Source organism: Pseudophryne corroboree, chromosome 6, assembly GCF_028390025.1.
Source record: "Pseudophryne corroboree isolate aPseCor3 chromosome 6, aPseCor3.hap2, whole genome shotgun sequence".
Lineage (NCBI taxonomy): Eukaryota > Metazoa > Chordata > Amphibia > Anura > Myobatrachidae > Pseudophryne > Pseudophryne corroboree.
In genome coordinates, this window is record NC_086449.1 from 275,739,382 (window position 1) to 275,811,470 (window position 72,089).

Genomic DNA, 72,089 nt, shown 5'->3' on the forward strand with positions numbered 1-72,089 from the left:
TTTTTGGGGAAGATCTGAACAAGATTGTTGCTGACTTAGCGTCTGCTAAAACTGCATGTCTGCCGAGTACTAATCCTTCGGCTCCGAAGGCTAAAAGTACCATCTTTCGTTCCTTTTGACCTCCATGTAAAGCAAAGGGTCAGGCGTACCCGAAACAGGCTTGCACTTCCAAAATCTCTAAGCCCAAACCTAAACGTTCCTGGGCTGCCCGCCAGCCTGCTTCCAAACCAGACAAGCCTGCTGCATGACGGGGTGGGCCTCCCCCTGGGGGATCCCAGGGTGGGAGGCCGACTTCTGTGGTTTGCCCAGGTATGGTTACAGACCACTTATGATGCCTCGGTAAGGGAAGTCGTCACTCACGGATACGCCATCTCTTTCAAGAAACGTCCCCCTCGCCAGTTTTGCTCAACATATATCCCTTCAGATCCGGTGAAAGCAAAAACTCTCCATTTGGTGGTACAATCCCTCCTGGACACAGGAGTGATAGTGCCGGTGCCTCTGGCTCAGAGAGGCAGGGGGTACTATTCAACATTGTTCCTAGTTCCGAAACCGAATGGTTCCTCCCAGCCCATTCTCAACCTCAAGTTCTTGAACAAATTTGTGAAGGTATCCAAGTTCCATATGGAAACTCTTTGCTCTATTATTCTGGCCTTGGAGCCCATTGACTATATGGTATCCCTGGACATACAGAATGCTTACCTACATAAACCTATTTCCATGTCACATCAGCAATTCCTGCAGTTTGCTATTGGCAACCTACATTATCAATTCTGGGCCTTACCTTTTGGACTGACCACGGCTCCCCGAATCTTCACCAAGGTCATGGCGGTTATGACGGCTCTGCTTTGCCGTCAGGGTATCAGGATCCTGCCATATCTGGACGACTTGTTGATCCTGGTGAACTCCCCAGAGGAATCTGGAACTGACTGTCCAATTCCTGCAAGCCCACGGGTGGCTCATCAACTGGAAGAAATCCTCCCTGGTCCCTGCTCAGAGCATGGTGTACCTGGAGGCATTGTTGGACACACACAACCAATGGTTGTTCTTGTCCCGAGAGAAGGTCCTGAAGCTTCAGGACAGGATAAGATGCTTCCTTTCTCGAATGATCTCCTTGACTCCGGAAGTTCATCTGTCACTGAGCTGGTGGCTACAGGACTAACAATTGAGCTGGGGTCTTCCCTTCTGGATCTCCAACTGGGTCCTTCTAACGACATACGCTAGTCTGCGTGGCTGGGGCGCGGTTTTGGAGCAACACTCTATTCAGGGTCGGTGGACCAGGGAGGAATCTCTCCTTCCAATAAATATTCTGGAGTTGCGGGCAGTGTTCAATGCATTGACACTGTCCTTGCCTCTGGTACAGAACAGGCCTGTTCAAGTACAGTCGGACAATGCCACCGCGGTGGCATACATAAATCATCAAGGCGGCACTCGAAGCCGCATTGCAATGTTGGAAGTGTCAAAGATTCTTCAATGGGCGGAACGCCATCTGCCAGCCATATCGGCAGTGTTCATTCCGGGGGTCCTCAACTGGGAAGCGGACGTCCTCAGTCATCAGGACGTACACGCCAGAGAGTGGAGCCTTCATCCAGAAGTATTTCAACTCCTCGTGGACAAGGGGGGTCTACCAGATGTAGACCTGATGGCGTCTCGACACAATCACAAGGTTCCGGTCTTCGGAGCAAGAACAAGGGATCCTCAAGCAGCGTTCGTGGACACACTGGCAATTACATGGAACTTTCGACTGCCGTATGTGTTCCCTCCGGTGTCACTCCTGCCCAGGGTTATAAGGAAGTTCAAGCAAGAAGGAGGAATCCTACTTCTGATCGCTCCAGCGTGGCCAAGACGGCATTGGTTCTCAGACCTGCAGGGCCTCTCGATTGAGCGTCCTCTTCTGCCTCCAGAACGCCCAGACCTCCTCGTTCAGGGCCCCTGTGTACACCAGGATTTGGCGTGACTGGCTTTGACGGCATGGCTCTTGAAGCTTCAGTTCTGAGGGCCAAAGGTTTTTCTGAGGCGGTCATTCAAACGTTGTTGAAAGCCCGTAAACCGGCTTCGTCTCGGATTTATTATAGAGTCTGAAATTCTTACTTCACCTGGTGTGCGGCTAAGAATTTTGATGCATACAAGTTCAGTACCGCCACACTTTTGGCTTTTCTGCAACAGGGCCTGGACTCAGGCCTTCGTCTGGCCTCCCTCAAGATTCTTGTTTCAGTCTTGTCGGTGTGGTTTCAGAGAAAAATTGCGACTCTACTTGACGTTCACACCTTCACTCAGGGTGTTTTATGGATTCAACCTCCCTATGTTCCTCCTGTGGCTCCTTGGGATTTGTCGGTTGTTATGGATGCCCTGCAAGAGTCTCCGTTTGAACCTCTTGAGTCTGTGGACCTTAAATTGCTTACAATTAAGGTCTTGTTTTTGCTGGCTATTGCCTCTGCTAGACGGGTTTCAGACTTGGGTGCCTTATCTTGTCGGTCTCCCTTTCTGATTTTTCACCGTGACTGTGTGGTTCTTAGAACTTTCCACCTTAACCAAGAGATTGTGGTTCCGGCCTCTATCTCTCCTGATTTGTCCTCCAAAGAGCGGTCTTTGGATGTGGTACGGGCTCTCTGTATCTCTGTGAAGAGAACCACCTCCCTTAGGAAATCTGATTCCCTCTTTGTTCTTTTTGGTTTTCATAAATGTGGCTGGCCTGCGAATAAGCAGACCTTGGCCAGATTGATTAGAATGGTGATTGCACAAACTTATGTACAGACTGGTCTTCCAGCTCCTGCTACTATGAAGGCCCATTCTACTTGGTCTGTTGGACCTTCTTGGCCGGTCCGCCGTGGTGTGTCCCTAGAACAATTGTGCAAGGCAGCTACGTGGTCCTCAGTGAACACGTTCATTAGGTTCTATGCCTTTGATACTTCCGCCTCCCAGGATGCTTCCTTTGGACGTCGGGTTTTTGTGCCCGCTACAGTGCATCCCCTCCCATGAGGAACTGCTTTAGGACATCCCCAATGTTATTCCCTCTGGAATACCAGTGTACACCGCAGCAGAAAAGGAGATTTATGGTAAGAATTTACTGCTGTTAAATCTCGTTCTGCGAGGTACACTGGATTCCACAGGGCACCCACCCTGACGCACTTAGCTTCTTTGGGTTTGTATGGCATTAGCCGCTGGTACCTTCTCCTGTCATGAGAATGTGGTTTGCTGTGGCTACTAACTGTTATTGTCTTTTACCTGCTACTGCATTGGACTGGTTAATTAAACTGAGCTCCAGTGCCTGGAGGTGGGGATATAGGCATCCTGGGAACAGTCAAAGCTTTAGCCTGTTGGTGCCTTGGATCAAGATCCAGCTCTACACTCCGATGTTGTTCCCTGTGGAATCCAGTGTACCTCGCAGAAAGAGATTTACCAAAGGTAAGTTCTTACCATAAATCTCCTTGTATTATTATGCATATAATACAAGCACAAACATATTAGTAGAAAGTAGCTGATGCATTGTTGAGCATATGCATGTTTGCGGAGTTTATCTTGCATGTTTTCTCACTGCGCATACCAGGGCCGTAACTAGGGCAGTACGGACGGTGCATTGCTCACAGTTGGTCCGCCTTACCCCGAGATCACCAAAATGTTTTTGCACCGCCGAGTATCATCCACCCGCTGCAATGTATAACAGTGGCAGCGTACCCGGCTCCTTCTCTCCCGGGTGCACTGCTAGTTATATACAGTACAGCGGGCAGCGCTCTTTGTCCTGTGTGGTCTCCACGTCCTCCTCCGGCTGGGTACTGTGGCAGCGGAGGCGGCAGCCAATGAAGAGGAGCGCTGACTAGCTCCCAAAAAGACGAGGCCATGGTGACCCAGAGCCCACCGTAGGGAGCAGAATGTGGAGACAGAGATGCTGCTCTCCCGAGTCCTGCGAGCCACACATCTATCTCGGATGCTGCTGCTCCCCACCCATAGCGCTGCTGAGGATAGAGGAGAAGCTCTCCCCAGGCCAGTACCGTGACATCGGGGACATTGTGTCAGACTACAGGGCGGTGCTGGAGGGATGCTCTCAATCGCCCACTGCTCTTAGTGCTGCCCCGAAGCAAACATGATTATAACTCACTCTTTCCCTTTCTCTCTCTCTCTCTCTCTCTCTCTCTCCCCCCTCTCCCCCTCTCCCCCTCTCCCTCTCCCCCTCTCCCTCTCTCTCTCTCTCTCTCACCCCTCTTCCCATTGTAAAAACCTGATATAATGTTTGGGGACTCTGCCTAGTGTAATGTGTAAAAAGATTGCCTCTGCCTGCCATAATGTGTAAAAAGATTGCCTCTGCCTGCCGTAATGTGTAAAAAGGGGGACTCTGCCTGCTGTAATGTGTAAAAGGAGACTCTGCCTGCCATAATGTGTAAAAAGGTGCCTCTGTCTGCTTTAAAGTGTAAAAAGGGTGACTTTGCCTGCCGTAATGTATAAAAGTGAGACTCTGCCTGCCTAATGTGTAAAAAGGGTGATTCTGCCTGCTGTAATTTGTAAAAAAGGGACTGCCTGCCTAATGTCTAAAAAGGGGTACTCTGCTGCTCTACCTGCTTTGATGTGTAAAAGGTGCTCTACCTGGTGTAATGTAAGTGGTGCTACTGTGCGGCGTAATTTGAACAATGTAGACTACTGTACAGTGTAATAGGAATTGGTATTATTTTGTGGCCACACCCCTTCCCCATGAAGCCACGCCCCTATATTTTGTTGTGCGCCTACAGCGCGCACTAGCCCAGTTTTGCATATAGAGCGGGGGCGCACCGATACTGTTTTTCGAACACAGTGCTAAAATGTCTAGTTACAGCACTGGTGCATACTCTCTAACACAGCACACACAAGCACAGATGGTACACATTGTGATTGTATCTACACTTTTTTACCAAAGAGATGGAACTCGGTTGTAATGAGACATTTTCTCCTAGGAAAAGTTTAGTGAGGGCGTCTACCAATGCATGGGAGTCTACCCATGAGTTGGGCATTAGTGAAAATATGCTTGTTCAGAAGCATATTGTTTTGCACCAGCATAGGGTAGTTTACAACTGGTTGCAAGTGACATATGTATCAAAGCTTGCAAAGAGATAAAGAACCAACCAATCAGCTCCTAACTGTCAGTTTACAGGCTGCGTTGAAAAAAGACAGTTAGGAGCTCATTGGTTGGTGCATTATCTCTCTCCAAGCTTAGATAAATCTCCCCCTGTTAAGCCGATTAATGGAGACATTCCTATTGTGTGTGAGCTGCAATATTAAGCAATTAATACATCTGCAAGAGACTGATTGACAAATATATAAATGCAGACAGCGTGATATGTGCTGGTTAATTTATAATTGAGCCAAGAGACTGTTAGTCTGTGAAGAGAGAGGAAGCCATTTTGAAAGAATTAATACAATTAATATATGTGCAGACTTAAAGAGCACTTTTTGGGACTAGGCCAGTGGTTCCCAAACTTTTTGGAATCACAGCACCCTAGAGCATCAGAATCTTTTTCACGGCGCCTCCAGGACAAAAGCTTCTTATTGAGAAATTTAGAAAGAATTATTAAATTAAATAAATTGTGTTTATATATCATCCATAAGTTCAACTGTGTGGTGAGGGACAAGATTTGCTTCTGTTTAACAACATAATTTATGATTGGCAGCCACCAGCACAGGTTTTGCCTATTACATTGAACATAAATAATTTTAATTGGTCCTGGACCACCAATCCAAGGCACCCCTGCAAGTGTCCTGAGGCACCCCAGGGTGCCACGGCACACAGTTTGGGAACCACTGGACTAGGCTATAAATACTATTGAGTGCTAAAGATAATTGTGCTGTTAAAGATGAACTGTATTTACTGTGTCTTATCAATCATTGGAGAGCTGAAAGAACTCTCTCCAAGTTTTGATAGATATGCCCCCAAAATGTTTATAATTGATAATGAATAGGCAGTGGAATAGAATTTACAGAAATGTCACCACAATTTTCATACAAATGAAACTTTACATCAGAACAGATTCTTTTTGCAGAGCTGCAAAGTTCCAGTGATACAATACTTTACTCCCATTTAAAAATAAAATAAAAATAGCTTGAAGTCAATTGGGAGTCTGATTGAGTGGTATTTCATGCCTGGTGATTGTACAATTATCTTAATGGTGGCAGGCTGCTGGGGTTATTTTGTAATTGTAGCAGGGGCAATACTTTCTGCTGCATTGTCTCTCTAGTGACAGGATCCAAGGAGCATGTGCTCTACCCTGAATGGAGAACCTCAGCACTTGCTAGTGTACTCTACAACACTGTATGTGTGCTCTGATCTATTTTGAGTTTACCCATGCTCTGTAATATCCTGTTTGTCCCCTCTACTGTATATCAACAGTTCCAACTCCTTTTATCCCACCTTTACACAATTCTAGTATGTTGTTTCCACCCTCTCTGCACAAGATTTTTTCTTTCTTAATACTTACTATATGCTACTCCCATTTCATTAGTTTCTATATGTCAACTACATTAATACGCAAATGATTTTGTCTATAATCCTTCATGACTGTAAATGACATAATGTTTGCACTATCGCCCTGTGCAGTTGACATACAAGACTCAATGAATGGTATTTAGCATATAGTAAGTATTATAAATAAACAAGTATATATCTATCTATATCTATATCTATATATATAATCCTAAAAGTTATAGACATAAAGTGGCATATAAGGAGGCTTATATTCAGTTTCACTAATAAATTAGTGGATGAGAGACTTGGGCCGGAGCAGAGGAGATCAGTGGAGGGCTGCCTCATCATGCCCGTCACAACACATTCAAGGAGTGGCAGGGCAGCAACAGTGGATAGCTGGCTGCTGGCAACGCAGGAAAGGCACTGCTGATCCTGTTTTCCTGATACATATGTGGATTTATGCTCTGAGCTGCCCAGCAAAGTTCATCTGCTTTTACCTTTTGGAAAGTCTGTTACATAATATTTCTCTATGGTGAAGCTAACTTGGACTTTGTGAATGATTTGTATAGTATCTTACTTCAGTGATATGATTTGTTCATTTTGAAAAGAACTGTGTGGCATTTCATTATAGTGCTATTTAATCTGGAGTATTCTGAAGAGCTACTCAATATCTTACTGCTGTGCAGTTTACTTAAGCTATTCGAAAGAATTGTGCAGTAATTCTTTACAAGACATTTATTTATGAATGCAGAAAACCTGTTACTACTTATCACAGAAACATAGAAACATAGAATTTGGTGGCAGATAAGAACCACTTGGCCCATCTAGTATCAAAACATATCTCTATTGCAAAATATATTTTTGCCATTGGAGAGAACTGTGCAATATTTATACACAAGGCATTCATCTATACATACAAAAATATATTACTTCTCATCAATACTCTATTGTGGAAAATAATTTTTCAACAAAACATTTATTAGTACTATTTGGAATACTGCTGGCAAAGCAGGGAAGGCACCTCCCCAGTACCCTCCAGCATTGCTTACTGAATCACTGAGGCCAACTTCTTTCTATCTGTCCCCTCTTTATATGTAACTTCTGCCAGTCTCTATTGCAGAGTTTCTGTCATCAGGACTGCTCAGTTTGTATGTATGGTTCCTTAGAACCTCTACTTCACCTACTTCTTTTATTTTTCCCATCTCTAACCAGTCACTTTCCTGTCTAATTCACCCCGTTTCTGTTTCCCTCTCTATTTCCAATTCATGTACTGTATATTTTTTCCCCCACTTGTAATTTTGATTATCTGTCTCCTCTTTTTGTATCTATCTCTATGTTTTACCCTCTTTGCGAGTCTCTCTAGTTTTGTTTGTGTAACTTTGTGGGTGTTTGTACTTTCTCTCTCCTTTGTGTCAGTCTCCCTTTACCACTCTTATCATGATATATATATATATATATATATATATATATATATATATATATATATCTTTAGCTCCTTCTACCTTCTTCCCTCCACCACCACCCACTTTTCCCATCTGCTAAACACAATATACTTTTCCACTTGCCCTGTACCGTCTCCTGGCACTCCTTCCTTTTGTGTTTCCATCCCATGTATTTCTCTTCCATTTCTACTGAAGGTGATGGACTTCTGGTTGCTGTCAATGTTACACAAAGCTTGGCCCTTTAGTTTCACTTTTTTTTTTTGCTAGGATACTGAACCACCAACTCAAAGGAGGAGTCTTTAAGCAGCAATAAAATTCTGATACCAATAAAATGGTTTGAGGGGAGGGGACCTTAACTAGTATCTTACATATGGTCCAATGAGTTCTTAATCTGGTTCTGATCACAACGCAGATGTTCCCATCAGGAGATGTATAACCTGAACGAGCACAACACCTGGCATAAAATATGCACTGATGAGATAATAATATGTAGCTACTCCTGATTGACTGAGTGTATTGGAATCCTTCCGCTGACACTCTTATTAGTCAGACTGCCGATGTTTATTTGCATTATTTATTTGACCTTTGAATTAGGTCCGTGGCACAACTATTGATTTCCATATGATTTATTAATTTTAATTGGACTTAATTGGTACTTTTATTTTGCATCTTTTTTTATATATTACATGTAAATGTTACTTTAGTAATTGTTAAAAACACAGTCCAGACATAGATAGTGTTTTGTATATACTTAATTACTTATTAAAGTATTATATTGTGTACAAATTGTGTACTATAACTTTAGCATTTACTGCTAACACTGTCAAGTCACACCTATTGGTGGCATATCTACTTTTCTTTATTCTAGAGTGAACCTGTTGCATATAATGCTATTTTCTCTGTTGTAAAAAGCCGCATATGCTAGCCTTGCCATGCAAATCCCACAAAACACGTCTTTATTGGGCTGCATTTTATGCTTGCATTTTATGTGTAAAATGCGTTCAACTCCACAAACAGTAAGCCCTTTAATGAGCAAATATGAGCTATAATAAAATATACAATGGGCAAGTGGATTGTTGAATATTCCATTGATCCTGGGGATAAAATTCTGTAGTTTGTTGTACAAAAAAAATTAATTTTCAAAGACAACAATTTCTAGGGAAAAGTCTTTCTGGGACTGTGTCTATAAATTGCTAGCTAAATTGCTGGCTATGCCAATAACTGAAGCAGACTTGGGATGACCCTTCTCAGTAAGTCATTTTCACTATTACAACATCAAAAAGAATTATAAAATAATCTTATAGGAGAGGAATAATGGAGGTCATTCCGAGTCGTTCGCTCGGAAAATGTCTTCGCATCGCAGCGTTTTTCCGCTTAGTGCACATGCGCAATGTCCTATAAAGTTTGGATTTTTACTCACGGCTTTTTCTTCGCTCAGGCGATCGTAGTGTGATTGACAGGAAATGGGTGTTACTGGGCGGAAACAGGCCGTTTTATGGGCGTGTGGGAAAAAACGCTACTGTTTCCGGAAAAAACGCAGGAGTGGCCGGAGAAACGGAGGAGTGTCTGGGCGAACGCTGGGTGTGTTTGTGACGTCAAACCAGGAACGACAAGCACTGAACTGATCGCAGATGCCGAGTAAGTCTGAAGCTACTCAGAAACTGCTACGAGGTGTGTAATCGCAATATTGCGAATACGTCGTTCGCAATTTTAAGATGCTAAGATTCACTCCCAGTAGGCGGCGGCTTAGCGTGAGCAACTCTGCTAAAATCGCCTTGCGAGCGAACAACTCGGAATGACCTCCAATGTTCATAGTTACTATGGATTCTTTGCAACTGTGTTAACTTGAAAACTAATTATGTTTTAACTAGATACTTCAACTAGAACGTTTCTAAAAAAGATACATTTTATTTTAATGCACCTTGGGCATTTATACTAGTGCAAATTCTTAATGTTGTTGCTATAGTTACATCCCTGTAATTTGGGTGCTGAATGTTACAGTCCTCTGGGCACTGTGCCAATACTTGTGTAGCATATACGGAAATATAATACATGAAATACTTTATAAGCAAGCAGTAATTTAAAGCATGAAATTCCAAATTAGCTCAAGTTTGTATGCCACTTTGAAATTGCTCCAAGTGTTTATTTGCTAAATAATTAAGAGTTGTAAACAAAGTAATTAAATATAAGGGTATTTTTTGGTGTAGTGCAAAATATTTCTATATATCCTTCTCTTAAAGTGGACACGTCACCAAAACACAAAGGGTGTGGCCACTTACTTTTCTTTTTTTGCACTGAACTAGCAGCCATGAGTATGTAGCCTATCAATTCAGGAAGAAGCAGTAACTCACGCATATAAGTATCGCCTTATGCATATCAGTGAATCTGTGCCACTCTCTCCTAGATTGATACTGAAGTCATAATGATTATCCCACAAATCAGTTTTGTCAAGTGTCATATAGAGATGTGCACTTGAAATTTTTCGGGTTTTGTGTTTTGGTTTTGGGTTCGGTTCCGCGGCCGTGTTTTGGGTTCGACCGCGTTTTGGCAAAACCTCACCAAATTTTTTTTGTCGGATTTGGGTGTGTTTTGGATTCGGGTGTTTTTTTCAAAAAACACTAAAAAACAGCTTAAATCATAGAATTTGGGGGTCATTTTGATCCCAAAGTATTATTAACCTCAAAAACCATAATTTCCACTCATTTTCAGTCTATTCTGAATACCTCACACCTCACAAAATTATTTTTAGTCCTAAAATTTGCACCGAGGTCGCTGGATGACTAAGCTAAGCGACCCTAGTGGCCGACACAAACACCGGGCCCATCTAGGAGTGGCACTGCAGTGTCACGCAGGATGGCCCTTCCAAAAAACACTCCCCAAACAGCACATGACGCAAAGAAAAAAAGAGGCGCAATGAGGTAGCTGTGTGAGTAAGATAAGCGACCCTAGTGGCCGACACAAACACCGGGCCCATCTAGGAGTGGCACTGCAGTGTCACGCAGGATGGCCCTTCCAAAAAACACTCCCCAAACAGCACATGACGCAAAGAAAAAAAGAGGTGCAATGAGGTAGCTGTGTGAGTAAGCTAAGCGACCCTAGTGGCCGACACAAACACCTGGCCCATCTAGGAGTGTCACTGCAGTGTCACGCAGGATGGCCCTTCCAAAAAACACTCCCCAAACAGCACATGACGCAAAGAAAAAAAGAGGCACAATGAGGTAGCTGTGTGAGTAAGATAAGCGACCCTAGTGGCCGACACAAACACCGGGCCCATCTAGGAGTGGCACTGCAGTGTCACGCAGGATGGCCCTTCCAAAAAACACTCCCCAAACAGCACATGACACAAAGAAAAAAAGAGGCGCAATGAGGTAGCTGTGTGAGTAAGATAAGCGACCCTAGTGGCCGACACAAACACCTGGCCCATCTAGGAGTGGCACTGCAGTGTCACGCAGGATGGCCCTTCCAAAAAACACTCCCCAAACAGCACATGACGCAAAGAAAAAAAGAGGCGCAATGAGGTAGCTGTGTGAGTAAGCTAAGCGACCCTAGTGGCCGACACAAACACCGGGCCCATCTAGGAGTGGCACTGCAGTGTCACGCAGGATGGCCCTTCCAAAAAACACACCCCAAACAGCACATGACGCAAAGAAAAATTAAAGAAAAAAGAGGTGCAAGATGGAATTGTCCTTGGGCCCTCCCACCCACCCTTATGTTGTATAAACAGGACATGCACACTTTAACCAACCCATCATTTCAGTGACAGGGTCTGCCACACGACTGTGACTGAAATGACGGGTTGGTTTGGACCCCCACCAAAAAAGAAGCAATTAATCTCTCCTTGCACAAACTGGCTCTACAGAGGCAAGATGTCCACCTCATCATCATCCTCCGATATATCACCGTGTACATCCCCCTCCTCACAGATTATCAATTCGTCCCCACTGGAATCCACCATCTCAGCTCCCTGTGTACTTTGTGGAGGCAATTGCTGCTGGTCAATGTCTCCACGGAGGAATTGATTATAATTCATTTTAATGAACATCATCTTCTCCACATTTTCTGGAAGTAACCTCGTACGCCGATTGCTGACAAGGTGAGCGGCGGCACTAAACACTCTTTCGGAGTACACACTTGTGGGAGGGCAACTTAGGTAGAATAAAGCCAGTTTGTGCAAGGGCCTCCAAATTGCCTCTTTTTCCTGCCAGTATAAGTACGGACTGTGTGACGTGCCTACTTGGATGCGGTCACTCATATAATCCTCCACCATTCTTTCAATGGGGAGAGAATCATATGCAGTGACAGTAGACGACATGTCCGTAATCGTTGACAGGTCCTTCAGTCCGGACCAGATGTCAGCATCAGCAGTCGCTCCAGACTGCCCTGCATCACCGCCAGGGGGTGGGCTCGGAATTCTGAGCCTTTTCCTCGCACCCCCAGTTGCGGGAGAATGTGAAGGAGGAGATGTTGACAGGTCGCGTTCCGCTTGACTTGACAATTTTCTCACCAGCAGGTCTTTGAACCCCAGCAGACTTGTGTCTGCCGGAAAGAGAGATCCAAGGTAGGTTTTAAATCTAGGATCGAGCACGGTGGCCAAAATGTAGTGCTCTGATTTCAACAGATTGACCACCCGTGAATCCTTGTTAAGCGAATTAAGGGCTCCATCCACAAGTCCCACATGCCTAGCGGAATCGCTCAGTGTTAGCTCCTCCTTCAATGTCTCCAGCTTCTTCTGCAAAAGCCTGATGAGGGGAATGACCTGACTCAGGCTGGCAGTGTCTGAACTGACTTCACGTGTGGCAAGTTCAAAGGGCAGCAGAACCTTGCACAACGTTGAAATCATTCTCCACTGCGCTTGAGACAGGTGCATTCCACCTCCTATATCGTGCTGAATTGTATAGGCTTGAATGGCCTTTTGCTGCTCCTCCAACCTCTGAAGCATATATAGGGTTGAATTCCACCTCGTTACCACTTCTTGCTTCAGATGATGGCAGGGCAGGTTCAGGCGTTTTTGGTGTTGCTCCAGTCTTCTGTACGTGGTGCCTGTACGCCGAAAGTGTCCCGCAATTCTTCTGGCCACCGACAGCATCTCTTGCACGCCCCTGTCGTTTTTTTAAAAATTCTGCACCACCAAATTCAAGGTATGTGCAAAACATGGGACGTGCTGGAATTTGCCCAGATTTAATGCACACACAATATTGCTGGCGTTGTCCGATGCCACAAATCCACAGGAGAGTCCAATTGGGGTAAGCCATTCCGCGATGATCTTCCTCAGTTGCCGTAAGAGGTTTTCAGCTGTGTGCGTATTCTGGAAACCGGTGATACAAAGCGTAGCCTGCCTAGGAAAGAGTTGGCGTTTGCGAGATGCTGCTACTGGTGCCGCCGCTGCTGTTCTTGCGGCGGGAGTCCATACATCTACCCAGTGGGCTGTCACAGTCATATAGTCCTGACCCTGCCCTGCTCCACTTGTCCACATGTCCGTGGTTAAGTGGACATTGGGTACAGCTGCATTTTTTAGGACACTGGTGACTCTTTTTCTGAGGTCTGTGTACATTTTCGGTATCGCCTGCCTAGAGAAATGGAACCTAGATGGTATTTGGTACCGGGGACACAGTACCTCCAACAAGTCTCTAGTTGGCTCTGCAGTAATGATGGATACCGGAACCACGTTTCTCACCACCCAGGATGCCAAGGCCTCAGTTATCCGCTTTGCAGCAGGATGACTGCTGTGATATTTCATCTTCCTCGCAAAGGACTGTTGGACAGTCAATTGCTTGGTGGAAGTAGTAAAAGTGGTCTTACGATTTCCCCTCTGGGATGACCATCGACTCCCAGCAGCAACAACAGCAGCGCCAGCAGCAGTAGGCGTTACACGCAAGGATGCATCGGAGGAATCCCAGGCAGGAGAGGAATCGTCAGAATTGCCAGTGACATGGCCTGCAGGACTATTGGCATTCCTGGGGAAGGAGGAAATTGACACCGAGGGAGTTGGTGGGGTGGTTTGCGTGAGCTTGGTTACAAGAGGAAGGAATTTACTGGTCAGTGGACTGCTTCCGCTGTCGCCCAAAGTTTTTGAACTTGTCACTGACTTATTATGAATGCGCTGCAGGTGACGTATAAGGGAGGATGTTCCGAGGTGGTTAACGTCCTTACCCCTACTTATTACAGCTTGACAAAGGCAACACACGGCTTGACAAATGTTGTCCGCATTTCTGGTGAAATACTTCCACACCGAAGAGCTGATTTTTTTGGTATTTTCACCAGGCATGTCAACGGCCCTATTCCTCCCACGGACAACAGGTGTCTCCCCGGGTGCCTGACTTAAACAAACCACCTCACCATCAGAATCCTCCTTGTCAATTTCCTCCCCAGCGCCAGCAACACCCATATCCTCCTCATCCTGGTGTACTTCAACACTGACATCTTCAATCTGACTATCAGGAACTGGACTGTGGGTGCTCCTTCCAGCACTTGCAGGGGGCGTGCAAATGGTGGAAGGCGCATGCTCTTCACGTCCAGTGTTGGGAAGGTCAGGCATCGCAACCGACACAATTGGACTCTCATTGTGGATTTGGGATTTCGAAGAACGCACAGTTCTTTGCGGTGCTTTTGCCAGCTTGAGTCTTTTCATTTTTCTAGCGAGAGGCTGAGTGCTTCCATACTCATGTGAAGCTGAACCACTAGCCATGAACATAGGCCAGGGCCTCAGCCGTTCCTTGCCACTCCGTGTGGTAAATGGCATATTGGCAAGTTTACGCTTCTCCTCCGACAATTTTATTTTAGATTTTGGAGTCCTTTTTTTACTGATATTTGGTGTTTTGGATTTTACATGCTCTGTACTATGACATTGGGCATCGGCCTTGGCAGATGCTGGCATTTCATCGTCTCGGCCATGACTAGTGGCAGCAGCTTCAGCACGAGGTGGAAGTGGATCTTGATCTTTCCCTAATTTTGGAACCTCAACATTTTTGTTCTCCATATTTTAATAGGCACAACTAAAAGACACAGAGGTAGCTACAGCCGTGGACTACCGTACTGTGTCTGCTGCTAATATATACTGGATGATAATGAGATGAAATCAATATATATTATATCACACTAGTACTGCAGCCGGACAGGTAGATATATTTATTATGTAATGACTGATGACAGACCTGCTGGACACTGTCAGCTCAGCAGCACCGCAGACTGCTACAGTAAGCTACTATAGTAGTATGTATAAAGAAGAAAGAAAAAAACAAACCACGGGTAGGTGGTATACAATTATGGATGGACGAGCGACTGCCGACACAGAGGTAGCTACAGCCGTGGACTACCGTACTGTGTCTGCTGCTATATAGACTGGATGATAATGAGATGAAATCAATATATATATATATATAATATCACTAGTACTGCAGCCGGACAGGTATATATATTTATTATGTAATGACTGATGACGGACCTGCTGGACACTGTCAGCTCAGCAGCACCGCAGACTGCTACAGTAAGCTACTATAGTAGTATGTATAAAGAAGAAAGAAAAAAAAAAAAAACCACGGGTAGGTGGTATACAATTATGGATGGACGAGCGACTGCCGACACAGAGGTAGCTACAGCCGTGGACTACCATACTGTGTCTGCTGCTAATAGACTGGATGATAATGAGATGAAATCAATATATATATATATAATATCACACTAGTACTGCAGCCGGACAGGTATATATATTTATTATGTAATGACTGATGACGGACCTGCTGGACACTGTCAGCTCAGCAGCACCGCAGGCTGCTACAGTAAGCTACTATAGTAGTATGTATAAAGAAGAAAGAAAAAAAAAAAAAACCACGGGTAGGTGGTATACAATTATGGATGGACGAGCGACTGCCGACACAGAGGTAGCTACAGCCGTGGACTACCGTACTGTGTCTGCTGCTAATATAGACTGGATGATAATGAGATGAAATCAATATATATATATATATAATATCACACTAGTACTGCAGCCGGACAGGTAGATATATTTATTATGTAATGACTGATGACGGACCTGCTGGACACTGTCAGCTCAGCAGCACCGCAGACTGCTACAGTAAGCTACTATAGTAGTATGTATAAAGAAGAAAGAAAAAAAAACCCACGGGTAGGTGGTATACAATTATGGATGGACGAGCGACTGCCGACACAGAGGTAGCTACAGCCGTGGACTACCGTACTGTGTCTGCTGCTAATATAGACTGGATGATAATGAGATGAAATCAATATATATATATATAATATCACACTAGTACTGCAGCCGGACAGGTAGATATATTTATTATGTAATGACTGATGACGGACCTGCTGGACACTGTCAGCTCAGCAGCACCGCAGACTGCTACAGTAAGCTACTATAGTAGTATGTATAAAGAAGAAAGAAAAAAAAAACCACGGGTAGGTGGTATACAATTATGGATGGACGAGCGACTGCCGACACAGAGGTAGCTACAGCCGTGGACTACCGTACTGTGTCTGCTGCTAATATAGACTGGATGATAATGAGATGAAATCAATATATATATATATATATATATATATTATCACACTAGTACTGCAGCCGGACAGGTAGATATATTTATTATGTAATGACTGATGACGGACCTGCTGGACACTGTCAGCTCAGCAGCACCGCAGACTGCTACAGTAAGCTACTATAGTAGTATGTATAAAGAAGAAAGAAAAAAAAAACCACGGGTAGGTGGTATACAATTATGGATGGACGAGCGACTGCCGACACAGAGGTAGCTACAGCCGTGGACTACCGTACTGTGTCTGCTGCTAATATAGACTGGATGATAATGAGATGAAATCAATATATATATATATAATATCACACTAGTACTGCAGCCGGACAGGTAGATATATTTATTATGTAATGACTGATGACGGACCTGCTGGACACTGTCAGCTCAGCAGCACCGCAGACTGCTACAGTAAGCTACTATAGTAGTATGTATAAAGAAGAAAGAAAAAAAAAAAACCACGGGTAGGTGGTATACAATTATGGATGGACGAGCGACTGCCGACACAGAGGTAGCTACAGCCGTGGACTACCGTACTGTGTCTGCTGCTAATATAGACTGGATGATAATGAGATGAAATCAATATATATATATATATATATATATATATATATAATATCACTAGTACTGCAGCCGGACAGGTAGATATATTTATTATGTAATGACTGATGACGGACCTGCTGGACACTGTCAGCTCAGCAGCACCGCAGACTGCTACAGTAAGCTACTATAGTAGTATGTATAAAGAAGAAGAAAGAAAAAAAAAAAAACGGGTAGGTGGTATACAATATTATATATATATTATATACAATTATATATATATATATTATATATATTAAACTGGTGGTGATTATTAAACTGGTGGTCAGGTCACTGGTCACACTATCAGCAACTTGCAAGTAGTACTCCTAAGCAGACAATCACAATATATATTATACTGGTGGTCAGTGTGGTCACAATGGCAGTGTGGCACTCTGGCAGCAAAAGTGTGCACTGTACGTTATATGTACTCCTGAGTCCTGCTCTCAGACTCTAACTGCTCCCCACTGTCAGTGTCTCCCCCACAAGTCAGATAATACAGTCACACTATCTATCACTTCAGCAAGTAACTAGTCTAGTACTCCTCCTAATGCTCCCCAAAATTACTACTGTGTCTCTCTCTACTGTCTCACTCTCTTCTCTATAAACGGAGAGGACGCCAGCCACGTCCTCTCCCTATGAATCTCAATGCACGTGTGAAAATGGCGGCGACGCGCGGCTCCTTATATAGAATCCGAGTCTCGCGATAGAATCCGAGCCTCGCGAGAATCCGACAGCGGGATGATGACGTTCGGGCGCGCTCGGGTTAACCGAGCAAGGCGGGAAGATCCGAGTCGCTCGTCCCCGTGTAAAAAAAATGAAGTTCGGGCGGGTTCGGATTCCGAGGAACCGAACCCGCTCATCTCTAGTGTCATACTGTATGTTGCATAACTCATAATAGATATAGATAAATAAATATATTAGTCAGCAAAGCAGTTTTAAACACTGGAATGGGAAATCAAGGAGCTGATGTATTAAGCCTGGTGAAGTGATAAAGCAGTGATAAGTGCAAGGTGATAACGCGTCAGCCAATCAGCTCCTTTATGTAAATTCACAGTTAGGAGCTGATTGGTGCTTTAGCACCTTGCACTTATCATTGCTTTATCACTTCTCCAGGCTTAATACATCTGACCCATATGTATTATTACAAATATATTGTATAAAATTACAACAGGTTTTAATTTGCTTCCCATTCTTTACGGCCATGTAGTTAGGTCCATATATATTTTGTACACTGACACACAATTTTCAGAATTCGGGTTCTGTACATCACTGCAATCAGTGGCGGTTTTTGCCTATGGGTTGCAGGACTGCAGCCCCCCCAGGTAAAATCCGCCACCCAGCTCAGTGTCAGTGAAGCCAGACACAATCCATGACTACCATGGCTTAACTGTGCATAGCATTCTATAGCTTGGCCCAGTAACTGGCATTAGCAATTCTGTGGGTTACTGATTGCAATATTTTCTGGGAGAGGGATCCGAACAGGGCCGGTGCAAGGTCTCTCTGCACCTTAGGCATAGCTTCAGGCTAGCGCCCCCTAACCTGCAAACCCCACACACTCTCGGAAGGGAGATGCAGGTGGCCACTAGGTGGTCTGGGGTGAATAGCAACATTATACATATACAGTGAAAAGGGACAACACAATAGACACTGCATCTGCATATAGGGTCTGGTGGGGATATTTAATTGTTGATATCCCCATGGGTTACTTACCTGAAAGTTGTTTCCTTGTTTTCCCTTGTAATTGGCATGGTTCCTCTTACAGGTGGCAGCAGCATTAAAGCGACGCTGCTGGGTGCAGACATGTATTCAGGTGCTGCTTCCTGATGGAACGCTGGGACCCATGGGCCTGGAGGAGGTGCATCAGGGCCAGTGGCGCCGAGAGGCGGGTGAGCAGGTAAAAAATTACCCAGGCCCAAGCTGCTGGAGGGGCCCCGATCCGAGACCCCCCTCCAGTACACCTGTATTGTTGCCGGCATAGGAGGTGTCATCTTCCCGGTAATCTCTTTGGGAAGATGGTGCCGCACATAGAAAGCAAAGACTTTGGCACTGTGCCAGAGTCTTTGCTCTCTAGTGGCCAGGGTTCCCAAATATCACTGGGAAGATGGCGCTGGCCGGAGAGGAAAGACCCGCTTCCTGGGCAAGTAAGGCAGGAAGCAGGTGCCCCCCCCCTGCGCCCCCCCGTGCCATAATTGCTTCCCCCGTGGAGTGCGCAGAATTTTTTTATATAAAAAATATAGTAATGGGCGTCAGAACAACACCTCCTTTACCGGGGCCCGGCGTGACTCTCAATGCCCCATATCATGGCTATGAGGAGGAGCAGTGGAGGCGCCCCTCTGGAGCCATAGTTACATCCGCCTCCTATGTGCCTTCAAATGACTTAATGTTACACGTGTCAGCACAGAGGAAGCGCTGAGGCACTATGTGGTACAGCCTGATAGTGGCGGCTGCACCTGATTAGAACCACAGCAGCAGCCAGCCCAATGTAATAGGAGGAGGCTGCATACAGAGACATACTTCAGCTTTTTGCTACATGAATTCAGTGGTGCCCTCCAGGGTACGGCGCCCCTAGGCAGCCGCCTAAAGCTGCCTAATGGTAGAGCCGGCCCTGGATCCGAAGGATTCTTTCCTGGCATTGGCTGCTCAAACCTTTGCAGGCTGATGACCATGCAGGCCATGTGGGCCATATTAGCTAGGCCACAGTACTGTAGCGAGAACTTTACTTTTACACATCTCAGGGATCGGCCCTTATCCCTATAATTAATAAATATGACCCTAGTATTGAATGTTTCTATGATAATCAAGAGGAATAAAATTTGCTGCCAAGAGGTAGCAGTTGGAGATTGTAAACAGGTGGACGCTTGGAGTGCATGCGTCATGGACTTGTTACGTAACAGTGGCTGCCGTGAAGCTCCCGGATCATCAGGTTAATCATATAATCTTGCTGTTTGTCGGTGTGTATTTTCTGAGGACATGATGCTATCTATACATGCTGACTGACACTACTTTAATATAACAACTGTTTTACTAATCTTAATGCTAAATGCCACATTAAATACAGTCACCACTGATATGGATTATTTCACTTAACTAGTGCATACATACCGATGACTCTAGAATGGGAGATAAATATACCTGAGTAACTGAAGGAATGTGCACTCCAGTTCTAGTGACTGATTACTATATGATAAATGCTATATCCATTTTATGTAGTATGGTATCAGAATCTATGCTTATTATGATGTTGATATGGTCAGTGTTTTTTTGTGAAATTTATAATATATACATATATATTAATTAACACCAATATTTTTATTTATATTGATCTCAACTCTTTCATGGAGCATTATATTCTGTTGAAATATGATATATTTAGAATATAGGGGGTCATTCCGAGTTGATCGCTCGCTAGCAACTTTTTGCAGTGCTGCAATCAGGTTAAGTATTGGCAAAACTGCGCATGCCTATGCACCGAAATGCACCAGCGCATCATACGGGTACAAAGAGGATCGGTTCTGGGCGATGGATTTAACGAAGAATCCATTTGCACAGCCGATTGCAAAGTGATTGACAGAAAGAGGGCGTTTGTGGGTATTAACTGACTGTTTTCTGGGAGTTTTTGGAAAAACGCAGGCATGTCCAAGAGTTTGCAAGGCGGGTGTCTGACATCAATTCCGGGACCAAAAAGACTGAAGTGATCGCAGCAGCTGAGTAAGTCCAGAGCTACTCAGAAACTGCAAAAACGTTTTTGTGCCATCAGCTGCACACTTGCAAAGCGAAAATACACTCCCCCATAGGCGGCATCTATCTGATCGCAGCACTGCAAAAAGTTGCTAGTGAGCGATCAACTCGGAATGACCCCCACAGTTCTATCTTTAGAGATATTCCCAACAAATGAATTGCACTATTCCTCTATTTTTGTAACAGTATAGTAAAAAAAACTGCTGTTCAGAGTATCTGAACAGCAGTTTTTCTTATATTTATTTTTTTATAACTATTCATTTATTTATATTAATTTGGGGTATAGATTCTGAAAGATAGGTTAAATATGGATTAAGAAGTTCTTAAAGAATTGAGATCTATTACCTCTATTATTATCTAATTAGCATAGAAGAGAGAATGGCTAGTCACTCAAGACAGTATTTATTTTAAAAACTGAGGCTCTAAAACAATTAACTGATGTCTTGTTCTATATAAAACTTTTCACTAATCCAACACAAATGTATCTAGAACAGTATAAATTGGGTCATATCCAGAAATCTTTCTAAAATCAGTTTAATGTTACTCTTATTTTTCTATAATCCTGTCACGCCTCTTTTCGAAAATCCCTTTCCTTTCATTCCTATACTTTCTTAAAGTACAAAAATTATTATTTCTGGACTGGATAATATATATTTTTTTGTTGATTTTGTGTTAATTCTGTGTTGATTTTTATGTATAACACTGTGTGTCCTCGCTGGGGTCCTACATTGAGTATTCTACACACTTAAATTTGCTCACTGTAACATGAAAAGAAACGTATTCTTTCTTAACAATAAGGCCCAGATTTATCAAGCCTTGGAGAGTGATACATTGCACGGTGATAAAGTACCAACCAATCAGCTTCTAACTGCCATGTTACAGACTGTGTTTGAAAAATGAAAGTTAGCAGCTGATTGGTTGGTAGTTTATCACTGTGCAATTTATCATTTTCCAATGCTTAATAAATCTGGGCCTAAGTGTACATGATTGTGTACACACACACACACACACACACACACACACACACACACACACACACACACACACACACACACCATAGTAATGGAACAAGAGACATTAGTGCTCATTTGATTTCTGATGGTGACCTCACAGGGAGATTTTTGATCCCATTAATTTGATTTAAACACATAAATATATTCAATTTACATTTTTACTTACAGGTTATGGGCATGGCCATGGGTACATGATTTATCCTGAGCTGCGTCATCTTCTTTTAGGAAATTTGAATCCTGCTTTGTGTGGGATAGTGGCTTCCAGGTAAAACTGGTAGCTGCTACGAGGGTAATTTATTATTATTTGGAATGGAATTTGTACATGGCAAAAGCCGTTCTTTCTCTTATACAATCTAACACTTTTAGCCTTATATCCTTTACACCAGGGGTGGCCAGACTTTTGGAGTCGGTGATCTACTTTGAAAGCTGAAAAGCTTTTGTTGATCTACTCATGCGGGATAATTTTGCGTGCCGCAGGCGCGTGCCACAAAAAGGGGTGTGGTATAAAAGGGGCGTATCCTTGCTGCACTGAGTGTTATGACTGTCTCACACGAAATCACTCATTGGCCCCCCACAGGTAAAAACCTCAAACACATATGCCCCCACAGTGCCAGATACACATATGCCCCCACAGTACCAGATATGCCCCCACCATGCCAGATACACATATGCCCCCACAGTGCCAGATATGTCCCCACAGTGCCATGTGCCCACAGTGCCAGATATGCCCCCAGTGCCATGTGCCATATATGCCCCCACAGTGCCACATATGCCCCCACAGTGCCATGTGCCCACAGTGCCAGCTATGCCCCCACAGTGCCACATATGCCCCCACAGTGCCAGATATGCCCCCACAGTGCCAGATATGCCCCCACAGTGCCAGATATGCCCCAACAGTGCCATATGCCCACAGTGCCAGATATGACCCCACAGTGCCACATATGCCCCCACAGTGCCACATATGCCCACAGTACCACATATGACCCCACAGTGCCATATGTGCCCCCACACTGCCATGTGCCCACAGTGTCACATATGCCCCCACAGTGTCACATATGCCCCCACAGTGCCACATATGCCCACAGTGCCACATATGCCCACAGTACCACATATGACCCCACAGTGCCACATATACCCCCACAGTGCCACATATGCCCCCACAGTGCTGTGTGCCCACAGTGCCACATATGCCTCCACAGTGCCACATATGCCCCCACAGTGCCATGTGCCCACAGTGCCAGATATACTTACTTTAGCTGGCTGGATCCCCGCTGGCTGTCTCGCTGTCTCCCCGCTGGCTGGATCCTGCTCCCGTGCCTGCTCCCGCTTCCTGCCGCTGCTGCTGTCCTGCCGCCACTGGCGCTGACTGGATCAACCCAGATCCAGCAGGCGCACAGGCTCCTCACATCGCGTTCCCAGTCGCGCATTGCGCGGGTGCGCAGCTGACGTCATGACGTCACCTGCGCAATGGATCATTGGGAACACTCCGGGCAGAGGCAGCAGGTTACACTTGGATCGCGATCTACCGGTGAGAGCTCCGCGATCTACCGGTAGATCGCGATCAACGTTTTGGCCGCCTCTGCTTTACACTTTTAAGAGAATCTCCTCAAATTTCCACAAAATCAATGACACTACTATAGTTCTAGCTTACTATTTTAAATCTGTATATATTAATACATATCTGCACTATAAAAGTGTACATCATAAATCCTGGAAATGTAATATCCCTAAGGCCCATTAATTATATTTAAAATGAAATGGTTCATATGAGAACTTTTTTTTTGCAGGGAAATAATATTTTTGGAACTTTTTTAATATAGAATTAGTAAAGGGATATTTTGCTGAAAGCTGATAGCAAGGTACTTACTATAGATAAATCTTTTAGAAGCTACAAAGAGGTACTTATAGTAAATATATTCATGTATAATGTGTAATGCTAAAAAAAAAGGAAACAGATTTAATTTCCAAATTCAATAGTTAGTTATATAATATATAAATACAAAATGATTAAAAAAATATGTTCCATTTTAAAACAAGATAATGTTTTGAAAACCTAACTTCCTGCCCAGCTGAGGCTGATGTTTTAAAAGGATCTAAGTTGAATAAATATTTATAACTTAGGCATTGTATTTGTAACAATTAAGTTTTAACAGGACAATAATAACTGGTTACAATTAAAACCACAAGGATTTCTTAAGTGCAGTAATAATGAGGTAATCTCTTCGGTTTACAGTACAACAATATAGTTAAGAAATACTCATAAATTAGTCATTCATATCTTACAGTCTACACGTTTGCGTATAAGTGCAAGAAACAATACATAGATATCATCACCAGAGCTTTTAAATATATGTTTGCATAAATTACATAAATAACACAAATTAAATTCAAACAACACTGTGGGCCTAATTCATAGTTGTACGCAAATCCCACGGTTTGTGTACCCAATACGATGTTGTGGGGTCTGCGTAGGTGCAAGGCCAATTGTTTGCATGTGCAGAATAGGTATTGTGATATCGCTTGCATCCCCACCCCTGACAGCTGTAGCATAACTGATGGCATTTGGGGGACGGAGTGGGGCAGCACCAGGCACCGTTCTTAAAAATGGAGGCATGATGGGTCCAAGGTCTGCGTTTGTTGGACACAAATTTACTGGACCTGGGATCCTGAATCCTAAGGCCAGCCTGCATAATCTTCAGTTTACACAGGCTGCCTGGTGCCTGAAACCATTGCGTCCTTAGACGAAGCACTCAGATCTCACAGATGCAAACAGGGGGAGTTTATCTCCTACAGACTTCTCCTGGTGCATTTGAATTTTAATGATACGGAACTGCACAGCCGTTTACTTGCGGCTATGCAGTTCCTTCCAAACATTAATTAGGCCCAGTATCCAAGACAATATGAGAGACAAAAACTACACCTGTTAGATACTGTAGAGGGGATCGATCACTTACTAAGAGGGGTGGTGATACACATAAATTATTGTGGAAACAAGGTTGGACATTTCATATGGATACAGGGCTGACAAGAGAAATCCTGGGCCCCCGTTACAACAACTCCACCCCCCCACCCCCCGAGTGGGTGTGGCCACAGTATGTATATTTCTATATATAGGTAAATATATATCTATACAGAAATATCTATCTATCTATCTATCTAGATCTATTTACATATATATATATATATATATAGATAGATATATATATCTATAATACTATCACTAACGTATATATATATATATATATATATATAATACTATCACTAACGGTAATGTATGGATGCATGTATTATAGAATTTATAAGCCACAGTGCTGTGTCTGTCCTCACAGTCACAGTTCTCGGCTCACAGTGTCGCAGCCTAACAGACTAGCTCCCGACGAGGTGACAGCCCTGCTGCTGATTCTTACAACTGAGCTGAGCTGCACCACTTCTTAAACCCATGGGCCCCTCTCAGTCCCTGCCCATCTCCTGGAGCTTACATATTCTGAAGAGGCCATCCAGAGTCAGCTGCAGAGATTGACTCGCGAGATGATGATATCATCTAGCGAGATCCTACCAGCGTTGCAGCTACTGAAAGTGGCTTTGAGGGATATCCACAACAAGGGATAAACAGCCAGGTGACACACACATACATCCCCCCTCCCAGCAGTCCGACCCACCGCTCGCATGGCCGCCCACTGATTTAAAATAACAGATTTTTTTTTTATCCCACACAAAATGGCTATTGGTGTGCCCTGGCCAGGGCTCGGGTAATCTGTACCCCCTCCCCACCTCTCTCTACACCACTGTGTGGATACACTACACCAGTGATTTTCAACCTTTTTTTTATTCGCGGCACACTGAACAATACTTTAAAATTGCCAAGGCACACCATCAGTTCCCCACAGAAAAAAACAAAACACACACATTGGCCCTCACAGTAAATAAAAAATAAAAAAAAAATCCACTCATACATTGGCCTACACAGAAAAAACAATCACATTGCTCACCACATAAATAATGTTGCTCCCTACATAAATCCTATTGCTCCCCACATAAATCAATCACATTTCTCCCCACATAAATCCTATTGCTCCCTACATGAATTATTCACATTGTTCCCCCCATAAATCCTTATTCTCCCCACATAAATTCTATTGAAAGCCTATTGTTCCCCACAGGAGAAATAAAATAACCAATATTATCAGCTGTCCTCCTCCCTGTCCCTCAGTGGCGGTGGTTGTTGATAGTGGAGTGCTGCGAATACTGAGCAGTGGGCGGTCGTGCAGGTGTGGATGTGCGTGGGCAAGGAAAGCTGTGTATGCATGCGGGAAATGGAAAATGTGTATGCAGGCGGGTGGGCTGGCTGGGTGGTGAGACGCGGCGGCCGTGACCTATGATATCACATTGTTTTCAAGGCATAGGTCATGGTCGGAGCACGACTGATCCTCTAAGAAGAGCCCGGGCCAACAGTTCATTCTGAAGGTGCAGGAAGCTGCTCTGGCTCCGCGGCACACCTTGCGACTGGTCACGGCACACTAGTGTGCCACGGCACACTCGTTGAAAAAGCCTGATCTACACCCTATAATTCTGAATTTTACATTAGATCTGTACATCAACTTATAATAGAAATTCTGATCCTACGGTATGTTTTTTCTGCAGTCCATTTTTATATACACAGTCTCATTACACCTCTCACTTTAGGGGGGTGTGGTATGTAAAGTCGGAAGCATGATAATCGACAATCATTTGATCGGCAACGGTACTTCGGCATAGCTTTTATATCGGCACATTTTACATCGACAGTAACTGAAGGTAGACATTATGAATGTCGGCCAATGCACTATGTAGACATGAACTACATCGAATTATTAATATAGACAGGTATATAATGTCGACATATTAAAACAAGACATGGTATTTGTTCGGCAATATAAACATCGAATGTTATTATACATCTACATGTTAATGGATCGACTAACAACATGGTCGGCACATCTGTCATCGAATTAGAATAGGTCGACAATAATAACATCGACTAACAACATGTCCGGCTCATCTTTCATCGAATCAGAATAGATCGACAATAAGAACATCGACTAACAACATGTCCGGCTCATCTTTTATCGAATCAGAATAGGTCGACAATAAGAACATCGACTAACAACATGGTCGGCATCTTTTTCATCGAAACTAAGAAAATAAGAACATGAGTCCACGTCTAAATGTCTAAGCCGTGGCACTACAGCTCCCAGCCTGCCCTTCAACCCCTCACAGCGTCCCTTCAAATGCCAGGCCCGACTTTCACCCTGCAGTCACATACCTGAAGGCATGGGCACCCCCAGTCTCAGCTCTGCACCCCTTCTCCTAGCTGACCCCCTGCCCGCTAATTCCAGGCGGACAGACCCAGGCGCGCGTCGTCATGCAGTCTATGCAGACAGGTCTTTTTTAAGACGTTCCCCGTCTAAACCTCAACCCCTACCCGCTACTTCCAGCCGTGGCACTACAGCTCCCAGCCTGCCCTTCAACCCCTCACAGCGTCCCTTCAAATGCCAGGCCCGACTTTCACCCTGCAGTCACATACCTGAAGGCATGGGCACCCCCAGTCTCAGCTCTGCACCCCTTCTCCTAGCTGACCCCCTGCCCGCTAATTCCAGGCGGACAGACCCAGGCGCGCTTCGTCATGCCGTCTATGCAGACAGGTCTTTTTTAAGACGTTCCCCGTCTAAACCTCAACCCCTACCCGCTACTTCCAGCCGTGGCACTACAGCTCCCAGCCTGCCCTTCAACCCCTCACAGCGTCCCTTCAAATGCCAGGCCCGACTTTCACCCTGCAGTCACATACCTGAAGGCATGGGCACCCCCAGTCTCAGCTCTGCACCCCTTCTCCTAGCTGACCCTCTGCCCGCTAATCCCAGGCGGACAGACCCAGGCGCGCGTCGTCATGCCGTCTATGCAGACAGGTCTTTTTTAAGACATTCCCCGTCTAAACCTCAACCCCTACCCGCTACTTCAAGCCGTGGCACTACAGCTCCCAGCCTGCCCTTCAACCCCTCAGAGCGTCCCTTCAAATGCCAGGCCCGACTTTCACCCTGCAGTCACATACCTGAAGGCATGGGCACCCCCAGTCTCAGCTCTGCACACCTTCTCCTAGCTGACCCCCTGCCCGCTAATCCCAGGCGGACAGACCCAGGCGCGCGTCGTCATGCCGTCTATGCAGACAGGTCTTTTTTAAGACGTTCCCCGTCTAAACCTCAACCCCTACCCGCTACTTCCAGCCGTGGCACTACAGCTCCCAGCCTGCCCTTCAACCCCTCACAGCGTCCCTTCAAATGCCAGGCCCGACTTTCACCCTGCAGTCACATACCTGAAGGCATGGGCACCCCCAGTCTCAGCTCTGCACCCCTTCTCCTAGCTGACCCCCTGCCCGCTAATTCCAGGCGGACAGACCCAGGCGCGCTTCGTCATGCCGTCTATGCAGACAGGTCTTTTTTAAGACGTTCCCCGTCTAAACCTCAACCCCTACCCGCTACTTCCAGCCGTGGCACTACAGCTCCCAGCCTGCCCTTCAACCCCTCACAGCGTCCCTTCAAATGCCAGGCCCGACTTTCACCCTGCAGTCACATACCTGAAGGCATGGGCACCCCCAGTCTCAGCTCTGCACCCCTTCTCCTAGCTGACCCCCTGCCCGCTAATTCCAGGCGGACAGACCCAGGCGCGCTTCGTCATGCCGTCTATGCAGACAGGTCTTTTTTAAGACGTTCCCCGTCTAAACCTCAACCCCTACCCGCTACTTCCAGCCGTGGCACTACAGCTCCCAGCCTGCCCTTCAACCCCTCACAGCGTCCCTTCAAATGCCAGGCCCGACTTTCACCCTGCAGTCACATACCTGAAGGCATGGGCACCCCCAGTCTCAGCTCTGCACCCCTTCTCCTAGCTGACCCTCTGCCCGCTAATCCCAGGCGGACAGACCCAGGCGCGCGTCGTCATGCCGTCTATGCAGACAGGTCTTTTTTAAGACGTTCCCCGTCTAAACCTCAACCCCTACCCGCTACTTCAAGCCGTGGCACTACAGCTCCCAGCCTGCCCTTCAACCCCTCAGAGCGTCCCTTCAAATGCCAGGCCCGACTTTCACCCTGCAGTCACATACCTGAAGGCATGGGCACCCCCAGTCTCAGCTCTGCACCCCTTCTCCTAGCTGACCCCCTGCCCGCTAATTCCAGGCGGACAGACCCAGGCGCGCTTCGTCATGCCGTCTATGCAGACAGGTCTTTTTTAAGACGTTCCCCGTCTAAACCTCAACCCCTACCCGCTACTTCCAGCCGTGGCACTACAGCTCCCAGCCTGCCCTTCAACCCCTCACAGCGTCCCTTCAAATGCCAGGCCCGACTTTCACCCTGCAGTCACATACCTGAAGGCATGGGCACCCCCAGTCTCAGCTCTGCACCCCTTCTCCTAGCTGACCCCCTGCCCGCTAATTCCAGGCGGACAGACCCAGGCGCGCTTCGTCATGCCGTCTATGCAGACAGGTCTTTTTTAAGACGTTCCCCGTCTAAACCTCAACCCCTACCCGCTACTTCCAGCCGTGGCACTACAGCTCCCAGCCTGCCCTTCAACCCCTCACAGCGTCCCTTCAAATGCCAGGCCCGAGTTTCACCCTGCAGTCACATACCTGAAGGCATGGGCACCCCCAGTCTCAGCTCTGCACCCCTTCTCCTAGCTGACCCTCTGCCCGCTAATCCCAGGCGGACAGACCCAGGCGCGCGTCGTCATGCCGTCTATGCAGACAGGTCTTTTTTAAGACGTTCCCCGTCTAAACCTCAACCCCTACCCGCTACTTCAAGCCGTGGCACTACAGCTCCCAGCCTGCCCTTCAACCCCTCAGAGCGTCCCTTCAAATGCCAGGCCCGACTTTCACCCTGCAGTCACATACCTGAAGGCATGGGCACCCCCAGTCTCAGCTCTGCACACCTTCTCCTAGCTGACCCCCTGCCCGCTAATCCCAGGCGGACAGACCCAGGCGCGCGTCGTCATGCCGTCTATGCAGACAGGTCTTTTTTAAGACGTTCCCCGTCTAAACCTCAACCCCTACCCGCTACTTCCAGCCGTGGCACTACAGCTCCCAGCCTGCCCTTCAACCCCTCACAGCGTCCCTTCAAATGCCAGGCCCGACTTTCACCCTGCAGTCACATACCTGAAGGCATGGGCACCCCCAGTCTCAGCTCTGCACCCCTTCTCCTAGCTGACCCCCTGCCCGCTAATTCCAGGCGGACAGACCCAGGCGCGCTTCGTCATGCCGTCTATGCAGACAGGTCTTTTTTAAGACGTTCCCCGTCTAAACCTCAACCCCTACCCGCTACTTCCAGCCGTGGCACTACAGCTCCCAGCCTGCCCTTCAACCCCTCACAGCGTCCCTTCAAATGCCAGGCCCGACTTTCACCCTGCAGTCACATACCTGAAGGCATGGGCACCCCCAGTCTCAGCTCTGCACCCCTTCTCCTAGCTGACCCCCTGCCCGCTAATTCCAGGCGGACAGACCCAGGCGCGCTTCGTCATGCCGTCTATGCAGACAGGTCTTTTTTAAGACGTTCCCCGTCTAAACCTCAACCCCTACCCGCTACTTCCAGCCGTGGCACTACAGCTCCCAGCCTGCCCTTCAACCCCTCACAGCGTCCCTTCAAATGCCAGGCCCGACTTTCACCCTGCAGTCACATACCTGAAGGCATGGGCACCCCCAGTCTCAGCTCTGCACCCCTTCTCCTAGCTGACCCTCTGCCCGCTAATCCCAGGCGGACAGACCCAGGCGCGCGTCGTCATGCCGTCTATGCAGACAGGTCTTTTTTAAGACGTTCCCCGTCTAAACCTCAACCCCTACCCGCTACTTCAAGCCGTGGCACTACAGCTCCCAGCCTGCCCTTCAACCCCTCAGAGCGTCCCTTCAAATGCCAGGCCCGACTTTCACCCTGCAGTCACATACCTGAAGGCATGGGCACCCCCAGTCTCAGCTCTGCACCCCTTCTCCTAGCTGACCCCCTGCCCGCTAATTCCAGGCGGACAGACCCAGGCGCGCTTCGTCATGCCGTCTATGCAGACAGGTCTTTTTTAAGACGTTCCCCGTCTAAACCTCAACCCCTACCCGCTACTTCCAGCCGTGGCACTACAGCTCCCAGCCTGCCCTTCAACCCCTCACAGCGTCCCTTCAAATGCCAGGCCCGACTTTCACCCTGCAGTCACATACCTGAAGGCATGGGCACCCCCAGTCTCAGCTCTGCACCCCTTCTCCTAGCTGACCCCCTGCCCGCTAATTCCAGGCGGACAGACCCAGGCGCGCGTCGTCATGCCGTCTATGCAGACAGGTCTTTTTTAAGACGTTCCCCGTCTAAACCTCAACCCCTACCCGCTACTTCCAGCCGTGGCACTACAGCTCCCAGCCTGCCCTTCAACCCCTCACAGCGTCCCTTCAAATGCCAGGCCCGACTTTCACCCTGCAGTCACATACCTGAAGGCATGGGCACCCCCAGTCTCAGCTCTGCACCCCTTCTCCTAGCTGACCCCCTGCCCGCTAATTCCAGGCGGACAGACCCAGGCGCGCTTCGTCATGCCGTCTATGCAGACAGGTCTTTTTTAAGACGTTCCCCGTCTAAACCTCAACCCCTACCCGCTACTTCCAGCCGTGGCACTACAGCTCCCAGCCTGCCCTTCAACCCCTCACAGCGTCCCTTCAAATGCCAGGCCCGACTTTCACCCTGCAGTCACATACCTGAAGGCATGGGCACCCCCAGTCTCAGCTCTGCACCCCTTCTCCTAGCTGACCCTCTGCCCGCTAATCCCAGGCGGACAGACCCAGGCGCGCGTCGTCATGCCGTCTATGCAGACAGGTCTTTTTTAAGACGTTCCCCGTCTAAACCTCAACCCCTACCCGCTACTTCAAGCCGTGGCACTACAGCTCCCAGCCTGCCCTTCAACCCCTCAGAGCGTCCCTTCAAATGCCAGGCCCGACTTTCACCCTGCAGTCACATACCTGAAGGCATGGGCACCCCCAGTCTCAGCTCTGCACACCTTCTCCTAGCTGACCCCCTGCCCGCTAATCCCAGGCGGACAGACCCAGGCGCGCGTCGTCATGCCGTCTATGCAGACAGGTCTTTTTTAAGACGTTCCCCGTCTAAACCTCAACCCCTACCCGCTACTTCCAGCCGTGGCACTACAGCTCCCAGCCTGCCCTTCAACCCCTCACAGCGTCCCTTCAAATGCCAGGCCCGACTTTCACCCTGCAGTCACATACCTGAAGGCATGGGCACCCCCAGTCTCAGCTCTGCACCCCTTCTCCTAGCTGACCCCCTGCCCGCTAATTCCAGGCGGACAGACCCAGGCGCGCTTCGTCATGCCGTCTATGCAGACAGGTCTTTTTTAAGACGTTCCCCGTCTAAACCTCAACCCCTACCCGCTACTTCCAGCCGTGGCACTACAGCTCCCAGCCTGCCCTTCAACCCCTCACAGCGTCCCTTCAAATGCCAGGCCCGACTTTCACCCTGCAGTCACATACCTGAAGGCATGGGCACCCCCAGTCTCAGCTCTGCACCCCTTCTCCTAGCTGACCCCCTGCCCGCTAATTCCAGGCGGACAGACCCAGGCGCGCGTCGTCATGCCGTCTATGCAGACAGGTCTTTTTTAAGACGTTCCCCGTCTAAACCTCAACCCCTACCCGCTACTTCAAGCCGTGGCACTACAGCTCCCAGCCTGCCCTTCAACCCCTCAGAGCTTCCCTTCAAATGCCAGGCTCGACTTTCACCCCTGCCACTCCTGCCTGCCCTCATCCCTTTTTGTTTCCCCCTAAGTATGTCTCAACCTAACTTTGAACATATTCCGCACAGAAATGTACCACAATATTCATTTTCCTAGTTCCATTTTTTTTTGTACTAATTATGAACAATGTCGTAATTCTCCCTCCTCCTCCTCCTCCTCGGCCACAAACACACTATACACTATCGATATATAATCTTCCTAGAATTCATTTCTTAAATCTCCCCACCGCCACACTGGCGTCAGTCTACAAATTTTCCTTTCCAAGTAAAATAATTCAATTAACTACCACAGTTACAAAAACTTTGTTAAAGCTATTATCTTGTCCAGGCTACACTTGTCTTCTCTCTAAACCCATGACTCATCAAACCACAGACAAGTCTGCTATTATCTCTGTGTCCTTTCAGCATACTATTCTCACTAATGATTTATGTCCTCTATCATATCTTCCCCCTATTACTTAGTTATATACCCCTTAAAACAACAATCTTATACCAGCAAAATATTCCCCAGAAAAATCTCAAACCCTTATGATACTCTAACCATGGTTACATACATCTAGTGGCAGTTAATGAATCCAACAGTTACATATAGGTTCAATCTTGTCATCCCTATTCTCAAAGTTATCCTCCACCCGAAATTACCAGCCCTTAGTCCACCGCCAGTATTAGCAGTACACCCTTATTTTTCAAACTACTCCAATTCCACTCCTCTCCCCTTTTATTTCTTTATGTATAATTTTAGGCACAATGTTAACACACTATAAAAAAAATAGTACTCTTGAAAGATGCATCCTGTTAATAGTGCTTACCTCGATGCCACAGCAACCCTTGGAACTGCAGGTTAATAATTGAACCTTATTCCATGGTATTGATCATGGCAATTCAAGACCCTACAGCCAGCTTGCAGACATCTAGCTTAATGGAATGGCACCCCCAGTCCCAGCTCTGCATCCCATTTACACCGGGACACAGTAGCCGCAAATTCAAGCCTCCCAGACCTAGGTTCGTCTCTTCCTCTCATCGATACATACCGTTCTTTTTTAAGACGTTCCCCGTCTAAACCTCAACCCCTACCCGCTACTTCAAGCCGTGGCACTACAGCTCCCAGCCTGCCCTTCAACCCCTCAGAGCTTCCCTTCAAATGCCAGGCCAGACTTTCACCCCTGCCACTCCTGCCTGCCCTCATCCCTTTTTGTTTCCCCCTAAGTATGTCTCAACCTAACTTTGAACATATTCCGCACAGAAATGTACCACAATATTCATTTTCCTAGTTCCATTTTTTTTTGTACTAATTATGAACAATGTCGTAATTCTCCCTCCTCCTCCTCCTCCTCGGCCACAAACACACTATACACTATCGATATATAATCTTCCTAGAATTCATTTCTTAAATCTCCCCACCGCCACACTGGCGTCAGTCTACAAATTTTCCTTTCCAAGTAAAATAATTCAATTAACTACCACAGTTACAAAAACTTTGTTAAAGCTATTATCTTGTCCAGGCTACACTTGTCTTCTCTCTAAACCCATGACTCATCAAACCACAGACAAGTCTGCTATTATCTCTGTGTCCTTTCAGCATACTATTCTCACTAATGATTTATGTCCTCTATCATATCTTCCCCCTATTACTTAGTTATATACCCCTTAAAACAACAATCTTATACCAGCAAAATATTCCCCAGAAAAATCTCAAACCCTTATGATACTCTAACCATGGTTACATACATCTAGTGGCAGTTAATGAATCCAACAGTTACATATAGGTTCAATCTTGTCATCCCTATTCTCAAAGTTATCCTCCACCCGAAATTACCAGCCCTTAGTCCACCGCCAGTATTAGCAGTACACCCTTATTTTTCAAACTACTCCAATTCCACTCCTCTCCCCTTTTATTTCTTTATGTATAATTTTAGGCACAATGTTAACACACTATAAAAAAAATAGTACTCTTGAAAGATGCATCCTGTTAATAGTGCTTACCTCGATGCCACAGCAACCCTTGGAACTGCAGGTTAATAATTGAACCTTATTCCATGGTATTGATCATGGCAATTCAAGACCCTACAGCCAGCTTGCAGACATCTAGCTTAATGGAATGGCACCCCCAGTCCCAGCTCTGCATCCCATTTACACCGGGACACAGTAGCCGCAAATTCAAGCCTCCCAGACCTAGGTTCGTCTCTTCCTCTCATCGATACATACCGTTCTTTTTTAAGACGGTCCCCGTCTACACCTCAACCCCCATCCTCTACTTGAAGGCGTGGCACTACAGCTCCCAGCCTGCCCTTCAACCCCTCACACCGTTCATTAAAATGCCATGCCCAACGTACACTCTGCAGTCACATACCTGAAGGCATGCTCACCCCCTGTCCCAGCTCAGCACCCCAACTCCTGCCTGACCCCCTACCCGCTAATTGTAGCCTCCCAGACCTAGGTGCGTCTCTTCATATCATCAATACATACAGGTTTACTTTAAGACGGTCCCCGTCTAAACCTCAACCCCTAACCGCTACTTCAAGCCGTGGCACTACAGCTCCCAGCCTGCCCTACAATCCTTCACAGCGTTCATGAAAATGGCAGTACCATAATGGATGTGCACCCACTTAACTTTCTGTGCACCCCAAAACCCTATTAAATCTCAACACGTTTGTTTCTGTAAATAGTATCATTTGAAGAACAGTGAAAACACACTATATTTCGTTTAGATTCAACAAACAAAAGAATTAATATAATTTAAATGTTAATATTATTAGCCCTTCCTATTTTTTTAAATACTACATTTTCATTGGTACAGTAAGCCAAACGTTATAAATAGGCACCGGTATAGTATTTCAGATAGAAATCTACATTATATGTATCACAGTAGCATATTCGAGGAAATATACACATATATATAGGATGCACGTCAATATATAGAGAATAATATAGAAAAAATATATTTTTTAGGATTATGCAATGCTTTAACAATAAATAATAGATTAATATCTAGTTGTATTTTTATCATACACACACAATAGGAATAAAGCTTGCAGTATTAGCACAAAAAATATACATACACCACGCAGTTGTGTTGCACCTTATACAATGTCAACTGTAGTGGTAGAACGCACATATATAGTGCCGCTTATATATAGTCCATAGTATTTGTGTCCCTTATGCAATGCACCCATGACTAGTGCCTCTTATGTCCACAATAATGATAAAACTTCCTAAGTATCCCTTTTATAATGCCCTTATTAGTATTAAAACCATTATTTCTTGCATTAAAGCCAATCACCTTGTATAGTATTGTCCATAGCAGTAATGTTGCAGGTATTAATTCCCAGTCAGTTATCCTCAGTTGTTATGACTCTCTATTCGACCCAGTGGTAATGTCCCCAAGTTGTTTAGCATTACTGGGGTTTGCAGAACTGTAGGTTTATAAAAATTATTAATGTCCACAGTATAAATGTACCCTTTACTTTGGCCACATTTTTTTAAAAACATTAATTCCAAACTGTATTTAGCAAAACATTAGTTTGCCATCTTGTACTCTGCCCTCTTGTAGTTTGCAGCACAGTAGTATGCCCCGATTATGTTAGATCAAATTTTTGACACTATTACAAACATTATAATACATTAATTTCTAAATCCTAAATAAAAATCACTCAGATCATATTCAACAAGCAACGCTACTGCATACGTCCGCTGCAGTCCTCATTCCGTCCTCTCCTCTTCACTATGGGAGAGACGTCATGACGTCTATCCCATAGCGCACACTGACAGAGCCTTGAGGCATACCCTTTACCTTTAAATCCCTTTACCTCGACGACTCTATGTTGGACATGGGCACGCATTACAATTTAAATACTTGCAGTGTTTCTTGAACACAGATGTAACAGTGTCCGTCCTCTTCACATAATTAAACACAACATAAAGTTTTAGTAATTACAATAAAAAATTATGTATATAGAGTAATGCATACTTACGTGTTGCAGGTGTTTAAATTCAAAGGAATGTTCGTTGGAAAATATTGTTTGCTGGAAGAGTATTCACTGCAAAATAGCTGAAACAGTTGGTCAAGGTTAAAGATAAGATAGCTGCCGGTCAGCAGCGTTGTGCTTTATCACAGCTACAATGTTCTTCTCTGACAGAAGCCAATTCCAAAACTCTGTCACTCTCAATGTCAATGAAGGGAAAAAGGCGGCTAAACAAGGAAGTGAGCAATACTTATAAAGACCAAAAAAAGCGCCAAATTTAAAAATGTCATAGGTTTAAACAGTTTAGCATGTGATTGTAGAGATGAGCGGGTTCGGTTTCTTTGAATCCGAACCCGCACGAACTTCACTTTTTTTTCCACGGGTCCGAGCGACTCGGATCTTCCCGCCTTGCTCGGTTAACCCGAGCGCGCCCGAACGTCATCATGACGCTGTCGGATTCTCGCGAGGCTCGGATTCTATCGCGAGACTCGGATTCTATATAAGGAGCCGCGCGTCGCCGCCATTTTCACTCGTGCATTGAGATTGATAGGGAGAGGACGTGTCTGGCGTCCTCTCCATTAGAATAGAGATAGATAGATTAGATAGAGAGAGATTGTGCAGAGTCGCAGACAGAGTTAGTTTACCACAGTCAGTGACCAGTGCAGCAGCTAGTTAACTTTTATTTAATATAATATATCCGTTCACTTCTCTCTGCTATATCCGTTCTCTGCCTGAAAAAAAAAACGATACACAGCACAGTCAGTCACACAGTGTGACTCAGTCTGTGTGCACTCAGCTCAGCCCAGTGTGCTGCACAGTCATCAATGTATAAATTAAAAGCTTATAATTAATTGTGGGGGAGACTGGGGAGCACTGCAGGTTGTTAGCAGGAGCCAGGAGTACAATTATATTAATTAACAGTGCACACTTTTGCTGCAGGAGTGGTGACCAGTGCCTGACCACCAGTATAGTATTGTTGTATACTACTAATATCTCTTTAAATATCAACCAGTCTATATTAGCAGCAGACACAGTACAGTGCGGTAGTTCACGGCTGTGGCTACCTCTGTGTCGGCACACGGCAGGCAGTCCGTCCGACCAGAATTGTATTATTTATTATTATATACCTACCACCTAACCGTGGTTTTTTTTTCATTCTTTATACCGTCATAGTGTCATCCTAATTGTTACGAGTATACTACTATCTCTTTATCAACCAGTGTACAGTGCGGTAGTTCACGGCTGTGGCTACCTCTGTGTCGGCACACGGCAGGCAGTCCGTCCGACCAGAATTGTATTATTTATTATTATATACCTACCACCTAACCGTGGTTTTTTTTTCATTCTTTATACCGTCATAGTGTCATCCTAATTGTTACGAGTATACTACTATCTCTTTATCAACCAGTGTACAGTGCGGTAGTTCACGGCTGTGGCTACCTCTGTGTCGGCACACGGCAGGCAGTCCGTCCGACCAGAATTGTATTATTTATTATTATATACCTACCACCTAACCGTGGTTTTTTTTTCATTCTTTATACCGTCATAGTGTCATCCTAATTGTTACGAGTATACTACTATCTCTTTATCAACCAGTGTACAGTGCGGTAGTTCACGGCTGTGGCTACCTCTGTGTCGGCACACGGCAGGCAGTCCGTCCGACCAGAATTGTATTATTTATTATTATATACCTACCACCTAACCGTGGTTTTTTTTTCATTCTTTATACCGTCATAGTGTCATCCTAATTGTTACGAGTATACTACTATCTCTTTATCAACCAGTGTACAGTGCGGTAGTTCACGGCTGTGGCTACCTCTGTGTCGGCAGTCGGCAGGCAGTCCGTCCATCCATAATTGTATTATTATTATAATATATACCACCTAACCGTGGTTTTTTTTTCATTCTTTATACCGTCATAGTGTCATACTAGTTGTTACGAGTATACTACTATCTCTTTATCAACCAGTGTACAGTGCGGTAGTTCACGGCTGTGGCTACCTCTGTGTCGGCAGTCGGCAGGCAGTCCGTCCATCCATAATTGTATTATTATTATAATATATACCACCTAACCGTGGTTTTTTTTTCATTCTTTATACCGTCGTCATAGTGTCATACTAGTTGTTACGAGTATACTACTATCTCTTTATCAACCAGTGTACAGTGCGGTAGTTCACGGCTGTGGCTACCTCTGTGTCGGCAGTCGGCAGGCAGTCCGTCCATCCATAATTGTATTATTATTATAATATATACCACCTAACCGTGGTTTTTTTTTCATTCTTTATACCGTCGTCATAGTGTCATACTAGTTGTTACGAGTATACTACTATCTCTTTATCAACCAGTGTACAGTGCGGTAGTTCACGGCTGTGGCTACCTCTGTGTCGGCAGTCGGCAGGCAGTCCGTCCATCCATAATTGTATTATTATTATAATATATACCACCTAACCGTGTTTTTTTTTTCATTCTTTATACCGTCGTCATAGTGTCATACTAGTTGTTACGAGTATACTACTATCTCTTTATCAACCAGTGTACAGTGCGGTAGTTCACGGCTGTGGCTACCTCTGTGTCGGCAGTCGGCAGGCAGTCCGTCCATCCATAATTGTATTATTATTATAATATATACCACCTAACCGTGGTTTTTTTTTCATTCTTTATACCGTCGTCATAGTGTCATACTAGTTGTTACGAGTATACTACTATCTCTTTATCAACCAGTGTACAGTGCGGTAGTTCACGGCTGTGGCTACCTCTGTGTCGGCAGTCGGCAGGCAGTCCGTCCATCCATAATTGTATTATTATTATAATATATACCACCTAACCGTGGTTTTTTTTTCATTCTTTATACCGTCGTCATAGTGTCATACTAGTTGTTACGAGTATACTACTATCTCTTTATCAACCAGTGTACAGTGCGGTAGTTCACGGCTGTGGCTACCTCTGTGTCGGCAGTCGGCAGGCAGTCCGTCCATCCATAATTGTATTATTATTATAATATATACCACCTAACCGTGGTTTTTTTTTCATTCTTTATACCGTCGTCATAGTGTCATACTAGTTGTTACGAGTATACTACTATCTCTTTATCAACCAGTGTACAGTGCGGTAGTTCACGGCTGTGGCTACCTCTGTGTCGGCAGTCGGCAGGCAGTCCGTCCATCCATAATTGTATTATTATTATAATATATACCACCTAACCGTGGTTTTTTTTTCATTCTTTATACCGTCGTCATAGTGTCATACTAGTTGTTACGAGTATACTACTATCTCTTTATCAACCAGTGTACAGTGCGGTAGTTCACGGCTGTGGCTACCTCTGTGTCGGCAGTCGGCAGGCAGTCCGTCCATCCATAATTGTATTATTATTATAATATATACCACCTAACCGTGGTTTTTTTTTCATTCTTTATACCGTCGTCATAGTGTCATACTAGTTGTTACGAGTATACTACTATCTCTTTATCAACCAGTGTACAGTGCGGTAGTTCACGGCTGTGGCTACCTCTGTGTCGGCAGTCGGCAGGCAGTCCGTCCATCCATAATTGTATTATTATTATAATATATACCACCTAACCGTGGTTTTTTTATACCACCTAACCGTGGCAGTCCGTCCATAATTGTATACTAGTATCCAATCCATCCATCTCCATTGTTTACCTGAGGTGCCTTTTAGTTCTGCCTATAAAATATGGAGAACAAAAAAGTTGAGGTTCCAAAATTAGGGAAAGATCAAGATCCACTTCCACCTCGTGCTGAAGCTGCTGCCACTAGTCATGGCCGAGACGATGAAATGCCAGCAACGTCGTCTGCCAAGGCCGATGCCCAATGTCATAGTACAGAGCATGTCAAATCCAAAACACCAAATATCAGAAAAAAAAGGACTCCAAAACCTAAAATAAAATTGTCGGAGGAGAAGCGTAAACTTGCCAATATGCCATTTACCACACGGAGTGGCAAGGAACGGCTGAGGCCCTGGCCTATGTTCATGGCTAGTGGTTCAGCTTCACATGAGGATGGAAGCACTCAGCCTCTCGCTAGAAAACTGAAAAGACTCAAGCTGGCAAAAGCACCGCAAAGAACTGTGCGTTCTTTGAAATCCCAAATCCACAAGGAGAGTCCAATTGTGTCGTTTGCGATGCCTGACCTTCCCAACACTGGACGTGAAGAGCATGCGCCTTCCACTATTTGCATGCCCCCTGCAAGTGCTGGAAGGAGCACCCGCAGTCCAGTTCCTGATAGTCAGATTGAAGATGTCAGTGTTGAAGTACACCAGGATGAGGAGGATATGGGTGTTGCTGGCGCTGGGGAGGAAATTGACCAGGAGGATTCTGATGGTGAGGTGGTTTGTTTAAGTCAGGCACCCGGGGAGACACCTGTTGTCCGTGGGAGGAATATGGCCGTTGACATGCCAGGTGAAAATACCAAAAAAATCAGCTCTTCGGTGTGGAGGTATTTCACCAGAAATGCGGACAACAGGTGTCAAGCCGTGTGTTCCCTTTGTCAAGCTGTAATAAGTAGGGGTAAGGACGTTAACCACCTCGGAACATCCTCCCTTATACGTCACCTGCAGCGCATTCATAATAAGTCAGTGACAAGTTCAAAAACTTTGGGTGACAGCGGAAGCAGTCCACTGACCAGTAAATCCCTTCCTCTTGTAACCAAGCTCACGCAAACCACCCCACCAACTCCCTCAGTGTCAATTTCCTCCTTCCCCAGGAATGCCAATAGTCCTGCAGGCCATGTCACTGGCAAGTCTGACGAGTCCTCTCCTGCCTGGGATTCCTCCGATGCATCCTTGCGTGTAACGCCTACTGCTGCTGGCGCTGCTGTTGTTGCCGCTGGGAGTCGATGGTCATCCCAGAGGGGAAGTCGTAAGCCCACTTGTACTACTTCCAGTAAGCAATTGACTGTTCAACAGTCCTTTGCGAGGAAGATGAAATATCACAGCAGTCATCCTACTGCAAAGCGGATAACTGAGGCCTTGGCATCCTGGGTGGTGAGAAACGTGGTTCCGGTATCCATCATTACTGCAGAGCCAACTAGAGACTTGTTGGAGGTACTGTGTCCCCGGTACCAAATACCATCTAGGTTCCATTTCTCTAGGCAGGCGATACCGAAAATGTACACAGACCTCAGAAAAAGAGTCACCAGTGTCCTAAAAAATGCAGCTGTACCCAATGTCCACTTAACCACGGACATGTGGACAAGTGGAGCAGGGCAGGGTCAGGACTATATGACTGTGACAGCCCACTGGGTAGATGTATGGACTCCCGCCGCAAGAACAGCAGCGGCGGCACCAGTAGCAGCATCTCGCAAACGCCAACTCTTTCCTAGGCAGGCTACGCTTTGTATCACCGCTTTCCAGAATACGCACACAGCTGAAAACCTCTTACGGCAACTGAGGAAGATCATCGCGGAATGGCTTACCCCAATTGGACTCTCCTGTGGATTTGTGGCATCGGACAACGCCAGCAATATTGTGTGTGCATTAAATCTGGGCCAATTCCAGCACGTCCCATGTTTTGCACATACCTTGAATTTGGTGGTGCAGAATTTTTTAAAAAACGACAGGGGCGTGCAAGAGATGCTGTCGGTGGCCAGAAGAATTGCGGGACACTTTCGGCGTACAGGCACCACGTACAGAAAACTGGAGCACCACCAAAAACTACTGAACCTGCCCTGCCATCATCTGAAGCAAGAAGTGGTAACGAGGTGGAATTCAACCCTCTATATGCTTCAGAGGTTGGAGGAGCAGCAAAAGGCCATTCAAGCCTATACAATTGAGCACGATATAGTAGGTGGAATGCACCTGTCTCAAGTGCAGTGGAGAATGATTTCAACGTTGTGCAAGGTTCTGATGCCCTTTGAACTTGCCACACGTGAAGTCAGTTCAGACACTGCCAGCCTGAGTCAGGTCATTCCCCTCATCAGGCTTTTGCAGAAGAAGCTGGAGGCATTGAAGAAGGAGCTAACACGGAGCGATTCCGCTAGGCATGTGGGACTTGTGGATGCAGCCCTTAATTCGCTTAACAAGGATTCACGGGTGGTCAATCTGTTGAAATCAGAGCACTACATTTTGGCCACCGTGCTCGATCCTAGATTTAAAGCCTACCTTGGATCTCTCTTTCCGGCAGACACAGGTCTGCTGGGGTTGAAAGACCTGCTGGTGACAAAATTGTCAAGTCAAGCGGAACGCGACCTGTCAACATCTCCTCCTTCACATTCTCCCGCAACTGGGGGTGCGAGGAAAAGGCTCAGAATTCCGAGCCCACCCGCTGGCGGTGATGCAGGGCAGTCTGGAGCGACTGCTGATGCTGACATCTGGTCCGGACTGAAGGACCTGACAACGATTACGGACATGTCGTCTACTGTCACTGCATATGATTCTCTCAACATTGATAGAATGGTGGAGGATTATATGAGTGACCGCATCCAAGTAGGCACGTCACACAGTCCGTACTTATACTGGCAGGAAAAAGAGGCAATTTGGAGGCCCTTGCACAAACTGGCTTTATTCTACCTAAGTTGCCCTCCCACAAGTGTGTACTCCGAAAGAGTGTTTAGTGCCGCCGCTCACCTTGTCAGCAATCGGCGTACGAGGTTACATCCAGAAAATGTGGAGAAGATGATGTTCATTAAAATGAATTATAATCAATTCCTCCGCGGAGACATTGACCAGCAGCAATTGCCTACACAAAGTACACAGGGAGCTGAGATGGTGGATTCCAGTGGGGACGAATTGATAATCTGTGAGGAGGGGGATGTACACGGTGATATATCGGAGGGTGAAGATGAGGTGGACATCTTGCCTCTGTAGAGCCAGTTTGTGCAAGGAGAGATTAATTGCTTCTTTTTTGGGGGGGGTCCAAACCAACCCGTCATATCAGTCACAGTCGTGTGGCAGACCCTGTCACTGAAATGATGGGTTGGTTAAAGTGTGCATGTCCTGTTTTGTTTATACAACATAAGGGTGGGTGGGAGGGCCCAAGGATAATTCCATCTTGCACCTCTTTTTTCTTTTCTTTTTCTTTGCATCATGTGCTGATTGGGGAGGGTTTTTTGGAAGGGACATCCTGCGTGACACTGCAGTGCCACTCCTAGATGGGCCCGGTGTTTGTGTCGGCCACTAGGGTCGCTAATCTTACTCACACAGCTACCTCATTGCGCCTCTTTTTTTCTTTGCGTCATGTGCTGTTTGGGGAGGGTTTTTTGGAAGGGACATCCTGCGTGACACTGCAGTGCCACTCCTAGATGTGCCCGGTGTTTGTGTCGGCCACTAGGGTCGCTAATCTTACTCACACAGTCAGCTACCTCATTGCGCCTCTTTTTTTCTTTGCGTCATGTGCTGTTTGGGGAGGGTTTTTTGGAAGGGCCATCCTGCGTGACACTGCAGTGCCACTCCTAGATGGGCCCGGTGTTTGTGTCGGCCACTAGGGTCGCTTATCTTACTCACACAGCGACCTCGGTGCAAATTTTAGGACTAAAAATAATATTGTGAGGTGTGATGTGTTCAGAATAGGCTGAAAATGAGTGTAAATTATGTTTTTTGAGGTTAATAATACTTTGGGATCAAAATTACCCCCAAATTCTATGATTTAAGCTGTTTTTTAGGGTTTTTTTAAAAAAACACCCGAATCCAAAACACACCCGAATCCGACAAAAAAAATTCGGTGAGGTTTTGCCAAAACGCGGTCGAACCCAAAACACGGCCGCGGAACCGAACCCAAAACCAAAACACAAAACCCGAAAAATTTCCGGCGCTCATCTCTATGTGATTGGTCCGCAAAAATATACAAACATTGGGTAGGATACATTCATATTGGGCGGGAATTGCTGTGGAACTATAAGGATCAGCATATGCACACTCTTCTGCAGTGTCCTAGTAATTGCCCATAAAAAAAGAGAGTGTCCTGACTGCAGACAGTTCATTTTAAATGTGTATAGCCCTGGTAGTCAGCCCGGGTGTATCTGTCGCCCGCCGCTGTGATGCGCCCAGGTTTAGACGTTACCCGCGGTCTGGATTTGGGCGGGAAATGCTGTGGAACTACAAGGCTCTGCAGTGTCCTAGTATTTGCCCATAAAAAAAGAGAGTGTCCTGACTGCAGACAGTTCATTTTAAATGTGTGTAGCCCTGGTAGTCAGCCCGGGTGTATCTGTCGCCTGCCGCTGTGATGCGCCCAGGTTTAGACGTTACCCGCGGTCTGGATTTGGGCGGGAAATGCTGTGGAACTACAAGGCTCTGCAGTGTCCTAGTATTTGCCCATAAAAAAAGAGAGTGTCCTGACTGCAGACAGTTCATTTTAAATGTGTGTAGCCCTGGTAGTCAGCCCGGGTGTATCTGTCGCCCGCCGCTGTGATGCGCCCAGGTTTAGACGTTACCCGCGGTCTGGATTTGGGCGGGAAATGCTGTGGAACTACAAGGCTCAGCATATGCACACTATTCTGCAGTGTCCTAGTATTTGCCCATAAAAAAAGAGAGTGTCCTGACTGCAGACAGTTCATTTTAAATGTGTGTAGCCCTGGTAGTCAGCCCGGGTGTATCTGTCGCCCGCCGCTGTGATGCGCCCAGGTTTAGACGTTACCCGCGGTCTGGATTTGGGCGGGAAATGCTGTGGAACTACAAGGCTCAGCATATGCACACTATTCTGCAGTGTCCTAGTATTTGCCCATAAAAAAAAGAGAGTGTCCTGACTGCAGACAGTTCATTTTAAATGTGTGTAGCCCTGGTAGTCAGCCCGGGTGTATCTGTCGCCCGCCGCTGTGATGCGCCCAGGTTTAGACGTTACCCGCGGTCTGGATTTGGGCGGGAAATGCTGTGGAACTACAAGGCTCAGCATATGCACACTATTCTGCAGTGTCCTAGTATTTGCCCATAAAAAAAGAGAGTGTCCTGACTGCAGACAGTTCATTTTAAATGTGTGTAGCCCTGGTAGTCAGCCCGGGTGTATCTGTCGCCCGCCGCTGTGATGCGCCCAGGTTTAGACGTTACCCGCGGTCTGGATTTGGGCGGGAAATGCTGTGGAACTACAAGGCTCAGCATATGCACACTATTCTGCAGTGTCCTAGTATTTGCCCATAAAAAAAAGAGAGTGTCCTGACTGCAGACAGTTCATTTTAAATGTGTGTAGCCCTGGTAGTCAGCCCGGGTGTATCTGTCGCCCGCCGCTGTGATGCGCCCAGGTTTAGACGTTACCCGCGGTCTGGATTTGGGCGGGAAATGCTGTGGAACTACAAGGCTCTGCAGTGTCCTAGTATTTGCCCATAAAAAAAGAGAGTGTCCTGACTGCAGACAGTTCATTTTAAATGTGTGTAGCCCTGGTAGTCAGCCCGGGTGTATCTGTCGCCCGCCGCTGTGATGCGCCCAGGTTTAGACGTTACCCGCGGTCTGGATTTGGGCGGGAAATGCTGTGGAACTACAAGGCTCTGCAGTGTCCTAGTATTTGCCCATAAAAAAAGAGAGTGTCCTGACTGCAGACAGTTCATTTTAAATGTGTGTAGCCCTGGTAGTCAGCCCGGGTGTATCTGTCGCCCGCCGCTGTGATGCGCCCAGGTTTAGACGTTACCCGCGGTCTGGATTTGGGCGGGAAATGCTGTGGAACTACAAGGCTCTGCAGTGTCCTAGTATTTGCCCATAAAAAAAGAGAGTGTCCTGACTGCAGACAGTTCATTTTAAATGTGTGTAGCCCTGGTAGTCAGCCCGGGTGTATCTGTCGCCCGCCGCTGTGATGCGCCCAGGTTTAGACGTTACCCGCGGTCTGGATTTGGGCGGGAAATGCTGTGGAACTACAAGGCTCAGCATATGCACACTATTCTGCAGTGTCCTAGTATTTGCCCATAAAAAAAGAGTGTCCTGACTGCAGACAGTTCATTTTCAATGTGTGTAGCCCTGGTAGTCAGCCCGGGTGTATCTGTCGCCCGCCGCTGTGATGCGCCCAGGTTTAGACGTTACCCGCGGTCTGGATTTGGGCGGGAAATGCTGTGGAACTACAAGGCTCTGCAGTGTCCTAGTATTTGCCCATAAAAAAAGAGAGTGTCCTGACTGCAGACAGTTCATTTTAAATGTGTGTAGCCCTGGTAGTCTGCCCGGGTGTATCTGTCGCCCGCCGCTGTGATGCGCCCAGGTTTAGACGTTACCCGCGGTCTGGATTTGGGCGGGAAATGCTGTGGAACTACAAGGCTCAGCATATGCACACTATTCTGCAGTGTCCTAGTATTTGCCCATAAAAAAAGAGAGTGTCCTGACTGCAGACAGTTCATTTTAAATGTGTGTAGCCCTGGTAGTCAGCCCGGGTGTATCTGTCGCCCGCCGCTGTGATGCGCCCAGGTTTAGACGTTACCCGCGGTCTGGATTTGGGCGGGAAATGCTGTGGAACTACAAGGCTCAGCATATGCACACTATTCTGCAGTGTCCTAGTATTTGCCCATAAAAAAAAGAGAGTGTCCTGACTGCAGACAGTTCATTTTAAATGTGTGTAGCCCTGGTAGTCAGCCCGGGTGTATCTGTCGCCCGCCGCTGTGATGCGCCCAGGTTTAGACGTTACCCGCGGTCTGGATTTGGGCGGGAAATGCTGTGGAACTACAAGGCTCTGCAGTGTCCTAGTATTTGCCCATAAAAAAAGAGAGTGTCCTGACTGCAGACAGTTCATTTTAAATGTGTGTAGCCCTGGTAGTCAGCCCGGGTGTATCTGTCGCCCGCCGCTGTGATGCGCCCAGGTTTAGACGTTACCCGCGGTCTGGATTTGGGCGGGAAATGCTGTGGAACTACAAGGCTCAGCATATGCACACTATTCTGCAGTGTCCTAGTATTTGCCCATAAAAAAAGAGAGTGTCCTGACTGCAGACAGTTCATTTTAAATGTGTGTAGCCCTGGTAGTCAGCCCGGGTGTATCTGTCGCCCGCCGCTGTGATGCGCCCAGGTTTAGACGTTACCCGCGGTCTGGATTTGGGCGGGAAATGCTGTGGAACTACAAGGCTCAGCATATGCACACTATTCTGCAGTGTCCTAGTATTTGCCCATAAAAAAAAGAGAGTGTCCTGACTGCAGACAGTTCATTTTAAATGTGTGTAGCCCTGGTAGTCAGCCCGGGTGTATCTGTCGCCCGCCGCTGTGATGCGCCCAGGTTTAGACGTTACCCGCGGTCTGGATTTGGGCGGGAAATGCTGTGGAACTACAAGGCTCAGCATATGCACACTATTCTGCAGTGTCCTAGTATTTGCCCATAAAAAAAAGAGAGTGTCCTGACTGCAGACAGTTCATTTTAAATGTGTGTAGCCCTGGTAGTCAGCCCGGGTGTATCTGTCGCCCGCCGCTGTGATGCGCCCAGGTTTAGACGTTACCCGCGGTCTGGATTTGGGCGGGAAATGCTGTGGAACTACAAGGCTCTGCAGTGTCCTAGTATTTGCCCATAAAAAAAGAGAGTGTCCTGACTGCAGACAGTTCATTTTAAATGTGTGTAGCCCTGGTAGTCAGCCCGGGTGTATCTGTCGCCCGCCGCTGTGATGCGCCCAGGTTTAGACGTTACCCGCGGTCTGGATTTGGGCGGGAAATGCTGTGGAACTACAAGGCTCAGCATATGCACACTATTCTGCAGTGTCCTAGTATTTGCCCATAAAAAAAGAGAGTGTCCTGACTGCAGACAGTTCATTTTAAATGTGTGTAGCCCTGGTAGTCAGCCCGGGTGTATCTGTCGCCCGCCGCTGTGATGCGCCCAGGTTTAGACGTTACCCGCGGTCTGGATTTGGGCGGGAAATGCTGTGGAACTACAAGGCTCAGCATATGCACACTATTCTGCAGTGTCCTAGTATTTGCCCATAAAAAAAAGAGAGTGTCCTGACTGCAGACAGTTCATTTTAAATGTGTGTAGCCCTGGTAGTCAGCCCGGGTGTATCTGTCGCCCGCCGCTGTGATGCGCCCAGGTTTAGACGTTACCCGCGGTCTGGATTTGGGCGGGAAATGCTGTGGAACTACAAGGCTCAGCATATGCACACTATTCTGCAGTGTCCTAGTATTTGCCCATAAAAAAAGAGAGTGTCCTGACTGCAGACAGTTCATTTTAAATGTGTGTAGCCCTGGTAGTCAGCCCGGGTGTATCTGTCGCCCGCCGCTGTGATGCGCCCAGGTTTAGACGTTACCCGCGGTCTGGATTTGGGCGGGAAATGCTGTGGAACTACAAGGCTCAGCATATGCACACTATTCTGCAGTGTCCTAGTATTTGCCCATAAAAAAAAGAGAGTGTCCTGACTGCAGACAGTTCATTTTAAATGTGTGTAGCCCTGGTAGTCAGCCCGGGTGTATCTGTCGCCCGCCGCTGTGATGCGCCCAGGTTTAGACGTTACCCGCGGTCTGGATTTGGGCGGGAAATGCTGTGGAACTACAAGGCTCAGCATATGCACACTATTCTGCAGTGTCCTAGTATTTGCCCATAAAAAAAGAGAGTGTCCTGACTGCAGACAGTTCATTTTAAATGTGTGTAGCCCTGGTAGTCAGCCCGGGTGTATCTGTCGCCCGCCGCTGTGATGCGCCCAGGTTTAGACGTTACCCGCGGTCTGGATTTGGGCGGGAAATGCTGTGGAACTACAAGGGTCAGCATATGCACACTATTCTGCTGTGTGTCCTAGTACAAAAATTAGTACAAAAAATGGTACTAGGAAAATGAAGATTGTGGTACATTGCTGTGCGGAATATGTTCAAAGTTAGGTTGAGACATACTTCGGGGGAAACAAAAAGGGATGAGGGCAGGCAGGAGTGGCAGGGGTGAAAGTCGGGCCTGGCATTTGAAGGGAAGCTCTGAGGGGTTGAAGGGCAGGCTGGGAGCTGTAGTGCCACGGCTTGAAGTAGCGGGTAGGGGTTGAGGTTTAGACGGGGAACGTCTTAAAAAAGACCTGTCTGCATAGACGGCATGACGACGCGCGCCTGGGTCTGTCCGCCTGGGATTAGCGGGCAGGGGGTCAGCTAGGAGAAGGGGTGCAGAGCTGAGACTGGGGGTGCCCATGCCTTCAGGTATGTGACTGCAGGGTGAAAGTCGGGCCTGGCATTTGAAGGGACGCTGTGAGGGGTTGAAGGGCAGGCTGGGAGCTGTAGTGCCACGGCTGGAAGTAGCGGGTAGGGGTTGAGGTTTAGACGGGGAACGTCTTAAAAAAGACCTGTCTGCATAGACGGCATGACGACGCGCGCCTGGGTCTGTCCGCCTGGAATTAGCGGGCAGGGGGTCAGCTAGGAGAAGGGGTGCAGAGCTGAGACTGGGGGTGCCCATGCCTTCAGGTATGTGACTGCAGGGTGAAAGTCGGGCCTGGCATTTGAAGGGACGCTGTGAGGGGTTGAAGGGCAGGCTGGGAGCTGTAGTGCCACGGCTGGAAGTAGCGGGTAGGGGTTGAGGTTTAGACGGGGAACGTCTTAAAAAAGACCTGTCTGCATAGACGGCATGACGACGCGCGCCTGGGTCTGTCCGCCTGGAATTAGCGGGCAGGGGGTCAGCTAGGAGAAGGGGTGCAGAGCTGAGACTGGGGGTGCCCATGCCTTCAGGTATGTGACTGCAGGGTGAAAGTCGGGCCTGGCATTTGAAGGGACGCTGTGAGGGGTTGAAGGGCAGGCTGGGAGCTGTAGTGCCACGGCTGGAAGTAGCGGGTAGGGGTTGAGGTTTAGACGGGGAACGTCTTAAAAAAGACCTGTCTGCATAGACGGCATGACGACGCGCGCCTGGGTCTGTCCGCCTGGGATTAGCGGGCAGGGGGTCAGCTAGGAGAAGGGGTGCAGAGCTGAGACTGGGGGTGCCCATGCCTTCAGGTATGTGACTGCAGGGTGAAAGTCGGGCCTGGCATTTGAAGGGACGCTGTGAGGGGTTGAAGGGCAGGCTGGGAGCTGTAGTGCCACGGCTGGAAGTAGCGGGTAGGGGTTGAGGTTTAGACGGGGAACGTCTTAAAAAAGACCTGTCTGCATAGACGGCATGACGACGCGCGCCTGGGTCTGTCCGCCTGGGATTAGCGGGCAGGGGGTCAGCTAGGAGAAGGGGTGCCCATGCCTTCAGGTATGTGACTGCAGGGTGAAAGTCGAGCCTGGCAGTTTAAGGAACGCTGTGAGGGGTTGAAGGGCAGGCTGGGAGCTGTAGTGCCACGGCTTGAAGTAGCGGGTAGGGGTTGAGGTTTAGACGGGGAACGTCTTAAAAAAGACCTGTCTGCATAGACGGCATGACGACGCGCGCCTGGGTCTGTCCGCCTGGGATTAGCGGGCAGGGGGTCAGCTAGGAGAAGGGGTGCAGAGCTGAGACTGGGGGTGCCCATGCCTTCAGGTATGTGACTGCAGGGTGAAAGTCGGGCCTGGCATTTGAAGGGACGCTGTGAGGGGTTGAAGGGCAGGCTGGGAGCTGTAGTGCCACGGCTGGAAGTAGCGGGTAGGGGTTGAGGTTTAGACGGGGAACGTCTTAAAAAAGACCTGTCTGCATAGACGGCATGACGACGCGCGCCTGGGTCTGTCCGCCTGGAATTAGCGGGCAGGGGGTCAGCTAGGAGAAGGGGTGCAGAGCTGAGACTGGGGGTGCCCATGCCTTCAGGTATGTGACTGCAGGGTGAAAGTCGGGCCTGGCATTTGAAGGGACGCTGTGAGGGGTTGAAGGGCAGGCTGGGAGCTGTAGTGCCACGGCTGGAAGTAGCGGGTAGGGGTTGAGGTTTAGACGGGGAACGTCTTAAAAAAGACCTGTCTGCATAGACGGCATGACGACGCGCGCCTGGGTCTGTCCGCCTGGGATTAGCGGGCAGGGGGTCAGCTAGGAGAAGGGGTGCCCATGCCTTCAGGTATGTGACTGCAGGGTGAAAGTCGAGCCTGGCATTTGAAGGGACGCTGTGAGGGGTTGAAGGGCAGGCTGGGAGCTGTAGTGCCACGGCTGGAAGTAGCGGGTAGGGGTTGAGGTTTAGACGGGGAACGTCTTAAAAAAGACCTGTCTGCATAGACGGCATGACGAAGCGCGCCTGGGTCTGTCCGCCTGGAATTAGCGGGCAGGGGGTCAGCTAGGAGAAGGGGTGCAGAGCTGAGACTGGGGGTGCCCATGCCTTCAGGTATGTGACTGCAGGGTGAAAGTCGGGCCTGGCATTTGAAGGGACGCTGTGAGGGGTTGAAGGGCAGGCTGGGAGCTGTAGTGCCACGGCTGGAAGTAGCGGGTAGGGGTTGAGGTTTAGACGGGGAACGTCTTAAAAAAGACCTGTCTGCATAGACGGCATGACGACGCGCGCCTGGGTCTGTCCGCCTGGGATTAGCGGGCAGGGGGTCAGCTAGGAGAAGGGGTGCCCATGCCTTCAGGTATGTGACTGCAGGGTGAAAGTCGAGTCTGGCAGTTTAAGGAACGCTGTGAGGGGTTGAAGGGCAGGCTGGGAGCTGTAGTGCCACGGCTTGAAGTAGCGGGTAGGGGTTGAGGTTTAGACGGGGAACGTCTTAAAAAAGACCTGTCTGCATAGACGGCATGACGACGCGCGCCTGGGTCTGTCCGCCTGGGATTAGCGGGCAGGGGGTCAGCTAGGAGAAGGGGTGCAGAGCTGAGACTGGGGGTGCCCATGCCTTCAGGTATGTGACTGCAGGGTGAAAGTCGGGCCTGGCATTTGAAGGGACGCTGTGAGGGGTTGAAGGGCAGGCTGGGAGCTGTAGTGCCACGGCTGGAAGTAGCGGGTAGGGGTTGAGGTTTAGACGGGGAACGTCTTAAAAAAGACCTGTCTGCATAGACGGCATGACGACGCGCGCCTGGGTCTGTCCGCCTGGAATTAGCGGGCAGGGGGTCAGCTAGGAGAAGGGGTGCAGAGCTGAGACTGGGGGTGCCCATGCCTTCAGGTATGTGACTGCAGGGTGAAAGTCGGGCCTGGCATTTGAAGGGACGCTGTGAGGGGTTGAAGGGCAGGCTGGGAGCTGTAGTGCCACGGCTGGAAGTAGCGGGTAGGGGTTGAGGTTTAGACGGGGAACGTCTTAAAAAAGACCTGTCTGCATAGACGGCATGACGACGCGCGCCTGGGTCTGTCCGCCTGGGATTAGCGGGCAGGGGGTCAGCTAGGAGAAGGGGTGCCCATGCCTTCAGGTATGTGACTGCAGGGTGAAAGTCGAGCCTGGCAGTTTAAGGAACGCTGTGAGGGGTTGAAGGGCAGGCTGGGAGCTGTAGTGCCACGGCTTGAAGTAGCGGGTAGGGGTTGAGGTTTAGACGGGGAACGTCTTAAAAAAGACCTGTCTGCATAGACGGCATGACGACGCGCGCCTGGGTCTGTCCGCCTGGGATTAGCGGGCAGGGGGTCAGCTAGGAGAAGGGGTGCAGAGCTGAGACTGGGGGTGCCCATGCCTTCAGGTATGTGACTGCAGGGTGAAAGTCGGGCCTGGCATTTGAAGGGACGCTGTGAGGGGTTGAAGGGCAGGCTGGGAGCTGTAGTGCCACGGCTGGAAGTAGCGGGTAGGGGTTGAGGTTTAGACGGGGAACGTCTTAAAAAAGACCTGTCTGCATAGACGGCATGACGACGCGCGCCTGGGTCTGTCCGCCTGGAATTAGCGGGCAGGGGGTCAGCTAGGAGAAGGGGTGCAGAGCTGAGACTGGGGGTGCCCATGCCTTCAGGTATGTGACTGCAGGGTGAAAGTCGGGCCTGGCATTTGAAGGGACGCTGTGAGGGGTTGAAGGGCAGGCTGGGAGCTGTAGTGCCACGGCTGGAAGTAGCGGGTAGGGGTTGAGGTTTAGACGGGGAACGTCTTAAAAAAGACCTGTCTGCATAGACGGCATGACGACGCGCGCCTGGGTCTGTCCGCCTGGGATTAGCGGGCAGGGGGTCAGCTAGGAGAAGGGGTGCCCATGCCTTCAGGTATGTGACTGCAGGGTGAAAGTCGAGCCTGGCATTTGAAGGGACGCTGTGAGGGGTTGAAGGGCAGGCTGGGAGCTGTAGTGCCACGGCTGGAAGTAGCGGGTAGGGGTTGAGGTTTAGACGGGGAACGTCTTAAAAAAGACCTGTCTGCATAGACGGCATGACGAAGCGCGCCTGGGTCTGTCCGCCTGGAATTAGCGGGCAGGGGGTCAGCTAGGAGAAGGGGTGCAGAGCTGAGACTGGGGGTGCCCATGCCTTCAGGTATGTGACTGCAGGGTGAAAGTCGGGCCTGGCATTTGAAGGGACGCTGTGAGGGGTTGAAGGGCAGGCTGGGAGCTGTAGTGCCACGGCTGGAAGTAGCGGGTAGGGGTTGAGGTTTAGACGGGGAACGTCTTAAAAAAGACCTGTCTGCATAGACGGCATGACGACGCGCGCCTGGGTCTGTCCGCCTGGAATTAGCGGGCAGGGGGTCAGCTAGGAGAAGGGGTGCAGAGCTGAGACTGGGGGTGCCCATGCCTTCAGGTATGTGACTGCAGGGTGAAAGTCGGGCCTGGCATTTGAAGGGACGCTGTGAGGGGTTGAAGGGCAGGCTGGGAGCTGTAGTGCCACGGCTGGAAGTAGCGGGTAGGGGTTGAGGTTTAGACGGGGAACGTCTTAAAAAAGACCTGTCTGCATAGACGGCATGACGACGCGCGCCTGGGTCTGTCCGCCTGGGATTAGCGGGCAGGGGGTCAGCTAGGAGAAGGGGTGCCCATGCCTTCAGGTATGTGACTGCAGGGTGAAAGTCGAGCCTGGCATTTGAAGGGACGCTGTGAGGGGTTGAAGGGCAGGCTGGGAGCTGTAGTGCCACGGCTGGAAGTAGCGGGTAGGGGTTGAGGTTTAGACGGGGAACGTCTTAAAAAAGACCTGTCTGCATAGACGGCATGACGAAGCGCGCCTGGGTCTGTCCGCCTGGAATTAGCGGGCAGGGGGTCAGCTAGGAGAAGGGGTGCAGAGCTGAGACTGGGGGTGCCCATGCCTTCAGGTATGTGACTGCAGGGTGAAAGTCGGGCCTGGCATTTGAAGGGACGCTGTGAGGGGTTGAAGGGCAGGCTGGGAGCTGTAGTGCCACGGCTGGAAGTAGCGGGTAGGGGTTGAGGTTTAGACGGGGAACGTCTTAAAAAAGACCTGTCTGCATAGACGGCATGACGACGCGCGCCTGGGTCTGTCCGCCTGGAATTAGCGGGCAGGGGGTCAGCTAGGAGAAGGGGTGCAGAGCTGAGACTGGGGGTGCCCATGCCTTCAGGTATGTGACTGCAGGGTGAAAGTCGGGCCTGGCATTTGAAGGGACGCTGTGAGGGGTTGAAGGGCAGGCTGGGAGCTGTAGTGCCACGGCTGGAAGTAGCGGGTAGGGGTTGAGGTTTAGACGGGGAACGTCTTAAAAAAGACCTGTCTGCATAGACGGCATGACGACGCGCGCCTGGGTCTGTCCGCCTGGGATTAGTGGGCAGGGGGTCAGCTAGGAGAAGGGGTGCCCATGCCTTCAGGTATGTGACTGCAGGGTGAAAGTCGAGCCTGGCATTTGAAGGGACGCTGTGAGGGGTTGAAGGGCAGGCTGGGAGCTGTAGTGCCACGGCTGGAAGTAGCGGGTAGGGGTTGAGGTTTAGACGGGGAACGTCTTAAAAAAGACCTGTCTGCATAGACGGCATGACGAAGCGCGCCTGGGTCTGTCCGCCTGGAATTAGCGGGCAGGGGGTCAGCTAGGAGAAGGGGTGCAGAGCTGAGACTGGGGGTGCCCATGCCTTCAGGTATGTGACTGCAGGGTGAAAGTCGGGCCTGGCATTTGAAGGGACGCTGTGAGGGGTTGAAGGGCAGGCTGGGAGCTGTAGTGCCACGGCTGGAAGTAGCGGGTAGGGGTTGAGGTTTAGACGGGGAACGTCTTAAAAAAGACCTGTCTGCATAGACGGCATGACGACGCGCGCCTGGGTCTGTCCGCCTGGGATTAGCGGGCAGGGGGTCAGCTAGGAGAAGGTGTGCAGAGCTGAGACTGGGGGTGCCCATGCCTTCAGGTATGTGACTGCAGGGTGAAAGTCGGGCCTGGCATTTGAAGGGACGCTCTGAGGGGTTGAAGGGCAGGCTTGGAGCTGTAGTGCCACGGCTTGAAGTAGCGGGTAGGGGTTGAGGTTTAGACGGGGACAAAATTGTTATCGATGTTTTAAATTTCGATCTTCCTTTTGTCGTTTCAAATATTAGCGATCCACTTGGTGTAGATTATACTTATTGTCGATTATATATACATTCGATTTCTAATTGTCGATCATTTATTTTGTCGACCTTTTGGTTGTCGATCACAGATACATTCGATTATTATTATTGTCGACCATTTGCTTTGTCGACCATACACATTGTCGAACACGTGATAGGTCGATAATATTTTGGTCGACCATGGGGTGTTCGATTATAAATATTGTCGATCTATTGTTTACCGATTGTTAATCGGGTCGATCTTATCTCTTTGTCGATGATGTTTTTGTCGATTAGAAGTAATGGTCGACGTTTGGTATGTCGACTAAAGGTTCCTGTCGATGTTCGTGTAGTCGATGTTCAATTGTCGACTAAGACATTGCCGATGTTAGTGCGTCCGATTTAACGTCCGGATCCCCTTTAGGGTCCCTTTGAGCGGAACAGTGATGTGTAACTTATCACCGCACATTGACTTTCCAAGTACAACATCCAAGGACACTATCAAGATATTGCTGAGACTTACGGGATGACATTAATGTTGGAATCTGTGAATTCTGTATGTACAAACTACAGAGTGATATTTATTTTATATGGTTTGTTATGGCATATATTTCTGTTAGTTGGGTGTTGGCATAGAAATGGTATGTTGCATAGAGATTATCATTCTGCACCTATAATTAAATGACCACAGCTGAAGCCATGAGTCACATAGAGTAGCTATTCTTGGGTTCTTGGCTTTACACATTGACTTAAAGTGTTATAGAAGGCCCTTTATTATTAAAATAAAAATGTTCAAAATAAATCAGGATATATATTTTTATTGTGTGATTACAGGTGGCAAATGACTAGCTGTAAAATAAAGACAATTAGGTGACTGATTCCTGCCGTCAGAAAATTGATCAATGAATTGTGTGTGTGTTTATATGTATAAATATGCATTTATATAAACACAATACACAGATTAGCATGGCTACATCTGTATGTGTTTAAAACAGAAAGACGTGCTCTCTGCGTGTCTAGCAATAGCTAGCATGGGGATTTTGTTCATATTTTGATCAAAACATTTAATCTTGGAGACTTTTCTTAAGGGACCCCAATTCTCTGCAAGTATATATATATATATATATATATGTGAAAAAGTAGAGAATAGCGCCTAGGTAAATTCAGTAAGACCCCCTAAATACAAAGGGATAAAATGACTATATGGTCACACCTAACACTCCTTACATATACGTAAGTGGCAGCTTTTAAACAATATAGAGATAAATATTAAAAAATGAAGTATAAAAAGCGCCTAGTAGTGTTGGTGACTCACTCCTCGTGAAAAAATTGTGATAATAAAACAGATATAGTATAGTAAACTTAGCTGCGGGTATTTCTGGTAGATGACTCTTATAGACAGCACATGTAAAGGAGAGATAAAATAAACATAGTGTGTACTGTTTTTAAATTTCCACAGGTGTTTTTCTGTATATATAAAAAACAATTTATAGGAACTATGCAGGTTCCAATTTTAAAGGAGAAACTATGTTTAGTTAAAAACAATAGTTTAATAGACACACTCCTGCCCAAACATGCAGGTTACATATATAAATAAAACAGTACACAAAATCAAAGGACATATATAGCAGCTGGTTCAATTGTAAAAATGCAGGTATTAATCGTACAATGTTAAAAAATATAGCAGGCTTATCTGTCCACAAATATGGGTATTGGATTAGATTTCATCCTTGAATGCAAGTATCAAACGTACAAGATATAAGGTAAAAACATGGCTTATCTGTCCACGGATAGGAAGTCAGAAAGGGGTGGGCATCCAGTCCCTGTCCCAACGCGTTTCGTCCTAAAATGAGGACTTCTTCAAGGGGATGACATGCTGTGGGAGTCCTGGGGTTTTTATCCTTCTCTTTCCTGGCCGGGCACCGTGGTATGGCTGCTGTTAGAGATCCACCTGCACCACCTTCTCTTGCTGGTGCAGGTGGATCTCTAACAGCAGCCATACCACGGTGCCCGGCCAGGAAAGAGAAGGATAAAAACCCCAGGACTCCCACAGCATGTCATCCCCTTGAAGAAGTCCTCATTTTAGGACGAAACGCGTTGGGACAGGGACTGGATGCCCACCCCTTTCTGACTTCCTATCCGTGGACAGATAAGCCATGTTTTTACCTTATATCTTGTACGTTTGATACTTGCATTCAAGGATGAAATCTAATCCAATACCCATATTTGTGGACAGATAAGCCTGCTATATTTTTTAACATTGTACGATTAATACCTGCATTTTTACAATTGAACCAGCTGCTATATATGTCCTTTGATTTTGTGTACTGTTTTATTTATATATGTAACCTGCATGTTTGGGCAGGAGTGTGTCTATTAAACTATTGTTTTTAACTAAACATAGTTTCTCCTTTAAAATTGGAACCTGCATAGTTCCTATAAATTGTTTTTTATATATACAGAAAAACACCTGTGGAAATTTAAAAACAGTACACACTATGTTTATTTTATCTCTCCTTTACATGTGCTGTCTATAAGAGTCATCTACCAGAAATACCCGCAGCTAAGTTTACTATACTATATCTGTTTTATTATCACAATTTTTTCACGAGGAGTGAGTCACCAACACTACTAGGCGCTTTTTATACTTCATTTTTTAATATATATATATATATATATACATACATACATACACACACACACACACACACACACACACACACACACACACACACTTGTAATACACACGGTCCGCTGGGTCCAGGTAGGCCAACACTGCACACGCTGCACCCATGTTTTATTACTTAGCTTTCTGGAGCTGTGGTCATGATATAAAAATTACAGGCAAAATGTCCACTGTGCATGTGCAATAGGGTTTAGGGATCTTTTTATGAAGCAGTGAAAAATGTGGAGAAGTGAGCCAGTGGAGAAGTTGCCCTTGGCAATCAATCAGCATTGACATAACATTATAATTTGCATACTATAAAATTATACAGAGTAGCTGATTGGTTGCCATGGGCAACTTCTCCAATGGTTCATTTCTCCACACTTTTCACTGCTTCATAAATAGATCTCTAAGTCTCCAGACCATGGCAGGTGCCATGTTTCCGGAAACCTGCACATGCGCAGCAGACTATGGCAAAATGCCAGCATCTACTATGCTATGAAAAGGAGAGCGCCCACCTGGAGTTTGCACACGGGCCCACTCATCTGTTAAAATGTCACTGATTATATATAATAATGGAGGTCTGGATTTGGAGTCACACTCAAAATTAAAGTGGAAAAGTGGAAAAACACACTACAGGCTGATCCAACTTTGATGTAATGTCCTTAAAACAAGTCAAAATGAGGCTCAGTAGTGTGTGTGGCCTCCACGTGCCTGTATGACCTCCCTACAACGCCTGGGCATGCTCCTGATGAGGTGGCGGATGGTCTCCTGACCTGGACTAAAGCATCCGCCAACTCCTGGACAGTCTGTGGTGCAACACCACGTGGATGGAGCGAGACATGATGTCCCAGATGTGCTCAATTGCATTCCGGTCTGGGGAACGGGCGGGCCAGTCCATAGCATCAATGCCTTCGTCTTGCAGGAACTGCTGACACACTCCAGCCACATGAGGTCTAGCATTGTCTTGCATTAGGAGGAACCCAGGGCCAACCGCACCAGCATATGGTCTCACAAGGGGTCTGAGGATCTCATCTCGGTACCTAATGGCAGTCAGGCTACCTCTGGCAAGCACATGGAGGGCTGTGCAGCCCCCCAAAGAAATGCCACCCCACACCATTACTGACCCACTGCCAAACCGGTCATGCTGGAGGATGTTGCAGGCAGCAGAACGTTCTCCTTGGCGTCTCCAGACTCTGTCACGTCTGTCACATGTGCTCAGTGAGAATCTACTTCCATCTGTGAAGAGCACAGGGCGCCAGTGGCGTATTTGCCAATCTTGGTGTTCTCTGGCAAATGCCAAACATCCTGCACGGTGTTGGGCTGTAAGCACAACCCCCACCTGTGGACATCAGGCCCTCATACCACCCTCATGGAGTCTGTTTCTGATCGTTTGAGTAGACACATGCACATTTGTGGCTTGCCGGAGGTCATTTTGCAGGGCTCTGGCAGTGCTCCTCCTGTTCCTCCTTGCACAAAGGCCGGGTAGCGGTCCTGCTGCTGGGTTGTTGGTGTCACGATCCTGACTGTAGTTCTCGTATTTGGTGACTTACCCCTACCATCTGTCCCGGATCCTGTGTCTTTTTACTCACTGAGTTAAACAGCTTGTCAGCACTATGAGTTTTCCTGAGTTCTCTGCCTGAAAGGTAATCGTTAATTAGCTCCACCTGTGGTGATCTCCTGTGTGAGGCTGAATTCAGTAATCTGAAGTTTAGGCCTAAAAGCCAGCATCCTATGTTTTGCAGAAGTTCAGGCTTCAGTGTTCTCTCGGCCTGCTAGGCCTCATTCTACATCACAGCCTAGTCTAGAGTACTCACATGACAGTGACTGTTCACCTGACCCAGAGTTGTCCAATCCTCTGCCAGCCTGAGACTCTCTGCATCACCTAATCCTGCTCACCAATCACCAAGGACCAGGAAGTATAAGTTGGGAGACTGAGTTGGAAACTGGGCCAGTTCCTCGTGTCACACACAGCTCTGCGTGAGCTTTAAAGCTGAGCTCCCTAAAGGTAACCTTTGTACTTTAGTTCCTGTGAAAACTCTGTTCCTTTGTTACCCAGTTTGGTTTACTTTTGTGTTGCCACTGATATTCACTATTTCCACGAGTCTCAACATAAAAGCACAGTTGCAGTGGTTCATCTTAAAGGCACAGTACAGTATTCCATAGTCTTAACTGAAAACCATTGCTGCCGTGTTTCATCTTTACTGCTGTTGTAGTTGTGATCTCCAGAGCTCCCGTATCCCTGTGGCTTCAGTGCTTCCAAGAACCTCCGTGCCTCCGAGAACCTCAGTGTCTCCAAGCACCTCAGTGTCTCCAAGCACTTCTGCACCTACAAGTACTTCAGTGCCTCCAAGCACCTCAGTGCCTCCAAGCACCTCAGTGTCTTCAAGCACTTCTGCACCTACAAGCACCTCAGTGTCTCCAAGCACCTCAGTGTCTCCAATCACTTCTGCACCTACAAGCACTTCAGTGCCTCCAAGCACCTCAGTGCCTCCAAGCACTTCTGCACCTACAAGCACCTCAGTGCCTCCAAGCACCTTAGTGTCTTCAAGCACCTCAGTGCCTCCAAGCACTTCTGCACCTCCAAACACCCAATGCTCACAAGCGTAATTGGTGCCTCCAGCATCTGGTACTCCTTCATTCATTCCTCAGCACCTTTTCAAGTTCTGTCTTTCAGGAGACCTCCAGCATCCATACGTGCCTCCTGTCTGCCGACCAAATCCTGCATGAGGAAAACCTAGATTCGGCCATCTCAGCTGCAGTTCCTCTTCCCGGTCACCGGAAGAAACCCAGAGTCCACAACACTCCCAAACCAGGTCAGTAATAGTATTCACATTGTCCTCCAGTTGCCCGCGCAGACTTCACTAACACCGGGTCCACAAAACCACAGTCATGACAGTAGGAACTGGCCACATGGACCCGGCCGAAAGTGTTTGTCTGACGCAGGACCTCCTAAGCAATATTGCAGGACGCTTGGAGGGTTTGGAGTCGACTCAGCATCAATTGGCACAGTGTCTGCAGCGGAATTCGTTCTCCAGAAATTCTCAGACCTTCTGCACTAAGACTCCTGACCAACTGCAGATTTTCTACCAGATGTTATTACAGTTACAAGAACTTTTGTCTAATATTCGTTCTGTGATGCCTGATCTCTTCAGGAATACTACCAACGTTGTTGAACCTGTTTTGTCCCACCCAGTTAATAGAGTCTCTTCCTCTGTGCAAGGAAAAGTTGTTCATCAGAGCTATCCACGGCCCAAGCTCTCTGAAGCTGAATGTCAGCGGCGTAGGGAGCTACACCTCTGTCTTTACTGTGGAAATTCCGGTCATTTTGTTAAAGACTGCATTCTTCGTAAGCCAGGGAATGGTGACAAATCTCAGTATAATAGTGCTCATGTCTACAAGTCATCCACAGTAGCCAATCCTGCTACTGCTGACGGGGGTATCAAGAAGGCTACTCTGAAAGAGACTCAAATTTATGACTGGGGTCCGGTGATTAAAAGACCTTATCCCAAGTTGGGTGTCCAGAGAAGAATGTTCAAGCCATTCAGAGTCACAGAGGAGTCCGTGTCTACAGCCCAAGGAGGGGCGTCCGTGTCTACAGCCCAAGGAGGGGCGTCCGTGTCTACAGCCCAAGGAGGGGCGTCTGTGTCTACAGCCCAAGGAGGGGCGTCCGTGTCTACAGCCCAAGGAGGGGCGTCCGTGTCTACAGCCCAAGGAGGGGCGTCCGTGTCTACAGCCCAAGGAGGGGCGTCCGTGTCTACAGCCCAAGGAGGGGCGTCCATGTCTACAGCCCAAGGAGGGGCGTCCATGTCTACAGCCCCAGGAGGGGTTCTTCAGAGTGTCCAGCCCCAGGAGGGGCTTCTTCAGAGTGTCCAGCCCCAGGAGGGGGTTCTTCAGAGTGTCCAGCTCCAGTGAGGGGTTCAGAGGATCCAGCGCCAGAGAGTCTACAGAGTGCTGCCCAGCCAGAGAGTCTACAGAGTGCTGCCCAGCCAGAGAGTCTACAGAGTGCTGCCCAGCCAGAGAGTCTACAGAGTGCTGCCCAGCCAGAGAGTCTACAGAGTGCTGCCCAGCCAGAGAGTCTACAGAGTGCTGCTTAGCCAGAGAGTCTACAGAGTGCTGCCCAGCCAGAGAGTCTACAGAGTGCTGCCCAGCCCCGTGAAGTGGGGGCTCTTGCCTCAGCCCAGCCCCGTGAAGTGGGGGCTCTTGCCTCAGCCCAGCCCCGTGAAGTGGGGGCTCTTGCCTCAGCCCAGCCCCGTGAAGTGGGGGCTCTTGCCTCAGCCCAGCCCCGTGAAGTGGGGGCTCTTGCCTCAGCCCAGCCCCGTGAAGTGGGGGTTCTTGCCTCAGCCCAGCCCCGTGAAGTGGGGGCTCTTGCCTCAGCCCAGCCACATGAAGTGGGGGCTCTTGCCTCAGCCCAGCCACATGAAGTGGGGGCTCTTGCCTCAGCCCAGCCCCGTGAAGTGGGGGCTCTTGCCTCAGCCCAGCCCCGTGAAGAGGGGGCTCCTGCCTTAGTTCAGCCCCGTGAAGAAAGGGCTGCTGCCGGTCCAGCAATATTCCAGGCTCCGCCTGGTCAGTCCGTCCCGGTTCCAGCCGGTCCAGCAATACTCCAGGCCCTGCCTGGTCAGTCCGTCCCGGTTCCATCCGGTCCAGCGATACTCCAGGACCAGCCTGGTCAGTCTCCTTTGGCTCCAGCCAATTCAAGTATCCTCGGATCCAATCCAGTCCTACTCGTCCAGCCAAAGATTTCTCCAGTTTCAGTCTGTTCAAGCTCATCTGGACTCAAACCGATTCCAAGCATTGGATCGAGTAAAGAACTTTTGACAGTTGGTCACAGTAAAGGACTTCCACCATCTAGTTCTAAAATTAGACTTCAGTCTGTCTCTGATTCTGTTTCCTCGTCTTCCCGCATTGAGTCCATAGCTTCTGCAGGGAAAACTAATACCTCTTCTCATCAATGTCAGAATAATTCTGCTGTAGCCACCAAAGTCAAGAAAAATACCAAGGCTATTGACCTTATGTCTGAATGTGTACCTCAGTCTAATGTTTCAGTGGCATCTGTTTCCATGAGTCCAATTTCATCCTCCACTCAGTCTTCAGAACATTCAGCCAATGCTCCGTTTTTTGACCCATCGCTTTCTGAGCAAGATAATGCCTTGATGAACCAATACCTTAAGAATTTCAGTGATGCCAAGAATTGGAAAACAGTACAAAGACAACAGCCTGTGGATTTAAGAATTGGTTATGTTTCCATTGATTCCACTCCAAATTCCTTGTGTTGTTCAGAACTTGTTAATGCAGCTTACAAAACGGATGTAGTTACTCCCAAAGACGACTGGTATCTTCCAATAGACTTGGACTCAGACTCTGAATTTGATCCAGTTTATGATGCTACTCCTTTCCTGGGAGGTCCCATTCGTTCCTGTTATGCTTTAACGCATGAAGAGGTTCCAGAATTACCAAAAAACTCTACAGGTCTCTGTATGAAAAGTCCTCGTTATAGAACAAGATTTAATTTAAGCCTCAGTGGAGTGCTAGCTTCAAAAGCACAATCTTCTCGTATTACTAATCTAGGAAAGGAACCTTCTACAGTTTATTCCTCAGTCCTTTCAGATGAAGGAAATTCCAGTTTTGTCAATGATGGATGGTCTACCTGTTCAGAAGATGAAGATCAGGAAGACTTTTGAAGAATTCAGCTTAAGTTTTGTTTCTGGACCTTCTGGTTCCCACTTTTCTGAATCTTTGTGTACAAGTTATTCATCAAGTTCCTCTAAGACCAAAGATGGGTGTACGGAGTCCACCCTTGAAGAGGGGGGGTACTGTCACGATCCTGACTGTAGTTCTCGTATTTGGTGACTTACCCCTGCCATCTGTCCCGGATCCTGTGTCTTTTTACTCACTGAGTTAAACAGCTTGTCAGCACTATGAGTTTTCCTGAGTTCTCTGCCTGAAAGGTAATCGTTAATTAGCTCCACCTGTGGTGATCTCCTGTGTGAGGCTGAATTCAGTAATCTGAAATTTAGGCCTAAAAGCCAGCATCCTATGTTTTGCAGAAGTTCAGGCTTCAGTGTTCTCTCGGCCTGCTAGGCCTCATTCTACATCACAGCCTAGTCTAGAGTACTCACATGACAGTGACTGTTCACCTGACCCAGAGTTGTCCAATCCTCTGCCTGCCTGAGACTCTCTGCATCACCTAATCCTGCTCACCAATCACCAAGGACCAGGAAGTATAAGTTGGGAGACTGAGTTGGTAACTGGGCCAGTTCCTTGTGTCACACACAGCTCTGTGTGAGCTTTAAAGCTGAGCTCCCTAAAGGTAACCTTTGTACTTTAGTTCCTGTGAAAACTCTGTTCCTTTGTTACCCAGTTTGGTTTACTTTTGTGTTGCCATTGATATTCACTATTCCACGAGTCTCAACGTAAAAGCACAGTTGCAGTGGTTCATCTTAAAGGCACAGTACAGTATTCCATAGTCTTAACTGAAAACAATTGCTGCCGTGTTTCATCTTTACTGCTGTTGTAGTTGTGATCTCCAGAGCTCCCGTATCCCTGTGACTTCAGTGCTTCCAAGAACCTCCGTGCCTCCGAGAACCTCAGTGTCTCCAAGCACCTCAGTGTCTCCAAGCACCTCAGTGTCTTCAAGCACTTCTGCACCTACAAGCACCTCAGTGTCTCCAAGCACTTCTGCACCTACAAGCACTTCAGTGCCTCCAAGCACCTCAGTGCCTCCAAGCACTTCTGCACCTACAAGCACCTCAGTGCCTCCAAGCACCTCTGTGCCTCCAAGCACCTCAGTGTCTTTAAGCATCTCAGTGCCTCCAAGCACTTCTGCACCTCCAAACACCCAGTGCTCACAAGCGTAATTGGTGTCTCCAGCATCCGGTACTCCTTCATTCATTCCTCAGCACCTTTTCAAGTTCTGTCTTTCAGGAGACCTCCAGCATCCATACGTGTCTCCTGTCTGCCGACCAAATCCAGCATGAGGAAAACCTAGATTCGGCCATCTCAGCTGCAGTTCCTCTTCCCGGTCACCGGAAGAAACCCCGAGTCCACAACACTCCCAAACCAGGTCAGTAATAGTATTCACATTGTCCTCCAGTCGCCCGCGCAGACTTCACTAACACCAGGTCCACAAAACCACAGTCATGACAGTTGGCCTTCTCCACATCTCCTGATGTAATGGCCTGTCTCCTGGTAGCGCCTCCATGCTCTGGACACTACGCTGACAGACACAGCAAACCTTCTTGCCACAGATTTATTTATTTATTATTTATTACCAGTTATTTATATAGCGCACACATATTCCGCAGCGCTTTACAGAGAATATTCGGTCATTCACATAAGTCCCTGCCCCAGTGGAGCTTACAATCTATATTTCCTATCACATGTACACACAGGCACATTCACACTAGGGTTAATTTTTATTGGGATGCAATTAACCTACCAGTATATTTTTGGATTGTGGGAGGAAACCGGAGCACCCGGAGGAAACCCACGCAAGTACGGGGAGAATATACAAACTCCACACAGTTAGGGCCATGGTGGGAATCGAACCCATGACCTCAGTGCTGTGAGGCAGTAATGCTAACCATTACACCATCCGTACTGCCAGATCGCATTGATGTGCCATCCTGGATGAGCGGCACTACCTGAGCCACTTGTGTGAGTTGTAGACTCCGTCTCATGCTACCACTAGAGTGAAAGCACCGCCAGCTTTCAAAAGTGACCAAAACATCAGCCAGAAAGCATAGGAGCTGAGAAGTGGTCTGTGGTCACCACCTGCAGAACAACTCCTTTATTGAGGGTGACTTGCTAATTGCCTATATTTCCCACCTGTTGTCTATTCCATTTGCACAACAGCATGTGAAATTGATTGTCAATCAGTGTTGCTTCCTAAGTGGACAGCTTGATTTCACAGAAGTGTGATTGACTTAGAGTTACAGTACATTGTGTTGTTTAAGTGTTCCCTTTAGTTTTTTGAGCAGTGTGTGTGTGTGTGTGTGTGTATATATATATATATATATATATATATATATAAAGCATATACAGTATGTCCAGCACACCATTACATTGCAGTTAAATGCACTCACCTCTCAGATGCAGAGGGTAATATCTATATAGGGGCCACACCCAACTAGGCCTTTTATAGCCTTAATTGAAAGCAAGACAAAACAGATAGGAACTGCGCTTAATATCCAATATAAAATTTTATTTGTAATACAAATATATTTATACAATTACCGGCCGGATTTCATAAAAATATAATATAACATATATATACTCATGAAAATTCCTAACACTACTATAGTGCACAATTAGTATATATTTGACATGATTAAAAACACAAATTAAGAACTCAATGCACACATTGCACACATATCCGTATTGCTGATTGTGACACTGCTCTTTAAATAACTCCTATAACATTGCAGGCGTCCCTGCAATGTGTAACGTGACGAGAAATTGGAAAATATATATAACGGTGAGGGATTCAAATATTCTTATAGTCCCTTTTGTCTGCAGGATTACGCTATATATCCGTCATCAATTTTATCAGTCCCATACATCAGCAAATGCGGTATTGATTTGTGGTTATAGCAAACTAGTAAATTAGCCGTCTCATCCACCATGTGATCCCAAGGCTGTCTCTGGATGTAATATAGGCTGCAATATATCTCAGGTCTGGGAGCACTCTCCCTATTCCCCCTTAGCACTGGGGTCCGGATGTCCGGATGTCGAGCTGATTATTGAGCTAGTAAGCCATTATACAGAGTATGCCTATTGATCATTTGATAGTTCGCTTAGCCGGCCGGCTAGTAAAAACTCACTTTTCTTCTCTTCCACATACGCGTTTCACCGCCTCGATGTGCCGTCGGCGGCTTCCTCAGTGTGTATCATACACACATACGAGGTGGATGAGACGGCTAATTTACTAGCTTGCTATAACCACAAATCAATACCGCATTTGCTGATGTAGGGGACTGATAAAATTGATGATGGATATATAGCGTAATCCTGCAGATAAAAGGGACTATAAGAATATTTGAATCCCTCACCGTTATATATATTTTCCAATTTCTCGTCACATTACACATTGCAGGGACGCCTGCAATGTTATAGGAGTTATTTAAAGAGCAGTGTCACAATCAGCAATACGGATATGTGTGCAATGTGTGCATTGAGTTCTTAATTTGTGTTTTTAATCATGTCAAATATATACTAATTGTGCACTATAGTAGTGTTAGGAATTTTCATGAGTATATATATGTTATATTATATTTTTATGAAATCCGGCCGGTAATTGTATAAATATATTTGTATTACAAATAAAATTTTATATTGGATATTAAGCGCAGTTCCTATCTGTTTTGTCTTGTTCTATTTAAGTGGTGACAGAGGAACCAAGCCCCAGGAACGTGCGGCTAATATCCAATTTAAACATCAGCGCCCAATTGTGTGTTTTTCTTCTTTTTTATAATTTAATTGAAAGCAGTCATGATGGCAGAAGGCAACATTTTGAAACTAAACAGAATATAAATAATAAAGGACAAGACAGAGGCAGGTCAGATAAAGTCTGTGGTCCGGAGACAGGTATCCAAATATGTTGGGCAAAGACAGAGGCAAATCAGGTATACTCCGAGGTTTGGTATAAGATATCCAATTATCAATGAACAAATATAGAGGCAAATTCAAGTTCAGTACAAGATCTGGCAACAAGTTTCCAAGTATGAGCACAGAAGTTACAGTAGGCGTCAAATTCCTGATAGAAGACTAATCACCTACTAATTACTATTAGTTGACACACAGCCTGTGCTTTTGCATTAATCAGAGCTCACACCACTGTGCAGGTGTCTGAACATCCTGCTTTGTGTTTCAGCTACTGAAAATAATGATACCTCTGCAGAAGTGCCCGATCACTGGACAGCGGCTCTGGCAGTGCAGGAGCCAGGAACGGCACACCACTGACAATGGGTAGAACTGAGAGTGAGCATATTTCTTTGTTTGTATATGTATATTAGCAATGTTCACAGAAAATGAGTCTTTTTCTCCAAACTAGGGGTTTACGCTTGAGAAATACTCAACTGTGACATTAAAATGATCAGGTGACTACCAATGTGACATAATTTAGTTTTATTTGTTAGTTTTTGTGTTTGATAACATTTGTCTTTTAGAATAAATTATTATACAGGTTGAGTATCCTTTATCCAAAATGCTTGGGACCAGAGGTATTTTGGATATGGGATTTTTCCGTATTTTGGAATAATTGCATACCATAATGAGATATCATGGGGATGGGACTTAAATCTAAGCACAGAATGCATTTATGTTTCATATACACCTTATACACCCAGCCTGAAGGTAATTTTAGCAAATATTTTTTATAACTTTGTGCATTAAACAAAGTGTGTCTACATTCACACAATTCATTTATGTTTTATATACACCTTATACACACAGCCTGAAGGTCATTCAATACAATATTTTTAATAACTGTGTGTATTAAACAAAGTTTGTGTACATTGAGCCATCAAAAAAAAACCAAAAGTTTCACTATTTCACTCTCACTCAAAAAGTCTGTATTTCGGAATATTTCGGATATTTGGATATGGGATACTCAACCTGTATTAAGAAAGTGTAATTTTCTTTTCACTTTGCTGAATAAATAACAAAGTGAAATATTTATATTTTGTACCAGTGAATTTGTGCCTTTTATGTTGACAGGTAGTTGATACTTTTTAATGAAAGTGCAGTGAATAGGTTTCTTGGCACGTCTTTTACCTTGTGATCATCAACCTGTGCATTAACTTTTGAGTAGCAGAACTCTTCCATTGGTATTGCTGATGTGATAGTTGTCTGAATACTGGTTTGTGGCTTACTGTATTTATTTACTAATGTTCTCCTCCATACACTTGCTTATGAAGAGGTTGGTGTAATTAGGGGCAAACATGAGTAGGTAGAATAGAAAGAATGAACTCAATAGGTAGAATTGTCAGTAGGTGGAATGATATCATTAAGCCAGATGTAGTTACCAGCTAGTCGGGGAGATGTACTAAGCTTTGGAGAGTGATAATGTGGAGAGAGATAAAGTATCAGCAAACGGTCTCCTAACTGCCATGTTACAGGCTGTGTTTGAAAAATTACAGGAGCTTATTGTTTGGTAGTTTAGTACATCTACCTCAGTATAAATTTATTTATCGCTACCAGGAAGTCTATGTGCCAGAACTAATTGTGTGGTTTTTTTCTAGGAAGATTTGATTTGGTATTGTATATATTGAGACCCAGTGTCACACTCCAACACTTTCTCCTGAGGAAGCTGGGTTGTTTGCACCAGCGAAATGCATTGAGCCTGAAGGACACAACTGACATCAGATTGGAAGACACTAACATTACCTTTGAACTCCATCATCAATCTACCTTTGTACTTATTGGACTGCATTTTTCTTGAACTTACTGATAATAACAGAGGAACCGAACCACCCCTTTCTACTAAACCATTGCACATTGCTGTGCGGAATTTGGGGATACGATAGGACTCAATCGGTATTTAGTAAACACCTCTGACTACCAATTGTGGATCTGATTCCAGAGAAAGTCCTAGCCGGGATATGATATTGCTATTATTAAGGATCCAAATGAACGTGTCCTATTTTATGAATTTGTTTTGCTAAATAGCACTGTGACTATATATATATATATATTTTTTTTTATGTTTTATAGTGATTGTGTTTATTAAATTTCTTATATATTTCATTTTATTACCTACCATCCTGGATTAATTCTTTTATTCAACCTTAAGTATAATTTAATAATTTAAAACAGCCAGCACTGGTATTTACTACTTTTTCTATATACTTCTCTACTGTTAGGGGATTTAACCGACCCCTTTACCAGCTGCTAGTGATAGCGCACGCAATTGGTTTTGGTTACATTTTTCTAGGAAGTGCCTGGTACGTGAGGCTTTGATTGTGCTTGATGACAGTGTAGAGTGATGCAATGTCACCAGGGGTGTATTAACAGAGGAGGAGGCCCATATCCATCCTCTTCCATCTGGTCCCCCTACTCTGTAGCCGGTGCCCGTCAGCTCAGCACAGTAGAGTCTGAGCACTAGAGGGACACAGACTCTATTGTGCATACACCGACCTGTGACAGAAATAGGAGATTTATAAGGTATGTTTCTCTGCCTGGTAGACAGCTCCCCCCCCCCCCCCCGGTACAACGTGTGTGTGTGTGTGTGTGTCAGTGTGCATCTGGTCCCTATACAGTGTGTGTGTGTGTGTGTGTGTGTCAGTGTGCATCTGGTCCCTATACAGTGTGTGTCAGTGTGCATCTGGTCCCTATACAGTGTGTGTGTGTGTGTGTGTGTGTGTCAGTGTGCAGTGCATCTGGTCCCTATACAGTGTGTGCATCTGGTCCCTATACCGTGTGTGTGTGTGTCAGTGTGCATCTGGTTCCTATACAGTGTGTGTGTGTCAGTGTGCATCTGATCCCTATACAGTGTGTCTGTGTGTGTCAGTGTGCATCTGATCCATTCCCTATACAGTGTGTGTGTGTGTGTGTGTGTGCATCTGGTCCCTCTATATTTTGTGTGTGTGTGTCAGTGTGCTACTGGTCCCTATACCGTGTGTGTCAATGTGCTCATATACAATCTATGTAATGTGCATACGCGGCTCCTCTGTGGTGTAACGTGTGGGATTTTATATATATATATATAAAATTGTATTTTAATCATTATTATTATAATTATTATTATTATTAATTAAATTTTTTTTTTTTTTTTGGGGGGGAGCGCAGATTTACTGTCTTGCTCCGGGTGAGAGCAATCCTAGTTTCGGCCCTGCCCAACTACTAACAAATTTGCTGCTGCGATCAACTCTGAATTAGGCCCGAAGTCTTATGTGTGAACTGACTTTTTCAGCTATATTTGTCTAGTTTTCCAGAAATGGATGACAAAACGATATTATAAAGAAACCTTTGTTTTGCAAGTAAACAGAACAAAATGAGACTTCTCAATTTCTAGGGTCCTCTGTAGACAGAATATGTTATTGTCATGTCCCTCAGAGGGCCTGAAAAGGTAATAGACTAATGTCTGGAAGAGTAACCAACAGAGAGCTACAGCTACTTTGTAATTTTTTTTATTTTGGGAGGGTGGGATGGGTGCTGTTGTTAGGTTGTAATCCTATTCCCTAGAACAAAGGAAGTTTGCAGGTTATAGAGGATTGTCACCTAGCAACAGCACCTAGCAACAGCTGGTGGGCAGACTGCCACACACCTGTTGGCTGTTCTGAGAAACCTAATCTTTTCTTCATCATAAGTCTTCAATAATGTTATACACATAACTACATTGACGACAAATAAGCACTGTATATACTTATTTGTAAGGAAAGAACTTCTGAGGTGCCTTCAATTTGGTAACTCCTCTCAAAAGTGGCCTTCGAGTACTGTCATATCCATTGAAGTTGAGGGTATATCAGTGTTTAGGTAAGTTTCCCTTCAAGCTAATTGGAGGGTATAGGAGGTAAACCTCCTGCTCACCAGTCTCCGTAGTATTTCGCCAATGCACGTGCAGATGACCAGTTTGCAGTGTGCATGATAGCTTGACGTGGCAAGACTTTGAAGCAGCTTTAGATGCAGTGTCACCCAGTAAAGAGAGGCCTTTAAGTTGAGAAATATAAATACCAGACACTGTCATGTGGCAATATATCCTGTAAGGGTGGAATGTTGAGCTGCACAGAAAGGTTATCTAAACTTAATAAATAATTGCTATATATTTTAACAAGTGGGGTAAAAGCAAGGTAAGTAGATAAACAGGAGACAATGTAATGGTTTGGTTCTTTATCATCTTTACTTTTTCTAATTCTACTAAGAATTCTATATAAGAGATGTTTTGGTATGACCCTTGAGAATAA